The sequence below is a fragment of the Pseudorasbora parva genome, chromosome 7 (assembly GCF_024679245.1).
Source record: "Pseudorasbora parva isolate DD20220531a chromosome 7, ASM2467924v1, whole genome shotgun sequence".
NCBI lineage: Eukaryota > Metazoa > Chordata > Actinopteri > Cypriniformes > Gobionidae > Pseudorasbora > Pseudorasbora parva.
Window position 1 is genome coordinate 16,902,437 of NC_090178.1, and position 72,089 is coordinate 16,974,525.

The following is a 72,089-nucleotide window of genomic DNA, read 5'->3' on the forward strand; positions in this document are numbered from 1 at the left end:
CCACATTGTGATGCACTTTTGTTTCAAAATGCTAAACACAAGCAGGAAAAGGTTAAACACAATTAAAACAGTTGTCATCGTTTACACACATGACTTAAAATGGTTTACACTTGTTTCTAATGTGACCAACAATACATGTCAGTTCAGAGTGCCAAAATTGACTCAAAATGTTTCACTGAATGTTAATACCAGTGTATGGAAAAAAATATAAGGAAGAGGATGTGTACAAGGAGAAAGAGCAAGCTGTGGAAAATTTTGTCAAGGCTGGATCTGACACACCAGAGAGTTTTTCCCTTTGCCTTGCAAAAGACGACATTGTCTGTGATGTGGACAAAGTCCTCAAGATGAAACACGAAGACGTGATGCTGAGGCAGATTTGATCTCTTATTGCCCTTGATTTTGCAGGTGCACAACTCCTTTGTGTATAACATGCTTTTCATTTAGAGTCTTTTTAACCTTTTTGGCTTCTGCAGTTGGGTTACTGTATTTTCACAGTAGGCTATGCAAGTGCTGAATATAAACTACAGACATTAGACCTACTATAGGGGAGACCGGGGAGGATTGTAACACTGTAAGTTTGACAGGTTAGAAAAGAGCTGTGGTAACGTCATTACAGTTTTTCTCAATTGCTAAAACACTGTTTCTAAAACCTTGTTCCATTTTCTGAAAACATTAGACACAAAACCTTCAACCACTATTTACAAAACCTCTGACTCCGGCAAAATGAAACTTTCGCCTCAAAACTGTTTTATCTGTATTCAAAATCAATCACTGCTCTCAAATCATAAACAAAGTCATCAAAATGACATACACTATCAAACAGTCAGTAAACAATACACCAAAAAATAGAAAACACATTGTTCAAAACATAGTTCTCAGGGAGAGGTACATTTTTAATTAAAAAAGTCATGTTTTTCTGTCATTGTCTTTTGATGAACGAAAACATGTTCTATCACAGTAGCTCAAAATTTATCAAAAATTACTACTCTGCATTACTTTGCAATTTTTTTGTTTTTCCTCCTTCTTGTCTACCCCTATTTTTACCAACTCGTTCTCATGAAATGCGTATATAGCACGGATTTAATTTAAAGCGCGATTTATACACCAAAATTAGTTTTTACATGCATATGATATGCATCGTCACCCCATTGGGTAGGTTTAGTGGTGTAGGCCAAAGCACGGCTCTGCTGTAGGCTATCCTAGAAATCTAGACGCACCCTAGCGGCATAGACAGTAAAAGAAATGGACCGAGCGTTCCCATTGACGTCTACGGCGAAAGAATGAAGTCAACCTAGGGGCACTCACTTCCTGATGGCTGAGCGAACTGCGCAGGCTCAGACTGAGCTTGACGACGTAGATGTGACGTGAGCCTCCTGTCTGACAGCTGTGAGTCTTCTAGTAGATGTGGAAAGCGAAAGCTGAATCACGTTGTTTAAATATTTTTTCCCGTTGCTTTTGGCTCACTATGGGCTTCTCCCCATTCTTCCCCCTTGACTTTATCAGACTAGTCTCCAGGACATGTCTCCACGTCCCCCCGATTGTCTCATAGACAGTAAAAGATTGCCTGCGAGCGTCTCTTCAGGTCTATACGGTAATTTCTCAACTGTGCGACAGGGTCGCGTTGGTTATGACGCAATCGTTAGCCTATTTTTACAAAAACAGCTGCTGCGGGGCGATAGTGTGAGATACAAGGTAATGGAGCCTTTTATACATTGTCATGTTTCTTTAGAAATAAACAATGGACAAATGGAGTCTTTAAACGTCTCAGATGTAAAGTTATTCACTGTCAAAGTGACTCAAAAATGAATGGGAGTCAATGGGATGCTAACAGCAGGTGATGGCTTGGTTAGCAATGGCAGCCCCTAGGGGTGGAACGCTTTCCGAGCGCTAGATTACCCCCTTGCCTAGCGGCAGCAAATCTAATCTGCCGCGAGTGTCGTCTAGCAACTCTCAAACTGAGCTGTAAACGCCAAACTCTTGTTGGGCCAATCACATCTATCGTGTATAGAGTCGGTGGGCGGGGCTTAACATAATGACGGCCGAGTTGCACTTGCGTGCACATAAACACAGACAAAAAGGCGGTCTTTCGAATCAGCTTTGACCTCGACTCTGGAAGACTTGGAGTTAAGCTTTTCTCTGAGAAGATAACAAAGAACGGCACTGAAGTCATTCTTAAGAAGGGAAGATGTGTTCTGAGTTTTTCCAACCGGATACGGCAAAAGTTTAATCTATCAACTAGCTCCGGTTCACCTTCGTTGCTCTGGTTGGTTGTAGCGCTATCGCGTGCAGAGGGAGTTTGAAAGACAACCGTTTATCTATTTAGATTGAGCCCTGTCAATGGTGAGTTTCCAGACCAAACTTCCAGAAGGGCAAAATCTAGATGTGGGTCTGGCTTGTCAGGCTAGATGCAGGCTGGAATGCGTGCACATAACACGTTATAAAGTGAGTATCGCACACGAAAACTCATTTTGGCATATAAGGATATAAATCACACGATACATATAATTCATGCTATAGATATTTAATTGTCATGCTGTAATACTTGTTCCTTGTTGATATGAACCTGTAACCAGTCAAAATCTATGGAGCAGTTAGTATTGTTCGGCACAATGTTCCGGGCAATACAACTTATTCATTGTAAAGTGTACAGCCTAATGCACTGTACTTATTATGGTTGTGTCTCATCATTTGAAACAGCAGTTTTGAGTGGTTGTGTTCAATCAATGGCATTTGTTCTCTATTTGTATTTGATTGTTGCCACTTTAACCGTATGGACGACATGTGCATTAGAATGCAGGATGTGTTTGAGAATGTGTTTAAAGTTTTGCTGAAAAGTGAGATCTGCAAATTGTGTTAAACATGTGAAATGGTTTACGCCAGGTATTGACAACAGACTGCACAATTAGCTAAATGAGTTCAGGCAACTGAGAACTTTGTTCAGCCAATGGGTTTTAGTGTTTTAGCAATTGAGAAAAACTGTAATATCACACAGTTCCATTTTCTTTATGAGCTCACAAGAAAAGTTGCATGTGATTGTGAGCAAATTTGTAGAGTTTATGACCAAAAAAGTGATTTCAGGTAAGAAAGTAAAACATTTTCATTAAGATTATTTTTTGCTTAGCAATCATTGAATTGTACAATTATTTAACTAACATGACCTGCATTGATTATCTCTGTAGTTGAATTTGATGCTTTGTATTTATGCTAACTTCAAGCCCACATGCTAAAACAGTTAGCAAAGTTATGTTACAACCAACCCCTATGATGATTCCAATGAGTCCAGTTATCAATCACATTGTTTGTTGTGGCAAAGTCTTTTTTTGTTGCATATTGATGGATTTATTCAGTAAATTGGATCATAGTTTATGCACATGTCTGCTTACCACTTTAAAATGATCTACCTTAATTGAACTCACAAGTTTTTTGTGCACATTATTAGAATTTATGCGCATCTTGATGTTTCCACCCATGCGTTCTTTATGCAATATATTAAAATGCACATAAAAATAGGTGGATCAGGCAAACATAGCTAGTGACTGAACCCTTATGTAACAGGAATACACACACACTCACACCAACATGCAGGAATTGTTCAAAGATGTTCATGCAAAAATTGGATGGTGTGGGTATGACCTCAGTGTTACATCGACCCCCAGCTAGCGTTACAACTCACACCAGTAGTGGGGTAGGTTGTAACAACGGAACTCTTTGACATTAACTCACACAATCTGTGATTGTGTACACTCTTAAAAGAAAAAAGAAGGTTTCTTTCTTGTCATTATAGAACCTTTTTAGCATGAACGGTTCTTTGGAGTTGATACACTTCATTAGGTTCATTTGGGTTCACATTTTATTGTGAAAGTTGCTTATACAAATAATTTATAATTGAAAATGTTCTTCTTCGGGTTATACATTCAACATTAAGCATAGCCAATTTAAGTTTGGAAGCAATATGTTAACTTGTAGCTATTTTTATTGTAGTCCCGTCCTTCGGATGAGAAGTTCAACTGAGGTCCCGACTCTCTGTGTTCGTTAAAAATCCCAGGATGTCCTTCGATAAAGAGTAGGAGTGTAACCCCGGCATCCTGGCCAAATTTGCCCATTGGCCCCTGTCCATCATGGCCCCCTAATAATCCCCATATAATGATTAGCTTCATCACTCTGTCTCCTCTCCACCAATCAGCTGGTGTGTGGTGAGCGTTCTGGCGCAATATGGCTGCCATCGCATCATCCAGGTGGATGCTGCACATTGGTGGTGGCTGAGGAGATTCCCCCCTTTTATATGTAAAGCGCTTTGGGTGTCTAGAAAAGCGCTATATAAATGTAATTAATTATTATTTTTATTATAATTATTCACATTTACTGTTTATCTAACAGTTTAAAGTTTTTTTTTCCCCCATAACATACAGATGGATTTTAGGAAGGGGGTCCCTCATAATGGGTTCATCATAGTTGGGGGTCCTTCGCATCATAAAGTTTCAAAAACCCTGGGCTACATATCCCATGTTAATCTTGAGTAGCCTTCCTATAGATAAGTATTGTATCCTTCATATCTCAGAAGGGTACATAACACACAGTTTCTGCCAACCTCATGTTAATGTTTAGTTGATATCTTTCCACAACACCCGCACATACGATACATAATCGCATTATCACTGAATAACTTTCGATTCACTATATTTTCTTGGTGTTTACATACTTGTGTTTGCAAAAAAACACAAAAAAACAGACATTTGATGCTGTTTTACTCACCACCTACGATTTAACTCTTGACCAGGAACAAACAAAAACACTTGCAGCTCTGCTTCTCCGGAAAACCAAACTGCATCCACTTTTCAACAACCAAAAACACACGTCTTTAGTGACATTGTTGATTTTATGGTTTAAAAAGTAAATTACAGCCTTGTCGACCATACCTGTCAACACTCCCGTTTTTGCCGGGAGTCTCCCGTATTTCACAGCCATCTTCCACCCCCTCCCGTTTTGTAATTTCTCCCAGGAATCTCACGTAATTTATTATGGCCTAACCTCTTTCTTTGAAGAATCACATCAATATGTTATTCCAATGTTGTTCAGTTGCCAGATCTTGTTTGAAACGCCAACTCGTACAATCAACACATCCATAGACTGTAAAAAGGACATCAAACTAATTTCAACCCATTTGTGACCTCGACCTGGCAATCTACAAGTTGCGTTGCGGAGGTCAAATCAAGCATTGGTAGAAATGGGAGGTGAAGACTCAGCTGGTAAATATTTAAAGCATCAGTATTTTCTGTGATCCCCTGACTAGCTTTAGCCTACATTATATTATCACACTTTTATTCATGCAAATTTTAAACCATCTAAGAGCGACAAAGCAAAGAGAACGTGCTGTATGATAAACCAGATTCATGTTCTCTTTCGCGCTTTAACGAACAATAACACACAATTATTCCAAAAGGCAGTTTTGTTGATTTACTTCATAAGAGCAGCCCTATAAAAAACTAACGTCTTAAATGGAATTACAGAGATGTGAGAAAATGAGACGCGAGATCCGCTTCATATGTGACAGCGGAAGATCTTAAAGTGACAGTAACAACGTAAACAACAAGATTAATTGCTCACTGAATACACACTGCTCTTAACTAAATAATATTTTAGAAAAATTAAAAACTGTTACCTTTAATAAGGATTAATCTATATATAATTCATAATTTATGCAGTGCAAACTGATAACTGTATATTTCCTATAAGTTGTTATAGAGGTAGGAAGAGCACAGGTAATGTTACATATGTATTATTATTATGGGTTTATGTGAGGATTGTTTTTAAATTCACTTAAATTAAAAGTGTTATATTTGTTATATTTTTTTTTAAAGCTTAATAAATGTTAGTGAGACATCAGTAGCTGTATTAGGCCTACTAGTATTCATTCAAGATGCTATTAAACAAACATTTTTGTTGTTTCATTAATTTGGAGATAAAATATTAATAGTTTTTTAATGGCAATTGATAAAAGATTAATCATAGAAAAAAAATATGAATATAGTTAATTATTTTAATTGATAGCAATAAAATAAAACAAAGAAACGTATTAATTAATATAAAAAAAATGATGTATTAATTTTAGATCAACCACTCCGCACGCACTCATCGGGAAGAGGTGCCCGACTGCCCGTACAAGCTATTCCGTAAAGTGTAAATAAGTCAAAATGCATGAAATAGCATTACCTTCCACAGGAAGGCAGTAAATAAATCGTTAAAATAATCCGCATGACTCCAGTGGTTTAATGTTATGAAGCGACGTGAATACTTTTGTGCCCAAAGAGTCTATCACATTTATTTTACTCATTTATTCTTAATAGAGGGCACCATAACTGATACAATTATCACTCTTCTGTTTTAACAACTGAAAACTGGCACCCTATAATTGTTTGAATAGATGTTCTTTTCTTTCAGGCATGTGAATTGCATGTTAATAATATCAGCATGTCTTTAACCATTAGACCAGTCTTTATTGTATAGCATCTCATCTTGATGGGTAAACAACCACATGTCACCATGGAAACTGAATAGAGCAACCTTTAATGGAAGGGTCTTACTGGATATGGGTATGCTTTTTACCATATCTCCTCAGATAAATTATAGGGACCTGCTTAGCCTATAGAGCATGGCTGACATTATATAGGCCTATGTATTCAATAATTATGCATATATGTTTTGTTTTACCATTTGTGACAGTTGACCGCCAAAAAACAACAACAACAACAATAAAAAACACTAAATAAGGCTTGAAATCAAGGAGATTAATACCTTCAGTTATTGTTTATGATTTTTTCCCCATAAGCATCACATGCAAAATGTATTATGTGCAAGAATGAACTGAGTTCAAAATCCACACCCACTCTTCTGATTTAGTCCACAGCTAGTCAATAATGAACCTCATAAGGACACTGAAGGGGTTGGGCGCAGAGTTGTGCAGAGTGTGATCCTCCTGATCAATCTGACATGCTGTGTCTCTTGTCATTACTGTGCCTCGTGATGCTTCCCTCCACTCACTGTGTAAACAGTGTTGCTCTCTGATCCGCTGTTTATGCCATTATGTAACAGACACTCCAAAGCACAATCACAAGGAACCGGAGAAGCACATACATGACATTTGCTGACCATAATGATGGCTTTCGCTGTTCAGACCATTTACTCATCTAAGATTGTGTCTGCTGGCCGGTTGAGACTCTATGTCGATCCGTAGCCATTTCCAGAGTCTATTACCTTATCCCTACAATGCAAACACCATTGCTTCAAGAGTCTGTATACTGGTTTCCAAAATAACAGGTGGATTGATTCTGCTTCTCTCACTGTGTTGTGGTACTGTAGCCTATATTGAAATCCACAGTAAACAGGACCCCCATATGGCCCTATAACAGCTAAGTTCCAGCATAGAATAGACAATGTTTAGTTTGACCTCTTGTGGCGGATCAACATCTGCAGTTTCAGGTTGTTTTATACCCTGTTTGTGAAAAGTGCAGAGATCGTAGAGTTTGAGGATTGAATTAATTGATTATCATACATTATATTTCTGGTTCGCTTCCATTGCGAAAAATAGGCCTAAAGTAGGCTACTAATTTAATCATTTGACTAAATTAACAAAGTAGTTTACAATAAACAAAAGAGATTTTTTTGGTATCTGAAAGGGTGGGATATGATTATTTTTTCTTTTTGGAATAATATATGAGATATTTACCATAATGTTACAATTAAGACCACAACAGGCTTGATCAATGGGCAGTGACCCATCGTTTCTCTATCTGCCATTGTGTTAAACTAACCAATAGCACACCAGGTGGATAGGCCAGTCTGTGATATATTCCCGCAAAAGTGTAACAGAAGCAGTAGAAATTAATGCACGTTTCCAGACTGAGTTGCCAGGCGAAATCAATCAGATCAGGCTGGGTTTGCCCAGTCTACAGTTAGAAGCCAATTTAAGTGCAAAAAAAAGTGCCCAATATAAGAGATTGGGAAAAGCAACGTAATTAACAGGCATTTCACACATTTAAGGCACACACCACTGCTTAAATGTGTAATTCATTGATATTGTACAATAATCCACCAACAATGCGCTAACCTTTGTGTTGCGCTTTGCTCTTAAATCTATACTAGCCTGACGTGGTCATACTCAATTCTAGTAAGAATAAGAGTCTGATACTGCTCCATTGGGCTGTAATTATGGGGTGTGTTTCAACTGAACTAAGAAAGACCTCAATTGGATAGACCAATCAGAGCACCGGAGCGACGCATAACGTTTGTCAAATGTCAACAGAACTTAACTGCACTGTGTTGCCAAGTCTACGGTTTTCCCAAGGGTTGTTTTCCATATCCGTGGAATGAACCGACCTCAATTATGTGATATATAGACCCAGGAATGCAAATTTTAGCCGGCAACCTTGCCAAAATAATACACATTTGTGCTATACATATTAACACATATTAATTTAGTAAAAATAAGATACTTATGTGTGTTTGTCAAATGGTAGACATTTGAACTTGGAAATAAATGTCAAAGACTTTATAACAGTGTTAAATTTGATTTTCCATTTATATTTCCACCATGTATATTTCCTTGTCTGCTGTAGAGTAATGCAGGGAGTCTTGTAAGAGGTTAAGCCAGCCTATCAGAATTTAGCAGTCTCATCTCTGATTGGCTGGAATTATGTCATAACGTTGAGCTGTGTTGAGCAAGCGAGCCATTGAGCACGAATGAGCGCATACCTGCTGATCACTGAAAGTGCGTGCTCGTCTTGGGATCCCAAACACTGAGCCATGCGTACAAACTATTTTATTTAGCGTGAGAAAAAAAATTAAGTACAAATGATGTACACTTACTTTGACATAAGACAGTGCAGGATTCGGTGGTCGAATTGGTCCATTGTCCGGTCTGAATAGGTCCAATGTACAGTAGCTACAACCGCAGCTGCACAGTTATACATCTTCACAAAATTATGAAAAATACCAAGGTATTTGAAAGAGAGCATACAAATTTCAGATTTGCACGTTTCCTTTTTAAAATACTTTGTCAGTGACGCGCCGAGTCAGATGATTGTATTTACTCTGCAATAGGCCTTCAGGGCTTGTTTTGAGCGTAAGCAACGGTTATAAATGAGGCCCCAGATCTGGGCCAACATGTTGTTGCTGTATGGGCATGGTCAGAGTCTAAGCAGACATTCCTTGTGGAAGACAGTTAGAGTACTTCAGGTATTTGGAAAGCTAAGCAATTATAGCCTTTTACGATTCTCAAATAAAGGATTTGTACGTTTTTGTCACTGTACAACAGCCTCCATTTATTATCCTGATTCAGATGTGTTAAGCCAAGGGGCCTCATTTATAGGCCTAAAATGTCTTACTTACAATCCTTTCTTAAATATGCAATTCAGAAAAAAACATACACACAAAAATGTGCATATGCCTCTTCCAGATGTGAAATCTATAAATAGTAAATGATTTTGAAATTGTAACAGCTGAATGGTTTCTGATCTTCGCCTTGTATAAACCGCTGCATAATTAAAATGAATAACATAGGCCTATAAACTGTCACCACCCAAATCCTAAACTTCAGAATGGTGAGCGACAAGAATCGCTTAGATTTCCAAATACCTGCAGTATCCTACGCCAGCATCTCTGCCTCAAGGAAAAGAGCATAGTCTGCATCTGCTTAGACCTTGATGTGGCGCTAGCCACTTCAGCACATCAATGGCCTTTCTTTCGCGTTAGCGTACGCATACTCGAGGTTCAAATCTGTGCCTACGCATGTTTTATAATGAGGCCCCAGCTACTTTACTAAAAGTGCTTATCCAATAGGCCTATATTTCATAATGGGGGTCTATAGGTTGTCTGCTGAAGAGATTATGTAAAAGTGCTTGAGTCTCCAACCTTTAGCCTACAAGTACAGTTTAGCAGTTTTCCATTTCTACCAGCTTTTTTTTAGAGCTTTTGTGTTATATTTTTTACCAAACACAATTTAAATCTTTAAAACGGCGACAAGGGTGACATGCTTATCATTCAATATATGAGAGATGACGAATGTATTTTATCCAACACCCATGCAATCTACAGAAACATTTTAATAGGCTACTTTAGCTTTCACAATATATACTGACAGTTCAGATAATTGGTGATGTCTAATTCCCATGCATCCATATAAAAAAAATGATACATAAGGAAATATGCAACAGTTTCACAAAAGTAGGCTGCATACAGGTTCTACAGAAAGGTAATACTCACTGCTAATACATAAACAATCCTGACTGGAAAAAGTTTGTTTATAACAGCTCAAGAAACTAAACTCTCTTTTTACAGCAAAGCTGACATTTACAATTAATTGCTAATATCACAAAATGCATCGTTAAATGTCACTTCAACCTTGGGATTTGAAGAAGGTCAAAAAAAGCCATTCTGTGCTATTGGCCATGAAATCCAAGAATTGTTGCACTAAACACTTCATAACAAAGAACTAAGAAGAAAATATCTAAGAGCACCTCTGTGATAGACTCAGAATATGTCTAAACACTGTGTACTTCATAGTCAAAGGTTATCAAACACCTTCACTAGTAGCACAAAAGTACACCTTATCAAGCACATGTAATGAATAATGTGTAGAGAGTTTATGTAACAGTGTATTTTAACAGCCATCCTGAGGGAAATACTCATCCATGCAAATCTTTCCTGCAAACCTTAGGATGAAAATTTGGTCCACTCTGTATCTGACATCTTTTCTTCTTCAAATATCTTTATCCTCAGATTTTCTTTTATTATGACGTGGGAGAAAACACATTTTCATTGTTCTGTGAAAAACAAGCATGTTTCTCTTCATATGAAATATCCATCTTACAGCTTATTCTGTTGTTGATTTCAGTAAATTGTTTGGCCCCAGTAATAATGCATTCACTTTCATTTTAAAATCTGATTACGGCAATCCACTTTGATGGCTCATATACCACTAATGTATGTAGATTTCCTGTTGACCTTTCAAGGCCACATCTTCCATGTCTTTTCCAATGCATGATTAGAATTTTGATGGTCCAAAACGATCTCATTCCCTCACTTAGGAAACATTTTGCAGATCACTTTTTTCCACACACTGTGTAGTCAAGAAACGTAGGAAAAAAAGAGGTCTAAGGAATCATCTTTTTGCCTTTCGGTATATGAGCTTGTTACCAACTTTTATTAACCTGAGTTTAAAACTCAGTGGTGGAGATCAGGGTGATCTCCGACTGCAGGTCTTTCTGTGTCCTTGGTTGTGTACCAGGAGGCATATGGTCCAGGTCTAGTCATGTGGGCTGCTTCATTGAATCTGACTTGGCACACACTGAGATGGGCTCTCTCGTGGCGCTACGAGCTCTGGAAAAGCTGCTGTGCTCCATGCGGGAACGAAAGGGCACACAGAATTCTTTGAAGCACCTCTTGAAGTTTTCATCCAGGAATGCGTACAAGACCGGGTTGAGGCTGCTGTTCATGTAACCAAGAGCAATACACAGGTGCCAGCAGGCGGCCACCAGCTGATTCTTGTGGTTGATCTCCACCACAGTTTTGACGATGATGAAGATATGGATAGGGGTCCAGCAGATGATGAAGGCTGCCACCACCACCAATACCATGCGGGTAATGCGCCGGAGGTTCCTGTCCTTCTCTTTAGAGCCGGACAGCAAACGCACACTCTTAAGGCGAAGGATCATCAGGCCGTAACAGATGGTGATCACCAAGACAGGAACCACAAAGGCAAAAATGAAAACACAGATCTTGGTCACAGTATCCCAATACTGTGGATCTGGGCCTGGGAATTTCAACATGCAGACTGTTTTTCCTGAGAAGAATATATGTCAAGAAAAAGATAAGAAGATTTGGTTAGCCTATTGAATTTGAATCAGTTGTTTTGTAATTCGCTTAGTATTCATTTTTTTACAACACTTATTTCCAGTCCTTGAATTCCAGTATTGGCCAAGCGCTTAAATATATTAGTATAAGCAAGTTATATTTTCATGCCAAGTGACTCCCTCTGTCAGAATATGCCTACTATATGTAGAATATGCCTATGTTAGGAATAGGCAAAAAAGATTCTAAAGTGTGTATCTGATACTATCCCATGAGGCAATGGGAGAGGAGTTTTGAATTACATTGAAGCAACTGACGCTGGCAGGTCACAATTTTGACGACATGAATGATAGTTTGTTTATACTACCACATGTCCCTACCCCTTTTTGCCAGGATCTATATTATCCCACTACTTTTTGAAATCTCGCAGCATGGATACTTAATAAAAAGGAAACAGCTCCATTTGATTAGCAATTTGTTTGTTTGTGTTAAATAAGAGTGTTGTTTTTGCGAGTGCTCGTTGACGCTTTTATCAGTTCTCTCTCTGCATTCGTGCACTCAGACTACACTCGGACAAGCGCTTCAATCTATCGCTTAACGCCATTGCGGAGACTATTCATTCTGGTAAAATCACAAAACAAATGCACACAAAGTTTCCCTGCTCTTGATATAAATCACTGATGAACACATTTAGTTTTAATGAGAAAAAAAAACTATATGAGGGCGGATTAGAATTCAGAACCTCTGACCTGCTTATAGACGGCATGAAATCAAATTTTACAATTCGTATTTTTATATGTAATATTGTAGCGTTTACAATAAATGATTTATCTGTGCATTTCATTAATTAAAAAAAAATGTATTTACCCTTATAATCTTTAATCAAATACATTAACCTCCCCCCTCAAAACGACTTCTCTCTCGGTCATGTGCTGTGGCACGAGGGCGGGGCTATCGCGCTCTGTTTCATTTCTGTCGCCTCAGACGCCTGTCGCTGAGGCCTTTCAAATCTGCCTCCATTTTGTTAGCAACGCCCAACTTCCAACGATCCAATCAGTTCCCGAAGGACGAAATCAAGCCCCGTCCTACATTTTTTCTAATTTCAGAAGCCGTTTCACTCGGATATACATCACAATAAGGAGAAAAAGATGATCTCAACTTCCGTTTCATGCTGACTTTAACAAAGACTCTACCACTAGACCGCAAGCAAAACAATGAATCTTTATATTTATCACATCACTTCTATTAGGCTATAGTATAAAACTTTAAAATTTAAGGATGAAACTATCACATTAAACGTGTAGATAAATTAAACTTGTGTACTACTGAAATTGATTTCTGGACTTTATAATGTTATTTTGTCTGCAATTGCACATCCCCCTATTCCTATGACAAGAATCCGGTCCCACCCAAGTTACTAGAAGTTTGCGTGCTTCTAGTAAACACAGAAACTGGCGAACAGCGGTCTTTCGAATCAGCTTTGACCGTGACTTTGGAAGACTTGGAGTTGAGCTTTTCTCTGAGAAAAGAACAAAGAACGGCACTGAAGTCAGAAGGGAAGATGTGTTCGGAGTTTTGCCGACTGGATACGGCGAAAGTTTAATCTATCAACTAGCTCCACTTCACGTTGCTCTGGTTGGTTGTAGCATATCCAATCACGTGCAGAGGGAGTTTGAAAGACAACCGTTTATCCCGCCCCTCGGATTGAGCCCTGTCAATGGTGAGTTCCCAGAACATCTTGATGTGTGTCTGGCTTGTCAGGCTATTTTTCTTTATGAGCAAGCACTGAATCATTCATTCAACTTTTTTTCAAAAAGAATGATTCTTTCACAGTGAAAGACTATGGTGTATTTCTTGGAGAGTGTTAACTAATTCAACATGGTTTGTTAAAAATGGTTTTGTTAACAGAGCAAAAATAGACAAAGTAACTAGCAATTTTGGATCTAAAATATAAGGTAATCAATACTTTGGTATTTTTCCCTCACTCACTCAGGTCCTCACCAGTATGTGTCACTGTAACAGCCATAACCATGACTGGGAAGCCGATGGCAGAAGAGAGAAACCATATGCAGATGTTGATGATCTTTGCATTGACTGGCGTGCGGAAGTCCAGAGCTCTTACTGGATGGCACACGGCAATGTAACGGTCCACACTCATCATCGTCAATGTGAAAATACTGGTAAACATGTTGTAGTAGTCAATACCAATGACCACTTTACACAAGAGCTCACCAAATGGCCAGGTGCTCATGAGGAATTTGGCACTCTGGAAGGGCAGAGTACTGGTGGCTAATGCATCAGCCAAAGCCAGATTAAAGATGTAAATGTTGGTAGCTGTCTTCATCTTTGTGTACCTGTTAAAGAGAAACAAGCAAATGTCAGCCTGAGAGAATCAGCTACGAAAGCTTTTCACAGTTTTTGAATGTCGTCAGCTGCACCTGGGTTTGCAATGACGAATTGAACATTCAAGATGCAGATGAATGATGATGAATTGAATGCGCTGATTGTACATGATTTGAGGCTCTTTTTGCTTTTCCCCTTTTCATTATAAATATCAGATATAATTACCATGAGCATATATTTATATCCATAGAGTTGATCATCATTTAACACCCTTCACCACTGTAACGTTTATTCCAATATTTAAAATGTTAACTTATTAAAATGATGCCAGATATATAGGGCATACATTGGTACATTTATTATTTTTATTGATTTGTAAAACATAAAAACGCATTCATATTTTTTGGGGTTTCAGAAATGAGAGCTTTAGCAATAAGTTCTGCTGGGAAGACTCAATTTGACATTATCAGCTTGCTGAGCTATTAATAAATTCACTATTGTTGCAATATTGAGTCTTTCCAGTAGAACTTTATTATCTTAGTTATGAAGTGTTGTTTGATATTTTCCCTTAATTCCATTGGCACTATTTTACAAGTAAAAATTTCTGTGCAGCTAAAATAATGATTTTTCAATTATTGTCATTATTACGGCAATAATGCCTAAAAGACTCATTTTAAATGACTCTCTATTAGGTATGTGCTGATATCAATTTTTCATGTTGCGATTAATTGATGAAGCTTTTATCACGATATACGATACTATTATCACGATATTGAAATAAGTTGCAAAAAAACTATTGTCATAGTATAATAGCTTTAAGAAATATTTTTGTAATAACAAAAATAACTTGAATGTTTAAATACAATAATACAATGCACCAAAAATACAGCTCTGGAAAAAATTAAGAGACCACTTAACATTGAGAAATCAACGTTAAGTGTCTCTTAATTTTTTTCCAGAGCTGTGAAAGTACAATTTTAAAACAAATAAAGTGCAAAAGAATTAGGCTATAAAGAACAACAGGTAACACATTACAATAAGGTCTCATTATTTAATGCATTAACTAAGATTGAACAATAGCTACATTTGTTACAGAAAGTATAAATTTGGTAACGTTAGATAAGAAATACTGATCATTGTTAGTTTTATCTTAGGTCGATTAAAAAGGTTATTTTGATTTTAATGTTATTAAACAGTAACTAAGAAATTAACATTACTTAGAATAATGAATTCTTTATAAGTATTTTTTCATTGTCAGTTTGGTTTAATTAACATGAAGTCCTATGTCTCAAAGTTTTACTGATCAAAAAAAATTCTAATCATGTTGTTGTTGTAGTCCAGATTTAAACATAAAAATGTTTAAGTTTGAAAATAAATAGCCTATTAAGTCTTTAAGTATTAAGTATTTGGTACTGTGATGAACAACATTGAGATTACAAAAAACGAATGGCTGTTTTATAAACTTCATAGCGGTTGCTTTTGTTTGCGGGGTTTCCGGGGTAACCGCCTTATTCTGCAGTTCATCAGCGCCCTCTGCTGTCATTGAGCGGCACTTCATTAGCGCGTCTCCTTCACTCGTTCAAGTGCTTCTCATTTACATCTGAGCGCGTCCCTTTGACGCAGAATACAGCTGTTGAGCATTTATATAGTTAATGGGCAACGCATTCTTGAGTGCATTATAAAAAAATGTAATAATTGTTAATAAATTATTATTTACAATATTTTGAAGTACCCAAGATAATATTGCGCATATTCATTATCGTGATATATCGCATTACCGAAAATCGGCACATGTCTACTCTCTAGAGAAATAGCAGGCTAGTGAAAAGGTGTAGTTACAACATCTACAAGCAGGGGCTAACAACATGCTTGCCTTTAAAATTTAAAATAAAAAAATAAAAAACTTTTATGTCTCGACCCTTGCTCCTTGTGACTTTTTTTTCTTTTCTTTTTCTTCTGGTTTTCTTCGCAAATGTAAACTCTGTTTGTGTCCCAATGGAAGTGTCTTACATTGTTGGTTGTTCCCTGTCTTTTTATATATTGCAATAAAAAAAAATAAAAAAAAACATGCTTGCTTTTAAACGTGTGCCTGTTTACACCAAGTACAAATAGCGTGCCTTGTTTACATTAGCACTATTTACATTAGCTCCGTCCAACAATGCCTGGTTGGGCCAACCAAGATTAAAAAAGATGCATGTATTGTAAATTCTTCAGTGGTGAAGAATTTACCACTCATAGAACTAGGGTTCGAACTCACCTTCTGCCAGTTTTTCCCATCTAATATCACATCGGAAAGGCATTTACTTTCAATAAAAATGACGAAGATTTTATAAAAGTGGAAATAAAGTGCCTAACGAAATGTTTAATAATAATAAAAGTATTTATAGGGTTAGGGGTAGGTGTATGGAGGGCTTTTATTATCCAATTAAAGCAGCATCCATTTAATAATTTTAATAAAATATAACCATTTACACTCGTTATATGTTGCATCTACAACTATTATCAGTTGTGTATAAATAGTATGTGTCCGTATATTGCAAAGAACTGCTACTTTTACATGGTGTAAATAGAATATATCACTTTTTCACTTAGTGTAAATAGCATTGCAAATATATATATATATATATATATATATATATATATATATATATATATATATATATATATATCACTATTTTCACTTATAGTCTAATTGGAAATAGAATCGCTAAGAAAGTATGCTTTTTTCACTTTGAAACAGCATCAATCAAGAGTCTCTCTGTGATATACAATAATCAGCTCACTGTTTTTTTATGAATAATGGGCTGATGAATAATGGGGTTGCCTATGAAAGGATGCAAACAATTACTAAAGAAAATACCAGTGCCAACGGCATAAATTCTATTGATTATCCTCTCTTTGAGTTTTGTCTGTAGCCCACACAGTGATCTCTTTTGAGAACTTGACATTTGAAGTCTCACAGAGAAGAAAAGAGAAGACAGCACATCCATTAGTGACACTACTGTGTATTCCTCTCTTTGTACATGGCTATACACGTGGTGAGATGAATAAATACATTATTATGAGTTCCATTAAGTCTTTTGTACTAAATGCATAACATGTTTTGTTATATATCCATGACTCATGTTTGCATCTCTTATTTTACACTCCCTTATTCATAGGGAAATACTGGTTTGCTATGTTTTGACAATTTGTACTCTTATTCAGCATTGCCATCAATCACCTTTTTCATGCTCATCAGGCAACATATTTCTGACAGGCCTGTCCTGGAAAATAATGTTTAGAAGTAGCGCCATTATGACCTCTGAATGGTGTAGCAAATAGTGTCGTTGTTGTTTTAATCAAAAACCTTATTACATTTTGTTACATTTACATGCACATATTCTCTGAAAATGAGTCTTTGTTTTTTTTAAGGACCTTTTTGGTATTTTACTGAGAAACAAGACGAAAATACCATTTAAGAAATGGCTTTTTGGAGCAGTGTAAGAAATAATGGATTAAAATGAGGGGGAAACTTTGAAGATGCAATCTAAAATGCATTCATATCAAGTTCTCTGTCTGCAATTGAAGCTTCAGGGGGAATTATTAATGAGTTTTTTTTTTTCATCAAAGTTTCTATTGTACAGCTTTATCCTTCCATAGTGTCTGATGCACTATAATACTCTCTTCTGCTACATGTCTCCAAAAGGCATTTGTAAAAGGTATAGGCCATCCAGAGATTGCGAATATGATTAGTTCATTCAGATTTTCCTTCTAGGCGATGGCTTTGCACTCTTGAATGTGCTGTGAATAGCTTAGAGAGATGTGATCTTGCTGAACTGTAATGGTTCCCACTCTGAGAGAACATACCAAAGACTTTTTTCTTTATAGCTGTGTGAAATGGTTTTATACATTGTGACTGTATAAACACTTTGCAGAACATCTAGGCATCCTTTTAAAGGTGCCTCAAAAGACCCAAGTCGGGGTAGCAGCATATTAAATTTTTGAGTTTTGACAGGCATGAAAACCAGGCTGTTAGTGGTAGAAGTAGGCTATAGTAAAAACTAATATTGTGAAATTTTAAAATAACTGGTTTCTGTTTTAATGTTGTAAAATGTAAGTTCTATGATGTTAACGCTGAATTTGCATCATCATTATCCAATATGCAGTGTCGCATGATCCTTCAGAAATCATTTTAGTATACTGATTTTCTGCTCAAGAAACATCAATATCAATGATGAAAACAGTTGTGCTGCTTAATTTCTGTGTGTGTGTGTGTGGGGGGGGGGGGGGCATAAAGATGGCAATATCTGAAGTCCTTGTGGGGACATTAATTGGGACTCCCACACTGTAAATTGTTTTTTGTTTTTTGTTGGTTTAACTTAAAAAAGTAAGTAACCTGGTTGCCTTAAAATTGTGAGTTTATTGAAATTAAAAATTTGAGTTGATACAATGAAGAAAATTTGTTTAATAAATAGAAACTCAAAATATTTTTGTATCTGAACCACATAAAAAAATTGATAAATCATGAAAATAGCACAATTTGGCATGTTTCACTGTGTCATCACAAATAAAACACACACAATACCCAATATGCTTACAAAATCTTTTATTAATATTTTAATAAAGGTCGTCAAATTTAAAAAAAAGTTTCATTGTATTAACTCAAAATTTTAATTTCACTGAACTCAAAATGTTAAGGCAACCAGGTAACTTTTTTTCTAAATAATTTTTTACAGTGCAGAGGAAAACATCTTATAAATCAAACTAAGTGATGTTTTTTGAAAATGTAAAAATGCATAATGTTTCCTGTGATGGGTATAGGTTTAAGGGTAGGGGCAGTGTAGGAGGATAGAATATACAGTTTATACAGTATTAAAAACATTACACATATGGAAAGTTCCCATAAAACATGGAAACACAACGTGTGTGTGTGTGTGTGTGTGTGTGTGTGTGTGTGTGTGTGTGTGTGTGTGTGTGTGTGTGTGTGTGTGTGTGTGTGTGTGTGTGTGTGTGTGTGTGTGTGTGTGTGTGTGTGTGTGTGTGTGTGTGTGTGTGTGTGTGTGTGTGTGTGTGTGTGTGTGTGTGTGTGTGTGTGTGTTGGGGGTTATTAATTGATAATAACCGAGCACAAAATCAGCATTTACTATGATTGCTGAAGGATCATGTGACATTAAAGATGAGTATAATGAAAATTCAGCTTTCACATAATGAAAATAAATTACATTTTAAACTATATTAAATAGAAACAGCTTTTTTAAAGTGTAATAATATTTCACAATATTACTGTTTATACTGTATTTTTGATTAAATAAATACAGCCATGGTGAGCTTAAGAAGCTTTTTTCAAAAACATTTAAAACTCTTAATGTTTCTGAACTTTTGAACATACTGAATATATTTGATGTGGCTCAAAGCCACTAACAGAGTTAGTGGAGTTAGTGGTTTATTTTTTATAGGTTTTCTTACAGGAACTTAATTTTAAAAAGTTCCTTTAACTATTAGAAACGTGCTTAGAGGTTCTACATTGACCATTGGGTTTGCCAGGTGGTGATCTGAAATGTTGCATCAAGTAGGCTCTTTATTTTACAGTGACAGAACATCATAAATCTGACTTGTAATTTAGTTTTCATTTTATTGCAAAACATTTTAATGTAGAAGACACTTCCAGAATAAATGTTATTTTTTTAGTTTAATGAAGCCTTTTGTGCAAAATATTTAATATTTAAAATATAATCAAAATGAAATAAAAAAATATGGGCGTGCAAAATGATTTGACTTGGCCATTCTAACGCCTGGATATGTTTATTTTTGAACCATTCCATTGTAGATTTTGCTTTATGTTTTGGATCTTGTTGGAAAACAAATCTCCGTCTCAGTCTCAGGTCTTTTGCAGACTCCATCAGGTTTTCTTCCAGAATGGTCCTGTATTTGGCTCCATCCATCTTCCCATCAATTTTAACCATCTTCCCTGTCCCTGCTGAAGAAAAGCAGGCCCAAACCATGACGCTGCCACCACCAAGTTTGACAGTGGGGATGATGTGTTCAGGGTGATGAGCTGTGTTGCTTTTACGCCAAACATAACGTTTTGCATTGTTGCCAAAAAGTTCAATTTTGGTTTCATCTGACCAGAGCACCTTCTTCCACATGTTTGGTGTGTCTCCCAGGTGGCTTGTGGCAAACTTTAAACTACACTTTTTATGGATATCTTTAAGAAATGGCTTTCTTCTTGCCACTCTTCCATAAAGGCCAGATTTGTGCAGTATACGACTGATTGTTGTCCTATGGACAGAGTCTCCCACCTCAGCTGTAGATCTCTGCAGTTCATCCAGAGTGATCATGGGCCTCTAGGCGGCATCTCTGATCAGTCTTCTCCTTGTATGAGCTGAAAGTTTAGAGGGACGGCCAGGTCTTGGTAGATTTGCAGTGGTCTGATACTCCTTCCATTTCATTATTATTGCTTGCACAATGCACCTTGGGATGTTTAAAGCTTGGGAAATCTTTTTGTATCCAAATCCGGCTTTAAAATTCTCCACAACAGTATCTCGGACCTGCCTGGTGTGTTCCTTGTTCTTCATGATGCTGACTGCGCTTTAAACAGACCTCTGAGACTATCACAGTGCAGGTGCATTTATACGGAGACTTGATTACACACAGGTGGATTCTATTTATCATCATTAGTCATTTAGGTCAACATTGGATCATTCAGAGATCCTCACTGAACTTCTGGAGAGAGTTTGCTGCAGTGAAAGTAAAGGGGCTGAATAATTTTGCACGCCCAATTTTCCAGTTTTTGATTTGTTAAAAAAGTTTGAAATATCCAATAAATTTCATTCCCCTTCATGATTGTGTCCCACTTGTTGTTGAGTCTTCACAAAAAATTACAGAAACCCACTCTCCACCCTCAGATGAGCACAATACAAAAATCCTCCTCAGGTCTGTCTTTCATCTTCTAGCTACTTGATCAGATTCCAATCAAAACTCCAATGTTCACAACATTCTCTGTATATAGATATTACCTATTCCCCAGAGAGGCTATTTACTTTTATCTTTCTTTTTAGACTTTGTGCAGTTATTGTATAGAAAAGTTTGGGCTAAGTGGGTCATATCTCAGTAGCTAGCTATTCATGCAAAGTGTGGTAAATTAAATAATTAATGATTACCCCAGTTGGACAGACTTTTGAAGTAGGCTACATAGACTATTCATTGAATAAACTTGTTCTCTTACCTGACCACACCGTACATAACCAGAACATTTCCAAACAGTCCAACCACGCATATAACGGAGTACAGCGCGGTGATGCACACAGCGATAGCGACCGCAGTGTTGCCTCTCACCGCATCACCGCTCCGGTTGGACAGAAGTCCCGCTGGTTCCTCCATAAAGCTCGAGTTGTGGAGAATCGAAGGATGCTGTTCGCGAAAATCATTGTCAGTCACTGTTGGAGGCTCCATTGTGCGCTTCCTCTGTATAATGCCAAACGTCTTCTAATGTTAGAAAACCTGGAATATTCTAAACCTATATCATTAATCTAAAAGGTAGCCTATAGAAAGATACAGAACATCAGCTGTAAGGAAATCAACTCCACTGGTAACTTTACGCAGCCGTCCTTTTGTCTTGCTGTCTCCTCTGCTGGGGAGCGCATTTGACATCCAACTGCTCGTGCTGCTGTGCATGCGCTCCTACTTTCTCCCGCAGTACAAACCATCTGCATGGAAAGAGTATTGGAACACACTGCAAATAGCCTACTGCGCCCACACACAATAGTGTCTCGCGAAATAATGCAAACGTGCACTAGCTATGCTATTTACCATTATCAGTACGTCTGTAATATTTTTCCATTCCACCAAAAAGGTTACTCGATTTTTTTATGCCAAAAAAAAGTTTCTATAAAATGTCTTAAATAATTGCATAATATTTGATGTTTAACAGGTTACTTCCATTTATAGTTATAACGTATTTTTGCGAGCTGTTCTATTCGTAATATTTGATTAAAATAAATCAAATAATTAAAACGAATTAAAACTAAATCTGTATAATGATAGGAAATGGGACCCCTAAAAGGTTCTATATATGAGAGACAGACAGACAGACAGACAGACAGACAGACAGACAGACAGACAGACAGACAGACAGACAGACAGACAGACAGATAGATAGATAGATAGATAGATAGATAGATAGATAGATAGATAGATAGATAGATAGATAGATAGATAGATAGATAGATAGATAGATAGATAGATAGATAGATAGATGGATAGATTGACCCTTGATTAACCTTTGCCTTTTTTGATATTGGGGATTTATAAGTTCTTGACCTTGCTGCTTTGAGGTGACAGATTTGTCAAGTTTGTGATTTTGTCAAGCATTGCTCTTGGCTTCATTTCCTGAAAGCAGGACACCATCTGGAGGCTTTGTATTTAAGTCAAGCTGTTACAGCATGTTGTTGTGGTACCTCTTAAGACATCATTGAGTTCATTCAACATGTAGTAGGCCAGCATTCTACAGTACATGTACTTTTATGTTTATTCAATCCTTTTCCAAGATCAGTTCAATCAAAAAAGATTCACCATTATGTGGCTTCTAATCACTGGGGTTATGTGGAAATGAAATTACATAACAGAGAATCAAATTCAAGCACTTGACAATATCCTCCCTGATGGCTCTAATGGCTCTCTGCTGTTGTAGCTTTGTGCTTTTTATCAAGCGATGTTAAAAGTTACCTTTTGTATAAGCTCCGCTCAGGAAACAGGACGGATTCTGTTGAGCCTGTTAAAAGAGCAGACAAAACAAAATAACATTACAATGCTTTTACGCAGAACAAAAATCTTCCTTGATTTAAGAAGGCTAAATTTGAGTGAATGATCTAGTTTGTGAGTGCCACATGAGCATGTCCCTGGTAACTTTAAATGAGACTGAAATTACATTTGACTTGCATGACATTAGTATAAATGAATGATACGGTATAATGGATATTAGACAGTTAATTTCAGAGCAACCACAAGCTTTCATCTGGACTCAGTCTGTTTTGTTTCATGCCCCATAGGTCACCATTTTAGCTGGCCAGTAGACATCTAAACTGAGAGAGCATCTGTTGTTACAGATGGCTCAATAAATATGACTTGATGAGAGAGACTGGATCATTAACTTTCACAGACTATCCCGGTTCTTACCAGAAACATTTCTTGGAAGTTTTCAGTACACAGTACTTATGTTTTTTTGTGCTCCTTTATGATTTAACAGTAACTAGTTCTACCTGTAGGCTTGTGATTATGTCAGGTTTGTCAGAGACCAGATGCTGAGCTTGGCCACTAACAGATTGAAGTCTGCTTTAGCCTGACACGTCCAAGAGCCAGATGCACCCATTAAACCATCTGATCTTTAGCCAAACTGTCCTTTAGTTGTGAACAAACTGACCATATGCCATTCAGAGAGAAATATGACTAAATATTGGCAAAATAAAATCCTAAGCCTTTTAATATTTGAAAAAATTCTTAACAAGAAAATGAGAAATGTTTCTTGACCTTCTGACTGATAATGCCCTTTTGATGTCTAGCCAAGAAAAGAAAAAAAGATCAGTGTGCGCCACCAATATTTTAAACATATTATTTTCAATATAACACTGTCTCTTGCTTTAAGATTTAATAACCACTATCAAACAGAACAAAACTGATTAATTAACATAACAATATGCAAATCTAAGGGAAACACCTAATGCAGGTTCTCAACCTGGAAACAAATTTGTAATTGCAGCTATTTTGCACGCTGGTTTGAATGCCAGGTCATTTTAAGTGGCACTTGGTAATAATAAACTATTTATTCTTTCTTTAAAATTCATGCTTCATTAAATCTATTTACATTTGGAGTGGATACAGGGCATTAAGTATTGAGTAATAAGTATGCACAATGGATTTCATTCACCCTAGTGATATCTGCTGTTAAATGTAGGCATGTTTTCTTTAAAGTGTGGTAAGACGGATTGTGTAATGCTCAAATATTATGTGTTGGATTGTTATGAAGCCCCAGTTCGCCCAAGGATCAGTGCATGATAAGATGGCGGGTTTGCTTAATTATCATTAATGTGAAGGACAGAACAGCCGCGAATGCTATTAGCATCTAATCAGTGTTTGTGCCTCTTGTCATCAGCAGAACTGATGAATTCGAGCCAGTGGGAGTCCTAGAGTGAAAAAAATGATGCTATGTTTACTGGAGATGTAAAATAAAGAAATAAAAAAAATTAAAGGTTGTTTTTCTTAAAAAAAAAAAAAGAGTGATTGATGGATTCAGACTTTTCCTCCAAGAAAAACATCCTTGGCTAAAAGGCAGATTATCTGTTGTTAGAATTCTATTCACAATTATAGTTTACAAGGCTGCAATGCATGCCTATATAATACATGCGTAATAGTACCTCCGATTTTTTATTTACATTTACATTTATGCATTTGGCAGATGCTTTTATCCAAAGCGACTTACATTGCATTCAAGGTACACATTTTACATTTTTGTCAATTCTTGCTTTCCCTGGGAATTGAACCCATGACCTTGGCATTGCTAACGCCATGCTCTACTGTTTGAGCCACAGGAAAGTATGTCATTACTGGAAAGTATGTCCTTGAGCTACAGGAAAGTATTTTATTTGCATCATAAACTCTCCACTCTGTCCCACAGGTTTTTGTTTTGTTATTGTTTCTTGCCAACTAAATTTCCTTGAAAAATACTGTATGTATCATATAAGCAGCAAATTTCAAAAAGGGGTTGGTGATTAGATGACGGGTGATTGGTGCATTAGATTGATGAGACTAGCCAAGCAGGGACTAACTAGCCTTCTGCCCACATATTGGAACAGATCTTCTGGCAGCCGTCTACACTTTGAGACTGAGAAATCTGTCTATCACCTCACATTTTCATCAAGATCTGACCATCCAGACTCTCACATTATGATGAGCTTCTGTTGTAGAAATACACTCACTTTCCTTGTTTTTCAAAGGATTTAGAGTGATAATAACATCCTTTGTGAGCTATGATGAATGCATATTGACCGTCTGCTATGTGCCATAACATAGTTTTGATAAACTAATAACCAATAAATTTTTCCTAAAGAAATTAAATATTAAAATCAAATCAAGTTAGTCACTGTTAGAAGAAAAAAAAATCTTCAGTGGGGTTTTATACGCTGTAAAAAAAAAAAAAAAGGTCTCCAACTGAAAAGTGAGTGATCACATCTACATTTTTAATTTGGCTAAAATTAATTTCTGTGAATTGATGCAATTTAAATCACATGAAATTCAATTTGGCCAACATTTTTTTTTTAGATGTGATCAGTCACTAGAAAATTTTCAATTGGAGACCTGATTTTTATTTTTTTATTTTTTATTTTTATTTTTTACAGTGTATAGAATCATTCCAATCTCAAAAAAAATGTTCTAGCTGTTTGCTCATTTAAATAAAATTAGTAGAAACAACACAAATCTTTAGTGTTTTTTTTGTTTGTTTGTTTTTTACTTAAATTTTTTCTCAGGTGCTTTGGTACATTTCTCAGATCAGAATTGAAATTCTCAAAACTACCTGTTTAATTCTCACATCATTGTGTCACTTGTGCACATTAAAAAAGCAGTTTCTCATTTCTTTGAACAAGTTGCAAATGCTTTGGTACATCCATGCAAATGATTATGTACAATTCTCTGTTGTTTCCTACATTATCAGTTGCTTATGTCATGTTGATCAAAATTATTTTGGGTCTCTGTTGAATAGTCTCACCCCCCACAACATTTAGGCACAAGCTCAAGTCTTTACATGCAAAATGGTTGAACAAGTTATCATAATATGTCAAGCATTTTTCTATACTTTCTATATTTCCATTAGACTTTTTTCTAAATCTGTCCTAAATTGGTAAATTGCTCCCAGGTGAATCTTGACTTTCTCTAACGAAGGTGCTTCTCATGAAACATCAACTAGCAGGTATATATATAGCCGGAGCAACAGAATGTTACAATGTTTGACAATGGAAGGAGACCACGTTCTCAGTCATGGGCTTACAATGGCCGAGGCTGGTCAAAGGGTGTAGCCAAATGTTGGAAGAACAACTGTGTCCTCGATTATTCAGACATTATTATTCAGATTATTTTCGTCGACAGAATAGGTATGTAATCTAACAATGGGCATTGTACACTGTACTTTCATTACTAATTTTTTCGCCCACATAGGACTGCAAGACAAATTCACAGGGGTGACAGAGGGCCCCTTTTCACACGTGAACAGGAGGAGGCTAGCCTAGAAATATAGAAGCACCCTAGCGGCAGCAAATCTAATTTGCTGCGAGTGTCGTCTAGCAACTCTCAATACATTTCTGAGCTGTAAACACCAAATTCTGGTCGGGCCAATCACATCGTGTATAGAGTTGGCGGGCGGGGCTTAACATAATGACGGCTGAATTGCGCTTGCGTGGTTCTTGTAAACACAGAAACTGGCGAACGGCGGTCTTTCGAATCAAATTTGACCGCGACTGTGGAAGACTTGGAGTTAAGCTTTTCTCTGAGAAAAGAACAAAGAACAGCACTGAAGTCATTCTTAAGAAGGGAAGATGTGTTCTGAGTTTTGAGTTTAAAAAGTGCCATTATAGAGGACAAACTTCATCTTTCAAAACATCCAAACAGTCAGCATCTCAATAATTGATAGGGTGCTGAAAAGACACCAAATGAATATGAAGCAGCTCTACACTGTTCCGTTTGAAAGAAATGGTGAAAGAGTGAAGGAGCTGCGTTACCAATAAGTACAGGTATGAGCATGCAGCATCTTCTTTTCTACAACCATATCAAATATGTGCCGTATACATTTGATGTAACTGTATCTTGGCCAAAATGAAACTGCATGTAATTCATAAAACTCATTTTGTGTCTTCTGGATATAGCGTATAATGGAACTGGAAGCAAGTGAACCACCGCACAGCTTCCTCTACATGGATGAAGCTGGCTTCAACATAACAAAACATAGAAGGCGTGGTTGAAATATCATCGGTCACAGAGCTACAGTTGATGTGCCAGGCCAAACGGGGCGGAAACATAACCATGGGTTGTGCAATCTCTGAGAATGGTGTGCTAACGCATATTCCCATTATTAGGCCCTACAATACAGAGCATCTTGTCAACATTTTAGACACTCTCTACAGGGATCTCATCCCTGAACAAGAGAGGGGTCAGACTGGAGATGACCTGCCAAAGTATGTGATCGTTTGGGACAATGTCAGTTTCCATCATTCCAACATCATCAGGCGATGGTTTGCTGCCCATGACAGGATGCTGATGGAGTTCCTCCCACCCTACTCTCCATTCCTTAACCCCATTGAGGAATGTTTCTCAGCATGGAGATGGAAAGTATACGATCGTCAGCCACATATATAAATGACCCTTCTGGCTGCCAATGATGCAGCATGTGACGACATCACAGAAGATGCCTGCAGAGGCTGGATAAGACACTCAAAAAGATTATTTCCATGCTGCATTGCAAGAGAAAATGTTCGTTGTGATGTGGATGAGAATTTGTGGCCACACAGGATCCTCAAGAGGTGAAGGAAGATTGTAATTCCTTAATGTCATTTCTACAGCACCGCATGTACAGTTTCTTCGTTGTTCACATTTCTTCTTTAGGTTTTTTTTGTGTGTGTGCTATTCAGCGCTATCTTCATTTCTGTATCTTAATGACATGTTCTGTCTGTCAATAAAATACAGTACAAACAGTAAAAGTGTAAATTTGAATATTTTTCATTCTCTTGCAATTACACACACACATACACTAAGATGTAACTTACAATTGACAATAATTGTCATCAAAACTTTAGCCATAGTTTCCATCAGAACCTCCCTCCAGAGTAAACTGTTATATTGACAACATGACTAAACAATTTGACTGTCTTATCCGTACACAATGACACAAGGATTTGTCATTCTGATGGCACTAACATGTTCATTGACACAGATTTACTTTTGAGAGATGAACTAAGGATTTTGAGTAAGAGAGTGGCTTTTGGTTATGCACTTACTGTTTTATAAATTGTGAGATTGATTCGAGAAATGTTCCAAAGCGACTGAGAAAAACTGTAATTGCCATTTGCACTCAATTTTATTATGTTAAATGATTATTAATTAAATTTGTAGCATGTCAAGTTAACCTAAACCATTTGTGTTGGTTTGTACACAAATAATTTCTGTTGCGTTGACTGAAACTGGGCAGTGTATTTCTAGTTCCCAGCATTCAAAAGAGCAAATGTTGAAATTAAGTGCTGTATTTTTAGTAAAGGGAAAGACAATGGTGTTCAGTTATATTTGACATTTAAAATAGTTTATGTCATGTCAATTTTTGAGGTTGGTTACCATTATGCTGAAGTGTAGACCTTGTGGTTAGGCTGTGTGTGGCTATGTGAAATAACTCTATCCTGTTCTCATTGAGCTGTAACTGCTCTTACGAAACGTAACCATGGTTTTATTATAGTAAGTACCATAGTTAAACTATGGTTAGAGTAGAAAAGCCTTAATTTGTGGTTACCATGGTTTAACTACAATAACCATGTGTAACGGTGGTGGCCGCCATTACCTCAATTTAATAACTTAATTCCCAAAATTCCAGGCGCCAGACAGTTTTTACTGAACTGCCATAATACTATTATACTTTATATTTAATATATATATATATATATATATATATATATATATATATATATATATATATATATATATATATATATATATATATATATATATATTTTTTTTTTTTTTTTTTTTCCATAAAGACACAATTTCATTTCATTTTAAAACTCCAAACAATAGTTGTTTCAGGTAAGAAGACACATATCATGATCAATATAAGGCTAGAATCATAGTTCTTCTCTTTGTTTGCCTCTTTTGCGCTTGTTTGCAATACAGTTGTGAATCATCATTCGCAATCATCTTCTACAGGTCACTAAATTGCATCTGTAAATACATGTTGATGCTGCTGTAATACGTTTAATGCAATGGCAGTGTATACAGATGAAAAGAGGCCCATAGAGTGAGCCAATTATGTCTGCTTGGCACCACATTCAACAGAGATGTGAGATGTGCGTCTTGGGTAGCTGGCTAAATTGTGGCTTTTCTAGTTCCTTCAAGAGCAACTTGCAATGCAATTATTTGGATCCTTAAAAAGCACTCTGGTTTATATTGAATTGCATTTCAGCTTCACACTGAAAATATTCACCTCTCTCCTGCCAGACTGGAGTCTAAGCCTTCACAGACAAACTCTGACAGTGTATACCAATTATTTATTAAAAAAAAAATTAAATACCATAACTGATTTTGAGTAACACAAATGTATTTATCTTCGATTTTAGATGCGTCTAGGGAAAAACGGGTTTCAATATTTTATAAAGATGAGTGGGCACTAAGAGCAATCATCCACCTCGTAGAGTCATGATGGCTGAAGTCTAATGGAACACATTAGATGTTTGATAGAACGAGTCTCGTTCCTTTCATACCTCTGCAAAAATGATCCAAGATGTCCTAATGGGTTCTCTCAGTAAAATGTAGTTGTCATGGGAACAGCTGACTCATTTCATCCTCAGCAAGGGGGCTAGAGGTCTACAGGATTGTTTGCATGTGTGCTATATGGAGATTTTGTAGACCTTTTTTATAGTTTGTTTATTGAAATACTGGGTCACAATTATTTCCAAATCCAGAGCATATAGAGCACACAAAAGCAGTATTATACAGCATAGATTTCCAAACTGACAAGTGATAAATGTACAGCTATTATCGACTGACTTTATATGAAAACAACCTGACTGACTGCATTATTAAATTTTATAATTTTATAAGAATTTTTTTTAAATGAACCAAAAAAGTACAAGATAAAGAACAATGTTAAAATATAAATACTAAAGTTTTCTGAGGTCATCACGAAAATCGATAAATAAAGGAATGTTCACATGACAACTAAAACCAGAAGCGTGTTTCCTTTTGTGTCTAGACGACAATATTGTCAAAACTATTCCCGTTCACATGGATTCAAGGAAACAACTAAAAACGCTGCATTTAGCTGCGAGTAGTTGGTGATGTCACTTTGTAAGGAAATGTTACACACCTGAACACGAAATAAGCTATGCATGTGCATAGCGTCATCGTTTTCACAACTTTGCTGTTTACATAGACAATGATGGTATAGTTAAAAAAAACAAATACTGATCTCAAGCATTTGTGTTTTCAGGCCCTCAAAATGGTGTTTTCATGTAAATTAATGGCTAAAACATATAGCATAGGAAGTTTTTACTTTTTTGTGTAAACTAAGATGACGGCGGTTGCATTTGTTTTGAAAAAAGATAGCACAAGTCTATGGTGTGATGATACTAGAGACATGTGTAAGGCTGTAAAACTAGCAAATGCCTGGCTGTATGATTGAGGTACAATTACTCCCTGATGAGACAAAGGACACTTTCTGGAAATTAACATCTGAACTTTCTCTTTTGAAATTAGCATCACCATTCGAAACCCAAGTCTCACCTAAGTATCATCCTAATCTACATCTTTATCTTTTGACCCCCTCTCCCCCCACTCCTACTCTCTCTCATGCTGAGATAACCTGAAATTCACCTAAAATCTATATGGTTTAATGATTTTAATGTAAACAAGTATCTGCAGTATTATACATGTTTGGTATCATTTGACATTACTCAGTGTGACTGGTACAAATGTTTCATTCCCACAGACATAAAGCAAAAGGTAACAAAGGTTTTAAGAGTTAAGAGATATTTTGCTTATTATGTTGGGTGTGCCTTTGGACAATTGTTTTTTTAACCTCCTGTCATCAATACATGTCTATAGGACTTGATTAACGCTAATTCCCATTGGGAACTCATGTTTACATTTGCAAGAGTTTTCTTTCTTGCTCTGTGTATTTAAGGAGATGTTGCAGGAGGGTCAGGGTGTGATTCTGTGAACAGATACGTCCGTAATGCTATGCAATAATGTATTCTATTTCCTTGAAGTAAGGTATACATTTCTTACTTTTTAACTTCAGAGCCTTTGATGTATGTATAGATTATCTTTGAAATGATTATGTAATTGGCATGATACATTTACCTGACTAATAATAAATTGTTAAATTGATTTATTCTGACTTACTCTGAAATTATTGCATTACGATCTATCCATTGCAACCGCAAATCTGTGTCAGGTTTAGCCTGACAAGCCAGACCCACATCAAGATGAAGTTGCTACTATCAGAAGAGTAATGTTTGTGAACTTACACTCACCTATAAGGATTATTAGGAAAGCTATTCAATTTCTCATTAATGCAATTATCTTATCAACCAATCACATTGCAGTTGCTTCAATGCATTTAGAGGTGTGGTCCTGGTCAAGACTCCTGAACTCCAAACTGAATGTCAGAAGGGGAAAGAAAGGTGATTTAAGCAATTTTGAGCGTGGCATGGTTGTTGGTGCCAGACAGGCCGGTCTGAGTATTTCACAATCTGCTCAGTTACTGGGATTTTTACACACAACCATTTCTAGGGTTTACAAAGAATGGTGTGAAAAGGGAACAACATCCAGTATGCAGCAGTCCTGTGGGTGAAAATGCTTTGTTGAACGTAGAGGTAAGAGGACAATGGGCGGACTGATTCAAGCTGATAGAAGAGCAACTTTGACTGAAATAACTGAGTTGTAATTGCCCAATTGGGCATTGTTTAAATATCGTGGCTTACCTGAGCATTGTTTCTGACCATGTCCATCCCTTTATGACCACCATGTACCTATCCTCTGATGGCTACTTCCAGCAGGATAATGCACCATTTCACAAAGCTAGAATAATTTCAAATTGGTTTCTTGAACATGACAATGAGTTCACTGTACTAAAATGGCCCCCACAGTCATCAGATCTCAACCCAATAGAGCATCTGTTTGGGATGTGGTGGAACGGGAGCTTCGTGCCCTGGATGTGCATCCCACAAATCTCCATCAACTGCAAGATGCTATCCTATCAATGTGGGGCAACATTTCTAAAGAATGCTTTCAGCACCTTGTTGAATCAATGCTACAAAGAATTAAAGGGTTAGTTCACCCAAAAATGAAATTTATATCATTAATGACTCACCCTTATCGTCGTTCCACACCCATAAGACCTCCGTTCATCTTCGGAACACAGTTTAAGATATTTTATATTTAGTCCCGAGAGCGTATCCAAGTGTATACACACTATACTGTGCATGTCCAGAAAGGGAATAAAAACATCATCAAAGTAGTCCAAATGTGAAATCAGTTAGTAAATTAGAATCTCTTGAAGCATCAAAAATATATTTTGGTCCAAAAATAACAAAAACTACTTTATTCAGCATTGTCTTCTCTTCCGCGTTTGTGTTCAATCCTCAAATAAACATTCAAACGGTTATGAATCAGTGAATCGATCAATGATTGGGATCGCGTGCCAAACTGCCAAAATCACGTGACATTGGCGATCCAAATCATTGATCGATTCATTGATTCAGAACTGTTTGAATCTTTATTTGAGCATTGAACACAAACGCGGAAAAGAAGACAATGCTGACCAAAATATATTTTTGATGCTTCATGAGATTCTAATTTATTAACTGATGTCACATATGTACTACTTTGATGATGTTTTTATTAACTTTCTGGACATGGACAGAATAGTGTGCATATGCTTTCGGACAAACAAAGTATTCCATATCTGTGGTATAAATGAACATAATAAACAACAATTTGTGCAGGTTGGCTGTGGACAGAAAAACATGTTTGGGGAAAAGAAGGAATCATTGTGAGCTGTCTCCTGGCTAAGAAATGTAAATGTGACTTTTTTTAATCTTAACTTGATCTGTTTTTTTGTTTATTTGCACTCCTACCTCCTGATGCTTACAGCAATACCCACGGCTCTCCACGTATGTCAAAGCTGTAATATGAAAATCTAAGCATCAAAATAATTGAGGAGCTCTCTTACCTGCAGGGCATCCAATTATCTGCTCAAGCCTGAGAGAAATAACTTTCTGCCTTCTAGTGAAACTGAACACTGCACAGTGCTGGTATAGTTATCCACTGCTTCATGCCGTCCTCTCAGTGGCATTTCCTTTTTACCACAGGAAATGCTGTCAGAAGCGGAACATCCATTATTAACAGCCTTTAATTCAATTCGCTTCTAATGAGTAGGCACCCTGGTAAACTGAGTAATTTAACTTGAGTGAAGATTCAGGGGTAAAAGGGATAATTTCACACAGAGTTACTCATCTCATTTCAAACATAGTGCATTGAGAATAGCAGAGAACAGGGTACTTATTAAACCCAAAATATAGTGACAGGGGCATCATTAGCTCGACTAGAAGTGCGTCAGTAGGAAATGCCTATGAATAATGACACACAGAGCAGACTCTGACTTGCCAATGAAACAAATTTCCCACAAGTATAGATGGGGAAAATGGGTCTCACTCAAAACTGTAGTGGTTTTCATTTATCAGAGTCTTAGGGTACAACAATCATTTATTTCTGTTATAAAGTAATATTAAAGGCCTTATAATAGGTTCTAAAAATATAGCAAGTTTTAGGAATAATGTGAGCAACTGAGACAAGGGATTGCATCATATGAACATAGTTTACTTGTATCCCTTAACTGCCCCCCCCCCCCTTCTGCTAATAGTCATGAAAATGCACTATCCAAACTTAAAAGGCTGCAATTCAAAAATGCTTTGGAATATAGACTTAATGGTCTTGATTTAAAGAAGACAATCAGCAGATTATTGCTGAAGTGAAAGCATTTCAAAATATGAAAGAATTAAAAGGTTATGGAAGTTTAAATTTACTGAAAATAAAAAATACAATACTAAATATTTTTTTTAAATAAAACATATATTTTACAAAAAAGGTTTTACTATAATATTACTATAAAATCAAAGCCTTATGTCCATTTATTGTTTTTTTTAAAAAGAATTTTCCGTTAAATTTCTGTCCAAATATCACTTACATCATAAAAAAGTCAGAAAAAATGGAACCTTCTTGAGACTCAGACCTTTCCACTGATATGTGTTTTGTCAAGATTATAGTATTTAAAATACATTTCGTAAAAAAAAAGGTAAACAACAAAAGAGCGGCAAGCGTCCTGCCAGCGGGACGGTGACAGTTAAGGAGTAATTTACATGTTGACTTGACAGTCTACAGCACATAGACCGTAAAAAAATATATATCGACGACGCGACATCATCCGTTTCCACTGAACAGAGTTGAAGCTTTCAGACGGCCTGCACAGCGCTGACATCGCAGTAGAGCATAAGTACAGCCGCGAAATCTAAAGGCCGCCCACACTCTCACAGATGCAGAAAAAAATATGTTGGTGTGAAATAAAGTTATGGAAATAATCTGCTCCCAAAAATCCAGAAAAAACTGTTAGTGCCTCAGTGATAACTTCACTCAGAGAAGACGTCGATCTCACCTGTCAATCATGACGTCACTCCCCCCATTCTTATAGCATTAAATAACTAACTAAAACTAAACTTATTTAAAAAACAAACACTTGAAATTAAATCATGATGATGATAACTGCCTACAATGACATAAACTAACTTTGGGAAAAAAATATTTGAAGTGTTATTTGATTGTTTCGTTTGCCTCACGTCCATTAGAAAACACGGAGGTGCGGCTATACTGGGACCGGCCACCGTGGAGGGGGGGCATGGAGGGTTCAGTTTCTGAGAGGAGTGCTGCAGGCTTGCTACAGCATAATAGAGACAATTTGACCAATTAAAGGACAACTCCGGTGAGAAATGAACCTAGGGGTAATTAACAGATGGTTACCGAGTAGATCGTTCTCTGGGATGCGTTTTCTTGAAAATCGAATGTAAAGAGTTTTATCTCTAAAAACAGATTAGCTTATAACGCTTGTCTATGGGGCACAGGGTAGACACAGGGTGGTAAAATTAAATCGCTAGTTAATACCACTAACAAGGCTCAAAATAGCCTCACACTAACACGGTAGCATAATGAGGGTCCCTACATGCAAAACGAAGCATTGAGAACTTTGTAAGAGTACAAACAGTTTAATAAGAAGATACGTTGTAAACATAGTGCCTTACGCGTTCACGGACAGGCACCATCTCGAAAAAAAGTCTTGATGAATCGATCTACGAGCGCTGTTCTAAGTGAGCTGGTCGATAGGAATTAAGTTTGTGAAATGTAATAACATGGACATTTTTATTTTTATTTATTTATTTTCTCTGTTGTGTTCAGTGTTTTCTTCCGGAAACAACGGACCATATGAGATTACAAGTCACAGTTCATCACTAAGCAGAGCTCTCGTCGCTCGATGAGTCGAGACTGTTTTCCAAGATGGCGCCTGTCCGTGATCGCGTAAAGCACTATGTCTATAAAGTGTCTTCTTATTAAACTGTTTGTACTCTTACAAAGTTCTCAATGCTTCGGTTTGCATGTTGGGACCCTCATTATGCTACTGTGTTAGTGTGAGGCTATTTTGAACCTTGTTAGTGGTATTAACTAGCGATTTAATTTCACTACTCTGTGCCCCATAGACTAGTGTTATAAGCTAATCTATTTTTAAAGATAAAACTCTTTACATTAGATTTTCATGAAAACGCATACCAGAGAACGATCTACTCTGTAACCATCTGTTAATTACCCCTAGGTTCATTTCTCACCGGAGTTGTCCTTTAAGTAAAACATTTGAAAACGACCACATTGGAAATGAATGGGAAACTAATTTATATACAAACTTTTGGCACTGTGCCCAAACAAAATATTACTGAAAGCTAATTTTTTGAGATATCAGGATCAAATTTGGAACATAACGTCTTTAGATTTATTGTTTTGAATTTCTCACAATTTTAGAGTAAAACACATTTTGGAACATGTTTTGGGGCAAAAAAGTATTTAGTCAGCAATTGTGCAAGTTCTCCCACTTAAAAAGATGAGAGAGGCCTGTAATTTTAATAAAAAGTACACTTAAACTATGATAGACAGAATGAGAGAAAAAAAAACAGAAAATGCACATTATTATTTGCACATTATGGTGAGGACCTTGAAATGCTTCTAACAAAGCCACTCCTTCGTTGCCTGGGCGGTGTGTTTGGGATCATTGTCATGCTGAAAGACCCAGCCATGTTTCATTGTCAATGCCCTTGCTGATGGAATCAAATCTCACGATACATGGCCACATTCATTCTTTCCTGTACACGGATCAGTCGTCCATAAAGGTGCAACTCAGCATTCTTTCTCCTCCAACACAACAAGTTCAGTTTTTACCAAAAAGTTCTATTTAGGTTTCTCTCAGTCCTCTTCTGGATCATCCAAATGCTCTCTAGCAAACTTCAGACGGGCCTGGATATGTACTGGCTTAAGCAGGGGGACACGTCTGGCACTGCATAGTGTGTTACTAATGGTAGGCTTTAGCCGCGTTTCCACCACAGGGACTTTCTCCAGGAACTAGGAACTTTGGGGTGGTACTCGGTGTGTTTGTGATCACAGGAACTAGGGTCTAAATGAAGTTCTGGGTAAATATTTCCCCCTCCAAACGGACCTGCTCGCAAGGTAGTACTTTTTCAAAGTTCAGGAACTTTCAAAGGTGGGACTTGGGCGCTGAACATGCTAATTTATTAAGCTCACGGAGCCTTAAATTTCAACTGGCATTTTTAAAAGTCTTTTGCGAGGTTCGTTCTGCGTTCAGTAAATATCAATCTTGCTCTTTCTGTCTGATGGTGCACGTTCGTCTCAGCCATCTCACGGTCAATTTCCGTAATAGCTGATAACATAAATCTAGCTTTACAAGCTTTCAGAATACACTTTAGTATTAACGCTCTTTCCGCCGTTTTGTTGTACCTCTTTAGTGAACCAATACATAACCAGAAAAAGCAGCACAGCTTGAATCTCTTCCATACTCGTTATTAATTTCACCATGTAAACGACCTGACCTGATTACTCTTGAGTGTGCGTCCTTATATGACGTGACAGTGCGCGCCTTCACCACTTAAGAGCGTGCGCCGCGCTCACACCAGGCTATAATGTTGACAAAAGAGGAGAGTTCGTTTTTCTGAGGGGTAAACTTTTTATTTCGTAAGAAGTTATGAAGATAATGTTGGAATGACACAGACATAGCCTGGCTACACCCTCTCATCTTGACAGCGTATTGTCACAGGCAGTTTTTACTTCCACTGGGCCTGACAGAAGAATTTATTTTTTCTGAGAGGATTATTGCACTTTACAACAAATAAATAGCTCATATAATACCGTATTAGTCCTAGTGAGATTATCAGTGGTCTTGTATGCTTTATATTTTCGAATAATTGCTCCCACATTTCTTCACACCAAGCTGCGTACCTATTGCAGATTCAGTTTTCCCAACCTGGGAATTTGGTCTTGGCCATAGTGGGGTTTGGAGTCTGACTGTTTGTGGTTGTGGACAGGTGTCTTTTATACTGATAACAAGTTCTAACAGATGCCATTAATACAGGTAACGAGTGGAGGGCAGAAGAGCCTCTTCGGTGGCTCTTCGGTGGAAAATGTGATTTTCTGGATTTTTTTCTCTCTCATTCTGTCTCTCATAGTTGAAGTGGACCTATAATGAAAATGACAGGCCTCTCTCATCTGAGAGGGGAGAACTTGCACAATTGGTCGCTGACTAAATACTTTTTTGCCCCATTGTATTTCATACCAAATTTGAAAATAGTATTTGCATGTATTTTTCAAAATAATAAACGTAAAATTCTATAACTTTTTTTTTTTTAAAGACCACACTTAAATCAAGATTAATGACAGTTTAAGTTGTCATTTTCAGGTCTATGCTCAAAAAGTAAATACATGGATTATAACTACTGCTTTAATATAATGAAGTACTATAAAATACAAAATATAGTACATTCAGTTTCATTTCACGCAAAGAGCATTAGAGGAGGGTTAATCCAGCAGCGACTTGCACTGGTGTGTCCTGTATGTATTTTTGGGAATTTGACAGCATGATGTGGAGCTGTCTGTGGTACTAAATGATTTTGGCTGTAATGATAAATCACACAGCATTGCAGTTAGGCTCATTATTTCTCTGAGTGTTTGTTTGTGTGCAGGTGAGTGAGATAACGGGTGGTATTTCCTGCTTTCACAGGGCTGGCAGGTTGACAAGCATTCAGTCACACCTGACTGGAAAGAAACCAAGCCTATTTGATGAGCTTTGGACAACCATGGCTATGCCTGAATGGTCATAGGTTATAGAATGGTCATTAAGCCAGCACAAAAAAATACTACAAAAAATATTAAATCAACATAATTTATTCAAATCAATATTACATTTGTTGCTTTAGTTTTTGTGATTTTTTCTATACAATATTTTATGCAGCATCATAATTAAAAAAAATAGTTTAGATCCATTTAAAAAGTATTTTTGTGTTGAACTGTATAGTTGCTACATATGAGCTAGATTATAATTCTCTTCAATAATTAAATTTTAAAAAATTAAATTATTTTTTTTTAAAATCTGACCCCAATAGATTCTGTGTAATAAACCGATTAATCAAGTAAAAAAAAAAAACACTGGCATTTCATAAAACAGTATAAAAGCGTAGAATTTTATCAGATTTACATCTCCCAAGTCATCAATAGTCGCTTGAATTATGAATATACAGAAATCACTCATTGCTATGGGATGTAATTCTGTAAAAGTTAAAGAATGAATTACATATTATAAATTCAGGGCCATTTGTTGGTAGAATAACACATTATATTACTTTCTCTTTCAAATTAAAAAAAGATGAAGAAACCTACATGGCAGTGGCGAGGTTACATAAGGGCCAGGGTTAGTGGATCCTAATTTAAACACCTCTGATTGGCCACTCTCTAGAGCGCAAACACAGATACGCACTGGATCTTTTGCCAAATCACCAATATGCTATTATTATGGAGAAAACTGATCCTAGACCAGCAGTTATGGGCAGCTTTCCCTCTAAAAGCAGTCAGAAGCAGCAGCAGTCAGTGGTTTGCATGAGAAAATTCCACACTAGTATCAAGTCCCTCAGCCAGGAGAAGGGTTAGTCTTGCCAAGCCTTACACACGCTCTGCCTATGATTATTTATCTATGTTTATTGTTCTTATTCTCTTCAGTTGATATTTTATTTATGAATGGATTTTGTTGTTGGCTGACAATAAATCACATTTAACTAAACTTAATTGTCAAATTCTTTTTATAATTTATATCATTTGAGAGTAGGGATTGGTCCACCCTATTTCAGGTCCGCTCACTTTTAATTTTCTGGCCTCGCCACCGCTACATGGTCAATGTAGTTGGACTTCTGGCTTCAAGTTAGCAGAACTACAACAACAAAAAAAAGACTTGTTACTAACATAGTTCTACTGGATGTAAGATGATTTGTTTATAAATAAATATCAAATTCATAATTCAAAACTTATTTTTCTGACCTTCCAGCGATTACCACATTCATTGCACAACACAAAGGTGGTCATTGGTTCATCAGCACTCCGAGTTTGCACCTGTGAAGGTCCAAAACATTACTTACAAATGAAAGAACTTTGTATACTAGGCTCATATGCACTATACATATCTCCAGCTAATAATCCAGTAGTAATAGTAAATGTTGTTTCAATGATGTACCTGGTTGTAGGTGCAGTTTTTCTTCCTGCACTTGCCACACTGAAGCAGGTCAGTTGTGGTTCCTCCGGTCTTTGCCATCTGATGTTCTCGGATGGCCTCCTGGGTCAACACGTTCCTCAACTGTTTTAGTTCATCACTAGCCATTTCCTACAACAGCAAGAAAATAGTGTTCATTTTTATACAATAGATTATGCATTGGCTTCTGATATATCCCAGCAAGCAATAGCTGTCATTTTACCATCTCGGTTACAACTATAGACCCGATATAGTCCGGCTATGAGTAACCCATTTTCTAGCCAAAATACCCTTGAATTTGGTTACATGTCGTTTTTGCCAAAATAACTTGTGAGATGTATGATATTCCATTATGAAAGCAAATTCAACAGTAATTACAAGGTGTTTGGTTTAATTTATTTGGTTATGTAAAGCTGAAAGAACTAGTAGATGCCGAAATGTCTAAATGAGGAACAAGGACTCTCTGAGAAAATAAAGGAAATTAACATCTGAACTGTCCCTCACACACCACTGGAGACGCAAGTGTCACCTCAGTATCAGCTAATCTACATCTTTCCCTGTTGACCCCTCTCCCCCAATTCCTTCCCTCTCTCATGCTGAGATCACTGAAAATACACACAAAATCTCTCTCTTATAATGTCAATCCACACGATACAGTATTATATGTGTTTGACATCATTTGAAATGTCTCAGTGCGACTGGTACAAAGATCTCATCCCCACAGAAGTTAACCAAAATCATAAAAAGATAATCAATGTTTTAAGAGTTAAGAGATATCTTGTCTTAGTTTGGTGGGTGTGGCTTTCTGCCATTTGGCCTTTACATCAATACAAGTCTTGATTAATGCAAATTCCCATTGTGAACTCGTGTTTACATTTAAAAGAGTTTGTACATTTGTTTCTGGGTATTTAAGGGAATGTTGCAAAGAGCTCAGGGCTTGACACTTTAAACCGGTCAGCCCGTAATGATGTCTCAAGATAGCCAGCATTATGTAATTTTCAGAAGTCAGGTATATATTTCATTCTTTACTTCAGAGTATTTGATGTTATATATGGATTACCTTTGAATTGATTATGTAATTGGCTTTATACATTTACCTGACTGTTAATAAATTGTTACACTTTGATTGATTCTGACTTGCTCTGGAATTATTCAGGTTGGGTATTATTTCAACAAAGGGTTAAACGGAATAATTAAATGTGTAGTTAAACTATTAAATATAATGACCAAATAACCAATTGGCATTCTAACAAAAATTCTAAATTATGATTAAATGGAATCAGATAAAGAGAAATTTGAATCAAATCCCTTTGCCTCGCTGAAAAGACAGAACGCGCAGCGACCTTCACCCGCCAATCGTTAGCCTCCATTGGGACGATTTGGGCGGCCTTACAGTTAGATGAAAATTACATTTTCACTGACATCAGAAAATTTGGCTTGTTTAGCCTAGACGTCAGGCCTGTGTTTGGACAGCTATTTTCTAGGTAGAAGATATATGTTTGACAACAGTTAATTTCAAAGGCAAATTTTTGCACAATGATAATATGCAGCGCCTGAAAATAGGCTAACTTCCGTCAGCATAACTAACCGGACAACCTGCTTTCACAGAGAGCGTGGGGACTATTTTCAGGCGCTGCATAAAATCATTGTGCCGCTGCACCCATGGTATGCCAGCAAAGTTCCCTGCTTATTATGCATAAATAAGAGTACAGTTCCTAGTCATATCGTCTAGAAAATCACAACTTTTAATTTTCCATCAGTCTTAGAACATGATGTAACTATACACATCACAACATGTACATTGGAAAATGTTGGCTTTATTTTGTCACTTATTGAGTAAAACTAGATGGAGCCGTTTCCCTCCAGTATTTGTGCTAAGCTAGGCTAGCAGTGGGTGCGTCAGACAGAGATATATGGCACGCTCGGAGATGAGAATGGTATGTATGGACCTATCTAACTCTGGGGAATACGGTGAATAAGCTAAAGTCCCAAAAAGTCGGTGTGTTCCTTTAATCAGCAATGATGCATTAACTTGATCAAAAGCATTAACTTGATCTTGATTTTAAATACTTAAACTCTTTAAACTCTTATAAAAAGTTATATTTCAAATAAATGCTGTTCTTTTGAGCTTTCTATTCATCCTAAAAAAACATATGATGGTTTCCACAAAAATATTAAGCAGCACAACTTTTTTTCAACATTGATGATAAGAAAATAAATCTTGAGCACCAAATCAGATATTAGAATGATTTCTGTGGGATCATGTGACACTAAGACTGAAGCAATGATGCTGAAAATGTATCTGTCATCATAGGAATAGATTATATTTAAAATATATTCAGATAAAAAATATATATATATTAAATTGTAATATTTTAAAATATTATAATTTTTACTGTATTTTTTGAATGCAGTTTTATTTCAGAAATCCAGAGATCTTTTGCAGAGCAACTCAATTTAACCTCTTATTTATGTTTATTATTTATAAATTTAAGAGGTCCAAAATCTACCTCAGCAGTCATGGTGGCGATGCGCCTCAACTCGATGGCTCCAGCTAAGACATTTTTACGCAGATTGGGATTTTTGGGATCCTTCAGGTTACTTATGCGGCTGCGGACTCTGTTCTTGTATTTCATATCTGTGGCTTTTATCTCCTGGTAGATATGTAGGCAGAGGAGGACAGTTAAGGAGATCTAATTTGAATTTGAAGCAATGGTTTTAAGAGGATTCTACACTAATATTTCAAAGCAATTGATATGTAAGGATATGATCCTCGATTTCCGCTGCCATGCCCTCACAGTTTGTCCCATAGTCTTTGTAGTCATCTAGGAGGAAAGAAAAGCATATTGTGAGCATCATATCCACAATAATGAACATCAAAACTATATATATATATATATATATATATATATATATATATATATATATCAGTATGTCTATGTGGGTGTCAAATGTTTGTTTAGCGTACCATCTGTACGTAGTGCGGCAGTCAGCATTTCAATGCATTTGTCCCTGATGGAATCCCCGGTTTGCAGACGAGGAGATAAAGGACCCACACTACTAAGCGACGGAGAGAGGGGGCTTGTGGGTGTTGTGGGCGTCTTTGGGGTCTCTGGTTTACTCTTGCTGTATGAGGACAACAGGAAGCAGGAGTTTTTAGTTCTCTAATGACCATGTGACAATTTGAATTTCAGTTAAACCAAAGCAGAAAAAGAGAAGTTGTTTTTTTATTTAAAATGACTTAAAGATTTTGGGCTCAACAGTATCATTGATTACTGCTGTCTGTGAAAATCATTTTCATGATTTGTTGAGTCATGATTTGAATGACTATGGGATTTTGTGTCGTATTACAACTGGGACATAAAACAGGCAAAATTTATAAGTATTTCTGAGCCTATTCAAATGATTAGAGTGAGAGTATAATACCATAATTTAGCCATATATCATGCTGGTCACAGCTAAATTAGGTAAATTATAATATACAGTAAAGTATAGTTCTTGCCTTTCACTAGATTTCCTGGCCTGAGGTGAGTTGCCAGACCTTGAGTTAGTTGAATCTCTCCTGGAGAAATAACACATGATACAGTAGGCATTCTGTGTTGAACATGAAAGTCCTGCATTTATCTTTGTAAAGGATCAGTAAGTTTGAAATTATGGATGAACTAATCAGGGGTGCGTTTCCCATAAACCCGTACAACAGCGTAACTCACTGCTTAACTACCATAGTTTGTTGCATCATTGAAGAAATCAACTAAGTAGTCACGACTGTTTCCCGAAATGTATTGTCGCAAAGCTGTCGTTCAACCACGTTGGTTAATGATGTCACACAGGTGGTGGAGTAATAACTGCTTATAAATTAGTTTGAGATTGAAATCATGCAATTTTTTGCTATGAATTATGGGCATGGCATCTGAGGACTAATTCTTATTTTTCTCAGTAATTTCGCTTTATTTCCAGATTCAATCATAGGCTTGTTCTTACGTAGGCAACTACAGCACGTCCGCACATGCGCACTCTTCAAAAAAGGTTTTAATCTCTTGACAAACTAAAAGGCATTAATGACGTGTATGTTTTTGAAATAAAAGATAAAGATTGTACTAAAAATGTCAGCTTGCTTATTTTGCTCAAGATAAGGATTTATTAAGTCCATGCCATGCAAACAAAAAACTCTGTTTCTAACCACAGCTCGAGACCTGTCGTTGCAACCACACAAGTTTGCGATGTTGCGATTACATTTGTTAGCACACCAAAACGAGCGGGTGACTAGGAGCATGAAATTATCCAGTCATGACTTCCTGTTCCACAGGAGTATAAATATGAGTAAACACAAAGGCCAAATTCCCTTAATCATTCATCACAATGAGTAAAGCCAAAGAATATAGTTCTGATGTTCAGCAAAAGATTGATGAGCTTCTCAAAATAGAAAGTGGCTGTAAGAAAATATCTAAACCATTGAAAAGGCAATAATTCCACCATCAGGGCAATAATTAAGAAGTTCCAATCAACTAAAGATGTTAGGAATCTGCCTGTATGTCTATATCGTCCTAATGCAAGGCGAGGAGGAGAGTTTGAGTGGGCAAAGACTCTTCAAGGATCACAGCTGGAGAACTACAAAGATTAGTTTAGTCTTGGGGTCAGAAAGACAGCCCAAAAAATGTATCAAATTATCCTACATCACCACATGTTGTTTAGGAGGGTTTCAGGAAAAATCCTCCTAGGTCATCCAGAAACAAACTCCAGCATATTCAGTTGTCAGACACGACTGGAACTTCAAATGGGACCAGCTTCTATGGTCAGATGAAACTACAGTATAAATAAGATTTAGCTAGAGTAAAAAGTACCCCATGCCCATGGTTAAATATACTGCTGGATCTGTGAAATTTTCCTAATTATCTATCTTGTTCAGATACATGGCATCATGGATTCTGGCCTCTGCTAGAAATCTTATAATGGGCCGAGGTTGAATCTTCCATCAGGACAATGATCAAAACAAACATCAAAATCAACACAAAAATGGGTCACCGCACCAAATGAAGCTTCTGCCATGGCCGTCCCAGCTCCTGACCTGAATCCTATAGAAAATGAGTGGGCTGAACTGAAGAGTAGAAGCACCAACATAGATCTGGGAATCTGAAGAGATTCTGTATGAAGGAATGATCTCTGATCTCTTGTCAGGTGTTCTCCAAACTCATCAGGCGTTATAGAAGAAGACTCAAAGCGGTTATCTTGGCAAAAGGACGTTGAAAAAGTATTGAATAAAAGAGTGCTAATAATTATGTCCAACGTGTTTTGGGGAAAAATTACATTTATTTCATAAAGAGATTTTTAAATGAAAGTTCAAAAAGATAAACAATGCAGATTTATTTTTAAATTAATTTTTAATCGTTGATCATATTTACCAAGGGGGCTAATAATTCTGACCTCAGCTGTATATGACCTTTTTTCAGCACCATTCAGTATGGGAACTAACTGATTATGTAGGCTATTTTAAATTGATATTCATATAGGTTTTATCACTACCTTCTGAGGCTTTGTTAGATTAGTTCACCAGTCGGTTATATTTACTTTTAAATGCACATCCATATTTTGGATAATTTACTATTTCATTGCTAGAGCAACTGCATTACTATAAAAGGTTACCTTTCTAATTTAGTTTCACTTGATTGTCGTTTCAAAAGGTGATGGCTTGACTTGGAGTCGGTAGAGTCCTTACTGCAGTAAAAGAGCAAAACACAAATGTCTTATTGTCAGTAAACATTTTATTTGGCCTGGAAATGTCACACATTTTTAAGCATGGATTTTTTTTTTCTGTATTGCATGAACAGACCTGTCTCTCCGTCCTTCCACGCTCAGCTTTCTGGGAGGGAGCGTTTTGGAATCTGCGGAGTCCTTTCTAGAAATAAAAGCAGAGTAGGACATTTGGGTGACAAATTATAGTTTTAATGAATATGAAGAAACCACAAGGCTTGCAAATCATTACTATCCTCAAACTCCCAAGACAAAACAATAATGCATGCTCTTCTGCTGCCCCCTGCCTTCATTCTGTTGCAAAACATCTATTCAAACCTCTCAATCTTGAGCTTCGTTGATGGTCTTTTGAGTGGTTTACTGTCTCGCGTGTCTTTTCTGAAAGAAAACATCATCTCAGCTCTATGGGATGGTGACAAAATGTTATCACCACAAGCCATGTAAAAACTTAAACCAAATTAAATGAAAGATATCACTCAAAAATGTCAATTTTTGTTATTCCAAACCTCACAAGTCATATGGATGACTTTTACGATACTTTAAAGATGGTTTATGAAGCATGGAATTAGTGTTAAAGATTTTTCTTTTGTGTTCCACAGAAAAAAGCAAGTCATTCATGTTTGGAACAACATGATGCCAAAATGATTATTTTTGTTAGAAATATCCCTTTACATTAATAACACAAATGGTTTAGTTAAGACGAAACACTAAGAATTGGTTAGTATTCAGTTCATCATGTTTCAGACCTATCTTTCTCATTGTGTTCAGACGTCCGTCGCTTCGGGTCTGATGTGTCTTTTCTATATTAAAACATTTGTAGTTACTCTTCAGATGGTGAATTAAGTAAAAACACAGCTTTTAATTTCAACATGCTTTTCATTTCCCCTGACCCTAACCTTTCTTTCTCTTTGTCTTTATTTGTGTCTAATGCAGGACGTTTTGTAGGCGTAGGAGGCTGAATATGGGGAGGAACAGAAGCACTGGGATCTGCTGTTTCTTTTCTAAGCAAAGAAAGTCATTGATTATTTATGAGGCAAAGCTTGTTAGAAGACAGTGTTACGCAAAAATAATGTTTAGTTACTTTTTTTCAAACAGACAACACACCCAGCCCTAACCTTTCTTTTTTCGTCTCTCGTTTCTGAGGATGTAGATGAAAAGGTAAAGGAGGAAGGGGGGCATTCGGATCAATTGCTTTCTTTGCCCTAGGCAACAAATATACAATTCAAATGTGGCATTAAAATAAGAACAAACTTGTCTTTGTGGCGATACTAGGTCATCTAGTGAACTAGAAATTATAATTTACAATTTTATATAAATTGAAAACTGAATCATTTAGATCAACCACCACTATTTTACTAAATAAAACAAACAAAAAGAAATCTAAAGCAAAACTATTATAAAATATATTGCTCTTCTCGTCACAAAAAAAAACACTATCATACGAGTGCCATGAACTTTAACAGAAAGGTGCTCAGACCGTTCTTTGGGCTCCTCTAATGATGGGCGTTTGGGAGGAGGAGGAGGAGAGGGAAGAGAAAGGATAGGAGCAGGATGAGGTAAAATTTCAGAAGGATCTCTCCTGTGAAAATAGATATTTGGTGGTGACCACCTAAGTCGGATATTTACTATAATTATTATAAATAATACAAATTATGAACACATTCTCAGAGTTAAATCCCTGACCTTTCTTTCTTCACATCTGATGAGCGCCTAGGGATAGGAATAGGAGGAGGAGGAAGTGGAGGAGGAGGGTGATGATGAAGAGGAAAAAGAAGTTCATGTGTGTCTCTCCTGCAAAAAAATAAGCCAGCCCTATTGCAATCTTGATTCAACATCAGAGCAGATATTTTCACGTCATACACCGCATGCACTTCTAGCACAATGTCTAACCGTTCTTTCTTTACATCTGTGAAGGGACGTTTAGGAGGATGAGACTGAAGAGGAAGAGACTGTGAGGAACCTGGAGTGTCTTTTCTGTACAAGAGATGTAAACATCCAAGTTCAGCATTTCAACTCCACATACGCTACCATTCAAAAGGTTTGGGTCAGTAAGATTTTTTTAAATGTTTTTGAAGTCGCTTATACTCACCAAGGCTGCATTTATTTTATCAATAATACAGTAATAACAACAATGTAATTACAATTTAAAATAACCATTTTCTATTTTCTATTAATATATTTTAAAATGTTATTTATGCCTGTGATGGCAAAGCTGAATGTTCAGAATCTTTACTCCAGTCTTCAGGGTCACATGATCCTTCAGAAATCATTTGAATATGCCGATTTAGTGCTCAAGAAACATTTCTCATTATTATTGATGTTTAAAAAAAATGGTTCTGCGTAATATTTTTATGAACACTTTTTTATTGAGGATTCTTTGATGAATAGAAAGTTCAAAAGAACAGCATGTATTTAAAACATGCTTTTTAGCTATTAATTAATTAACTATTAACAATTAATATTTTAAATGTCTTTACTGTCACTTTTGACACTTATGTGTCCTTGCTGAATATAATAAGTATTCATTTCTTATTCAGTTTTTTTAATGAACCCAAACTTTTGAAAGGTAGTGTATTTATTTTGCTGTATCAGCTATCACTGTAGATAGCATGAATTATGACTAATAGACTGCATCAGAAAAATAAAACATTTCACACTATAATGACGCGTTCTTTGCTAACACATGTCCAAACACATGTAAAAAGCTCTGACCTCTCTTTCTTTACATCTACTGCTGAGCGTCTTAGAGGATGGTGAGAAATGATCGAAGCAGGAGGGAAAAAATCAACGGGAGCATCTTTCCTAAACAAAAGTGAAAATTCATCTTACATTGCAACATTGCTTGCCCAGCATACAAGTGGGAACAGTAAAACAAAATGATGTCACTGGGCTTGTGCACCATTCAGAACTGAGAATAGATTATTTTAAGGAAATCCTTGAATTTGAATTAAGGTATAGCAAAGAGGATTTAGAATTGTAATTAAAAAACAATTACAATTTAAGAATGATAGAAATTACTATGTAGTTTTAAAAGTATAACTTCTTGGACATTCTGTTGTGCTGGATTGTTAAATTGTTCGTAATATTGTTTGACTATGTAGCTTTAGGTTTATCTGACTAACTAATGTAAAAAAAAAAATTATATATATATATATATATATATATATATGAAAGAATAGGCATAATTAGTCAAAAATTTATAAACAATTATTTTGTTGTGTGACTATGCAAATTCCACATCCTGTCCAATTCAAAAATGGAATTCAACAATCCTGTTGGACATTAATTGAAAAGCAAATTCTTAAATTATGATTTTTTGCTCAAAAATACCAACAGAAAAACTACAATGTTAAAGTTCAGGGAAAAAAGCCATTCATGCAATTGTCATGGCCTTGTTAGTTTGTGACATTTTAAAGAAAAGAACTACCTAGATATTCAGAAATGAGTTTAAAACTCTGATACTTTTAAAATAATAATATAGCTGCATGTTTTGTTATGTGATACAAGTGCTTCTTCCTAACCAGTCACATGCTTCAACCGCATGCACAAGCCCTAACCTTTCCCTCTTCACTTCCCCAGATGGAAGAGGACACTTGGGGGGTGGAGATGAATGCGTCTTTTGGGTGGGAAGGTGATCACCGTTCAATCCATCTTTCCTAAACAGAATACACATAAAAATCTAATGGTGCAGTTTGGGAGGAGTAGAGAGGATTTATACAGCAGTGGGGCTTCTCACCTCTCTAGCTCCTTTTTATTGTTAATAGATTGTTTCTCTTTTTTCTGGTCATTTTCTTGTTTCCTGTTCCTGAGCTCTGCATCTCGTTTCTCTCTTCTATGTTTTTCATCGAGTTTCTTGTTGGAGTCTAAGTCTGGTTTAATTTCCGTTGTCAACCTTCTTGGACTGACGAGATAAACAGGTTATACTTCATAACGCAAACCACTATGCTGGCTTCACCCTCTGCATAAATCAGTGTTAGTATTACATGAATAGGCCACACTCTTGTATGTTTCTAGGAAGAGGTTCCCAGAGCTTTCAATTACACTGTACAAAAACTGGAATCCTTCCATGTTTTCCCGTTATCAGCAAACATACCTGGACTCTCTCTCAGGAGAAGTCCTGTTGGGAGACCCTGATGGCTTGCTTGGATGATTGCCATTCTTCACCTCATTTGTCCTCTCAGACTTTTGGTTTTGAGCTGATTCTGACAAACACAAGGCGTATAACTTAAAACACTAAGCCAGACTATGTTATACTGCATATCTAAATAACATGAATTACATTAGGAATTAAGAACCTTTTTTAATGGGAATTTAGTGTACATTTGATCTGTATCTGATTTTCTTTAAAGCATTATCCCTACCTAAAAGCTTCTTCCAGTTTTTGATAAGAATCTTTGCCAAGTTAATGACATCCTCATCTGTGCAATGTTTTCTTATTCCATTGACAGACATGCCAATTCTTGTATCCTGGAACAAAGTAAATATTAAACGTTAGGCAAACAAAAGCAAGAGCTATCAGACAACCTATGGTGACATTAACAAGAACCGCCGAACAGCTATCTTATCTGTTTTATCAGTAATACGGGCGCACTAATATGCATTAATTCATGTTTAACTAATGCACAGATAATGTACGAGTCATGAAGAACTAAACCATTTGTTAATGATTGTTGCATCAGAAACCAGAGTTGGACAAAGTACACAGCGTCATTACTTGAGTAAAAGTACTACTGGTCAAATATTACTCCGGAACAAGTGAAAGTTGTAAAAACTGATTTTTACTTAGGTAAAAGTACGGAAGTATTTGTTTTCAAAAGTACTTAAGTATCAAAACTATATTTCCTTTTTTTATGTCAATGTATTATTTTACTATTGTTGTATAAATGCACACTATGCCATCATGGTTTAAGCTAGTCAATGATGCTCCATCCGACATACTAGCATACGACTAAAACTGATACACATTTGATACTTAACCAAAAAAAAGTTATTTTGCTGAGATTTTATAAATACACCCTTAACCAGAGGCTGATACACTGATACACATCTGATATTCTCCCAAATGCTTAATTCACTTAATCAATTTTCTTTATGTGAATACTTGCCAAAATGAACATTTTGACATCCGTGTTCTTCCATTTTGCTATAATTTATAAATCATTGTTCAAAAAATGCTGGGAAACCATTGAACTTCATGTGACCCTACAAGAGTGATTCCTGATAGGCTTTCTGCAAAAACCCACACATTGTAAAGAAGAAGAAAATCATCCACTGACTTTCAAAGCTGCTATAGAAACGACTTTTGACTTTGTGGACCAGGAGTGTAGTGGAGTATAAAGTATGATATTTGTATTTCAAATGTAGTGAAGTTAAAGTCATAATTTTCCAGAAAGAATAATACTCAAGCAAAGTACAGATACTCAAAAAGTGTCCTTAAAGGTGTCCTAGAATGATTTGAAACAATATGTTAAATTGTTCCCTGATATCTACACAGATGGTATGTGGCTTATTTAAGGGCAAAAATTGTCCAGATACAGTTTTACAGGTCCATTTACAACCCTATAAATTGTCCCTAGGATGTAATGCTTTGTTTTTGCCTTATTTGGAAGAGTCATGAATATTAATGTTGAGCTCTGCTCTGATTGGCTAATTTCAGCAGCCCACAGCAGTTCAGTTGTTCAGCGAAGCGCCTCGAGAGTCCTGACCGTCATGACAGAACACAGACCAACTGAATGACACTTTAAGCAGAACATCTCAAATGGAGATTGCTAAAATGTAGCCTACTTGTTTATTGTTTTTTTCAGATCATCCGTGCGCATAAGAGAGATATATGGTTGCAAGATTGCAAATGTTTAGGTAAAACACCAGATAGTCTATGTGTTCTTTTCACAGAAAAGCTCTGATTGGGGGATTTAAATGACTGAAATCTGGCAACCGCAAGCACGAACATTCTTCTTTCCCCCCAAAAAAACAAAACCAGTGTACTATCCGATGTTTTGGTTATACATGGTATTTGGTGTTTCCTATTATTACTGTAATAGCATCTTGCTTATTTAAACAATGCTCTCTCTATTATACCTTTGCAAGTCATTAGCTGATGTTTAATTAAAACAGACAACTGGAAGTTGAAATGTATGACTTCGACACACTGTGGTAATTAACTTGAATTTACACTATTAGTTAATACTATATGTTATTAGGGAATTAATATATGATGAAATTTAATTAATAGCAATTAACATATTACTAAATCTATAATCATATAGAATGTTTATTAGCTGCTGATGCAGTAATCATTAATAAAGGGTTTAGTTCTTCATGAGTAATACATAAACTCTGTGCATTAGTTAAGCATTATTTAATTCATATCAGTGTACCCGTATTATAAAGTATTTTATCATTCATAAGTTTTTAAAACATCATTTAACTTGCATTTTAAATCTGTACTACTCTAATATGGACATTTTGATTTGCACTGTCCACGTTGTTTGCATTGTATGTGTATATGGCTCTTTGTAATGCATTTGATTTGCAGCTATATTTCTCTAAAGGAATCAACAAAGTATGTCAATACAATTGGTCCAGCAGACATACCTGAAGGAGCTTCAGTGTCATGTTGAAATTTTTCAATTCCCTAAGAAGATCTAGGGCTCCATCCTACAAAGACAGGGAGATACAGTGTTTTCATGTATTTTACTTATTTTTGTATTGTAATATTTAATCACTGTTATTATTGCCAAATCGTAGACATTTGGTCTGTAACTCTTTCAACAATAAAAACAACAACAACAAAAAAAAACGTTTATACGAGTACATATAGCAGAAGTTTCATTTTCATTTTTGGGTGAACTCTCCCTTTAAATTCTGTGCCCATGCGCGTGAAACTATTTGAGTCGGCCAAAACACACACATACTTACCGCCTTCTCGACCTTGTGCCATTTACTACGAGGAATCCAATACATACATGCAGTTAAGTACAAAAACGTGCATACAACGTCAACAAAACTGTCTACAATGACGAATTCTGTCTTCGTTCTCGTCGCTGCCCTGAATACATCTAAAGCAAATCTGCGCAATCCTCAGCCAACACCTGTTGTTACATGCGTCTCTGTAGTCCTATTACACACACATTAACGTACTGTCTTCTCTCACTTGCAACCAAATTAAACAACGTTTGTGCAAGCCTGTATCTTACTTAAGCATCTAAAGTAAAACAGTGGAAACACACATGCAGAAAAGTTTAAGTTAGTTATGCATACGCAGCATGCGCAGAGATCGCACAAACAAACAGCTTGAAGCGTTGCGTCAAAATTAGGATCTCACCATGTTATTTCTAGACACCATCTTGTCTAGTTTTTTAGCAATCCGCAACAGGTCCTCCTCTCGCGTCATTGTGTTAGCATTAATATACTGTACGTGAAATGAGATGTGTTTATAATACGTTATGTCATATAAATCTTATTAATTCAGCGAAATGTACGAAGTTTTGTTCCCACGTATAAGTTGCTCCTGCACGGTCAGTTGAGCCCAGGGGGGCGGGGCCTTCGGGACAGTCGGAGTTGTCAATCAAATCATTTGGTTTTATGACAATTCCTAAATATAGATGTTACCAGGGGGCGATACAAACGATCTGTGATTTTACCAGGGACATACTATTGACTTTGTAACTTGGTTCTAAGTCTGTTCTTGATTATATTTTCCCCCGATTAAGGGATACAAATAATTCACACAAAAATGAAAATTCGGTCATTTTACTCACCCTCAAGTTGTCCAAACCTATGCATTTATTTCTTCTGCAGAACACAATAGAAGATATTTTGACAAAAATATATAGATAATCAAACAGTGATTGACTACCAAATAAATACTATGGAAGTCATGGGCCCGTTTGGTTACCGACATTCTTCAGCAGAAGAAAGAACTGTGGAACCAGTTGAGGGTAAACGGTCCCTTGCCGAGAGACTGTAGCTACGCTTTATTAAAGATTTCACATGTTGCAGAGCTAGTGCAGCGTTCCTGTAGTCTGTCATTTAGATGTTTTTTTTTTAGTGTTATTTAAATGTTTTAGAGTAGCTCGAACCTTCAAAAGCCTATCACTCACGTTTGTCTGGAAATTTGCAAGCATAACTCAAAAGCATCAAACAAGAGGCAAGTTCTGAGGCATTTGGTTAAATGAGTAGCCTACGCAGTAAGCAATAAATACTCGACAGGTTTTACATCGGTTAAGCAGCAGATGGCAACACTGTGTCGTATAATGTCCTCTGACGGTTGTGCTGTGGAAGAGCAGAGCACTGCAAAAATACAAATGATTAAGAAATAGTACACTCAGAAATGAATATAATTTACTCAACCATGTTGTCCCATGGCTTCTTCTTTGGATCATAATGGGGTTTGGCTGAATGTCAGTGACTTACAGTTTTAGTAACCATTCACTTTTAATGACATCTTTTCAAGAAAAATGGGAACTGTCAGTCATCATCTCCTTTTGATGAATTAACAGTACTTCCTTTGGTAATAGAGCATTTTCATAGACAGCTTTAAACATCCTGGGATGTAGGCACTATTTGTCTTTATTTTGCAGCGTGTGGGAGGGTGATATTGGATTTTCATAAACCCTCCTACACTTTTCATCACACTCACAGTGTGATGTGGGGACTGATGTCTTGTTATTCATTCAAATGTGCAGAGCATGTTTGAGAAGCTAAAATAAAGCTCAAATGCAATTCCACATGGGATGACCTCAGATGACATCTGTCCTAAAATAACAGCAAACATGTTGTGGCACCCCGCCCACACACACACACACACACACACACACACACACACACACACAAACAATAATCTGCACAAAATGCACCTTCACCATAACACCAGCAACATCTCATGGCTTTTTTATATACAAATAGTCATCACTTCCTCCTAACTACCTTTAAGTGTGTGCTTCCTCCGTTGTCTTCACCCTAAATAACCTCCATGGCTTCTATGGTTGCATAAATTATATAAAATTATCAACATACGTTTAAAATGTGCTGAATTACAGCAGATTTCTGGGAAACAGATCTATCATTACCCTTTTCATACACACCACATCAGTCAGCAATTGCAACCAGTTCTCAACTGCAACAGACAGACAACAAGTAGATTTTGCCTGGAAGGCCCGGTTTTCAAACCACAAAAAGAATGAGAAAAAAAAGCGACTTGAAAAATGTTTTTCGTTTTGATGACCTCCCGTTTCAATTTTACGGCAAAATAATGAATCCACCAGTACCCACCTACAGTGTCTTCTCAGGGAGTTTGCGGTGTCTCTACCAATTATAGACACAAGACGCCGGACTCCGGCAATTATGGAGAGTCTGAGATGACATCAGACCAGAAAATGAATGATTTCACCGTGCTTCAGTTTTTTTAGGCGCAGAGATCCCCTGTAATAAAACGCAAAGATGCTAGGCTGGATTGCCACGGCATGTACACCAGCCTCTGGTTAAGGGTGTATTTATAAAATCTCAGCAAAGTAACTTTTTTTTTGGTTAAGTTGGATAGCTACCATGTTTGTGTGGCAACATTTTAGAAGGAACTGATATTTGCTGTGCTCACACGCCAGGAGCAGAACTACTGCTTTGTATTCGGTACGCCTGGTCAAAACCACAAAGGTGTGTTTGTCATTATAACATTAACAGAAACGGCGGATATTAACAGTGTTTCATTCAACATAATTAGTCTGATGTAGCTCAGATGCTGCAATTCTTATTAAACAATGAACCACGATTCCAGGCACTATTCAATGGTGGAATGTGTCTATGCAATTACAGCATTTTAACTAAGCATAATTCATTCATGCTAAGTGGTCACAGACATCAATTGCTTCAAAAAAGGAACTTGGGATCACACGCAGTTTCCTGCAATTGACAAGACGTGCCTTTGTGATACCACAGACGCTGAACTCCAGACTAGATAGTTAAAGGCAGAAGTGTGTTAGTGTGTAAATCCCCTCTTACTCTCATTTCCCTTCCTATCTGCTATTAATCCTTTAGTGAGAACATCCACATCCCCTTACATAACCTACACTTTTCCTGCTGCCAAATTCATAGCACCTGCAAACACAGTTTCACTTATTTCTTAATCAGCTGTTGAGTTGGAATGAGGTGACATTTTTTAAACTGGCATTGAAAGAAGGAAGGAAAAAAAACTTCTCTAGTCTAACATATTTTGGTGCATTTTCAAGAGATATTTGATTTATTTGTAAAAAAACACCTTAATTTTATTAATTATTTACTATACATTTAATTACTGTTCAAAAGTGTGAGGTAATTTTATTTAAAGAACTACAATTTTCTTCAGCATGGATGCATTAAATGGATACAAATTGACAGTAAATAATGTTACGAAAGATATGCTGCAAAGAATCTTGAGCACCAAATTTGTATGTTAGAATGATTTCAGAAGGATCATGTGAAGTCTGGAGTAATGGAGCTTTGCCATCACAGGAATAAGCTACAATTGAAAATATATTTCAAAAGAAGCAGTTACTTTTAAATTGTAATACTATTTTACAACATAACTGTTTTAATGTATTCTGTTTCAGTGAATTTTGATCGATTTTATAGTGATTTAAATTGTTATTTTCAGAGTTTTCTTTAAATTCAAGAAATTGTGCCAAATTCTGTTATAGGGCAGATCACATGCTTAATTTTGGTTGCAGTGTAATTTTGACAAAATGTGTAGGACAACACAGATAATTATCATTGACATATGCATGTCAACAGATGATGCAATAGTTCTAGTCTGTTGTTGGCAATCTGAAAATCCAATTTTGGATATCAGGTCTAGCTCAGAGAGATCAGTAGAGTTTTTCAGACGTTGTTGATAAACAACCAATACTGCAGTCTGTAGACATCTCCCCGTCATTCACACAAATCTGCTGCCTCAGCTCTTCATTGGTTGCATTAGTTCTTTGCTGCTGCGAGAGAACATTTAAAAGCTTTTTGCCTTTCTCTGGGCTGGTGCTAGCATATTTTGGGGATGGAGGATAAATGCGGATCCCTAATGCATGTGTTATCTGCACAGGAAAAGTATTGCATTAACCACTAGAAGAACCAGAGCTTAGTCTTTAAAGTATGTGTTGGTTTTGACCAATGAAGCCAACCGTTCAAAAAGTGCACTTGTATCATAGCAACACCTCAAGACTAGACGTGTCTTGTGAAAACACAGTGATCATCCGCAGGCATACTTAGCTCATTGTTATAATCTGATTAGCTCACTTCAGTGTTTATAACCCTGCGAACACACTGATCTGTCACTTGACGAGACACATCTTCCCTACACCACATTTTTGCTTAAATGCATAACAAGCTCATTAAGTTCTTTTTTTTTTGGCAAAGATGCATTAATTTGGTAAAAAGTGACAGTAAAAGTATTTTACACACTCTGTCAAGCTGTCACTGGGGCAGTACCTTTTCAAAAGGTACACCTTTTTACCTAAAAAGTGCATATTAGTTCCTCAAAGGTACATATTGGTTCCAAAAGTGTACACATTAGTACCTAAATGGTACATATGGAACCTTTTTGAAGGGTACCTTTTTTACCTTGTTTTCTGAGACTGAAAAAACAAGATTTATATTTCAAATAAATGCTGCTCTTCTGAACATTCTACTCATCAAAGAAACAAATGCATCACAACAGCATTGATAATGAAAACAATATATGTTTCTTGTGCACAAAATCAGAATAATATGAATTATGAAGGATCATGTGACACTGAAGACTGGAATAATGGTGCTGAAAAATTAGGAAAAAAAAAAAAAAAAGATTTACCAAACGTTTGAACAGTATAGCTTCCTCTGGAGCTAGAAATTTGAATTCAAAACATGAATTGACATTTAACAAAATTAAAATCTTTTTGTGGCATATTTTATAAGAGTTTATTTTTAAAGTGCCCCATTATGCTTTTTTCAAATAATTACCTTAATAAGTGTAATATAGGTGTGAATGTAAAAGGAAACTTCTTCTTGTAAGGTTCATGCCACTCATTTCTTTATATATATATCAGAGTTTAACATTTCTTTTAATACTAAAACTTTATTTATAATTTTCTAATTACAGCTAATTTTACCTCTAAAAACAAAATGTTGTTAAATTATAGATTTAGTGTAAAGTTTTTTTTTTGTAATTTTTCTATCTTCCTTTATGACATCACTTCATTCCTGGATGCTTGGATACGAGAGTTTTGGAGGCTCCATGCTGCTTGGCAAAGACTTGTCATAAACAGCTTAAGAGGCTTACAGGAGTTGTTACCTCCTTAAGAAAAACAGAGAGTGGGACATAAACTCAAAAAATCCCCAAAGATGATGGATTTGTTGAAGTGAAATGAGCTTTAAGAGATAGTTTACCCAAAATGACAATTCCGAAGATATTTTCTAAAGATAAATGATGGTAACCAGTTGACAGTAGCCATTGACTTTGTTATAGTAGTATACCATAGTATTATAGTAAGTATACAATAAGTTAATGGCTACTGTCAAATGTGTGATTATCAACATTATTGTTTTCAGCAGAAGAAAGAAACTCATACAGGTTTGGAACAACGTGAGGGGCATTTTTGAATGAGCTGTCCCTTTAAACAGCATCACAAATTATCTTAAAATCTCTTGTTTTAAGCCTGTCATTGTAATTAACTCTGTTTGACTCTCTAGCGTTTGATGTTATTAAAGTGAAAAGAAAAATGTTAAATGTGAATGATGAAGGGATAGATCCAAACTCATTTCAACTGTTCTTTCGTTTGCTCAGGATTTATAGATACCACATTATTCTTGCAGTCTAGAGGAAGCCGGGGTCTCCTCTCCAAAAACTCCGATGGAAAATCTCCACAAAGGCTTTAAGGTCGATCTCAGGTCAGAAGGAAAGACTGTTAAACGGGGGGTAAGGGGTGATGTCACTAGAGAGAGGCCCAAGGCAGCTTATGTCATGCAAAGGCTGTTGGCAGGGCAACTTTCTAAACACATCCGTAGACCAGAGGAGACTTAGTCCGTTGGGACTTTAGCACATTGCCTTTAGCGGCCCAGAAGGTCAGGGTTGGTAAAAGACGAGGTCCTGTGACTCACCTCCATGGTCAATTTGCTGAGGGTGTTTTCCAAATCAGTCCAAGCGGAGGAAGGGGCCACTAAGCACAGAAGCTGGAAACTCTTTGGTCCAGTCGTTGCTCCCTGAGGAAATGAAGGAAAATAATACGGTGTTAATAGCTTATAATATTTTTCAGCATGATGTTATGACAGTAAGAATGATTTGTGATGAAAATTCAGTAAGGTCTTGTATAGGTTTCTTCATTCATTCATTCATTCATTCATTCATTCATTCATTTATTCGTTCATTCATTAATTCATTCATCCATTCATTCATTCATAATAAAAATATAAATCCCTTAAACTTAAAGGGATAGTTCGACCAAAAATGAAAATTCTGTCATCATTTACTCGCTCTTGTGTTTTACCAACCAAACCCATTAGACTTTTGTTCATCTTCGAAAGTTATTTTTAGTACAGTCTAAGCCAGTTGTGTTCGTCCATTGGCAGCTCCGCAACTATCACTGTGGAGCTTCAAAAAGTTCATAAAGAGATCGTCAAACTAATCCATATGAATTGAGTGGTTTAGTCCAAATTGAGACACAATCACTTTACACACGAGAATGAACCTCGATCCAACATGCTGTGTAACACACAAGAATGAACTTCATTACACTCTAAAAAATGCTGGGTTTAAAACAACCCAAGTTGGGTTGAAAACGGACAAACCCAGAAATTGGGTTGTTTGAATGGGTCCATTCACTGGGTTCAACAAACCCAATTTCTGGGTTTGTCCATTTTCAACCCAACTTTTTTTTTTTTAACCCAGCATTTTTTAGAGTGTGGTTCTCGCACATCAAGTGGACATGCTTGAGTTTTCGTTTTTTCCCATACATGTGAATAAAAGCTTAAATTAAATCTATTCAGCATATAAAGTGATTGTGTCTCTTTAGAAAATGTTGACTAAACCACTCAGTTCATACGTTTTATGATCTCTTTAAAGCGTCAAAGTATTAGTTGCATAGCTGTCAATGGGGGGACAGAAATCACTTAGATTTTATCAAAAAATCTCTTCATTTGTGTTCCAAAGATAAATGAAAGTCTAATGGGTTTGGGCCGACACGAGGGTGAATTGATTTTTGGGTGAACTAACCCTTTAAACAAAAACAAAGAATTATTCATAAGGCAGCTGAGGTTTAGTGGTATTTTTTTAAGTAATGTTACACGCATGATTCAATAAATGACTCATAAGTTGGCCATTGCAGTAGCTGTATCTGGTGAATTAGTTCAGAGTTGGAAGACAAACATCCTCTCAATGGACCTTCCAGATCTAAAGTTAGAATCAGTGGACTAATACATAAAGTGGATTTTATTAAAGGCAGCAGTGTGTCTGGAAGCTTGACTCTAGGGAAGCAGATAAACACGGTTTTGTGATCTGATTACAATGGTGGGAACTGTCTTACATAGAAACATAAATTAAAGTATTTTAGATGGTCATTAATTAAATAAACAGTTGTATAGACATTGAATTCATAACTAATAGACTATGGGATTTTTATTGTGCAAGATTAAAATGAAAATGTTTGATGCTTTTAATATGACAAATTTCTTGGTTATAGAGAAGTAAGAAGAAAAACAAGGAAGACGCATGACGTTTTTTTTTCACCAGTTAGGAACAGAAAAAGGAAGCGTTTGACCTAAATGCTTGACTTAAAGCAATAACTAGGAGCAAAGTATGGAGTCTACAAGAAAACAGGCAGAAGTAAGGATAAAACAGAGGGTGATTAGAAAGAAACAGGCAGAGAGGAGAGGAAGACATAACTGATCTGATAAAATCCCACTTTGAGCTCTCAGGCGGAGGAATCCAGGGTGCAGTGTTGCATCATCAATTTTGAGTCTCTTGGATAACAGCAAGCTGTCTCATTATCTTCTGAGAGCTTATCCGTTCTCTACAACAATCATACAGCTGCAAAAACTGAAACTTACTCTCTCTCTAATTGGTTTTGTTTGTAATGGAGTGCAAACTGCACAGTATACAGTACACTGCCTACATTATAAAACTGCAGTGTGCATATAGTAAAATATACTAATAATGTTGTATATTGTTGTCACATGAACTCGTTATTATTTCAACAAGTACGTAGTTATTATCTTATTCTTTTAAAATATTAAAATATTTGTATTAATTAACTAATTAATATATTCACTGTTTTCATATATTTACTCCAGAGCTGCTTAATAGCTGAATTAAACTCATTCTATTATTGATAAACTATACATAGTATTGAACCAAACTGAATCAATGAACTGATTTCAGCTGTTTACTATTGTCTTTTTAAGAACTATGCTTTCATCATTGAATCATTATTTATCACTGTAAATCTGTTTTTAAACAGTCTGTATTGTATAAAGCATTAAATAAATGTGACTTGACTAAAAAGTTTGTAGTTTAAATCAATTAACGAGTTAAGAAGATTAAAAATGGCAACTGATATTTTTCCAATTCAATTGTTCTAATAAGAATGGAAGCTTAAAGGGTTACTTCAGCGATTATATGGCTTTGTATCAGTAGAAACCCTGGAGTGTATTCGAATGATTGTGCTTCCCCCTCACATATCCCCCTGAGACAAGAGATTTATGCATTTTATTTCTGGAAAAATTCCTCCCATGATGCAAATTTGCGCCATAGGAGGAATTGTTGGCCAGAGGTTAAAGACTACAGCCAGCAGAGGGAGCCATTTCCGCATGTTTTCAACTCCCGCGTGGGGGATGGGAGATCACACTCACAGCTCGCAGCTGCAGCCTCAGGCATTGATGGGCCAGCAGAGCAAAGTAAGTCTTTCGACTTCTCAAACTAATTTCTATGAAAGTTAAACTTTCAAAGGCATGAACTGAAAACGCACCAGACTGAACACGCGCTGTGAATCTATGCCGCGGACGCGTTTACCTCAGCTCTCATCACGAGCTCATCCATGACTGTCAACATATCTGACTCCTGCAGCGTTTTGGGCTGTGAGACTCCCTCAGCGGCTAAATCACACATTGAACAGACACGTTCAGTTTTTAATTGTAGTGTCTGCTCTCTAACTGAACTGATTTTTATGAAAATGAACGCGGTCCCGGTGGGAAAGTAAAATTGATCAGTGATTCAGTAATCTAGGAGCGGTAGCTTTGGGAATGGCCTCACAGGGCAGCGAAGCATTCTGGGAATTGTTGTCTTTCATCCCCATGAGACAAAAATACATTTTCTGTCTTTTCTCAGTCTAGAAAGCACTAAATAAAAAAATTATTTCACATTTCTACTACAATAATGACCAAGTTTAAATACAGATTCATCTTTCCAGCGCTGAAGTACTCCTTTAAGCTAAATGCATTGTGGGATAAAGTGTTCAGTGTAGTGAAGTTCTGTTGTATATTGCACCATTTTGTTTGTATATACACCATATTGCCAAAAGTGATGGGACGTCTGCCTTTACATGCACAGGAACTTTCTAGAAGCGCATTTATACTGATGTTGGACGAGAAGGCCTGGCTCGCAGTCACCACTCTATTTCATCCCAAAGGTGTTCTATCGGGTTGAGGTCAGGATACTGTGCAGGCCAACTAGTTCCTCCACACCAAACTTGCTCATCCATGTCTTTATGGACCTTGCTTTGCAAACTGGTACACAGTCATGCTGGAACAGGAACGGGCTATCCTCAAACTCTTCCCACAAAGTTGGGAGCATGAAATTGTCCAAAATGTATTGTGCTGAAGCATTAAGAGTTTCCTTCATTGAAACTAAGGGGTCAGGCCAACCCCCTGAAAAACAGCCCACACCATAATCCTCCTCCACCAAACTTTACACTTGGCACAATGCCTTCATGCTCTCCTGGCAACCGCCAAACCCAGACTCTTCCATAGGATTGCCAGACAGAGAAGCGGTATTCGTCACTACAAAGAACATGTCTCCACTGCTCTAGATTCCAGTGGTGTTGTGCTTTACACCACTGCATCTGATGCTTTGCATTGCACTTGGTGATGTAAAGTTTGGATGCAACTGCTCGGCCATGGAAACCCATTTGATGAAGCTCTCTTTGCACTGTTCTTGAGCTAATCTGAAGGCTATTAAATCTGTAGCTATTAAATCTGCAGAAAGTTGGTGACTTCACTTAGCTCCTGAGAGTGATCCATTCTTTCACAAATGTTTGTAGAAGCAGTCTGCATGCATAGGTGCATGATTTTATACACCAGTGGCCATAGAAATTATTGGAACACCAGAATTTAATGATTATATTAATTTGTACGTATCGATTGATGTGATTAATTGATCAGCATCATATATATTTTTTAATATATAAACAGCATATAAACAGTATATATATATATATATATATATATATATATATATATATATATATATATATATATATATATATATATATATATATATATATATATATATATAAAATATAGTATGTTATTTAAACAAACCCATTGCCTGCATCTGGATGTCTATCTATCTGATTGTAATGCCTCAATCCAAAATGTGAGTGATGAAGATCACATTCAACCACTTTCATTTTGCACCTGCAATGTGTGTCTATTCAGTGTTTTTACGCAATGATTTTTTGGCATTTGAACACTTCTGTGTAAATGTATGTGTCACATGTGTGTGTTGTGAAGCCAGTTTTCAGACAAAGCAGAAGAGACGAGCTGTCTAAGCTCTTTCAGATTTGGCTCACGTTGACATCAACTCTACAGTAGCCTTTTCTGCTTCTCTCATTCGTTCTGCTACATCCCGCCTGAGGCATGGAAAAGCCCAGCATCAGCCAGAGAAAATATTCCAACAGACAAACTGAACTCTTCAACAAAGCATAAATTTAAATCAGCAGCCCAGGAGGAAAAGCAGTGAAGTTTAATGCTGTAATTAAGATATGACCGGGTCAAAGACATCATTTAAAGGATGGTATGTGAAAACATTTTCATCAGATCTAAATAATTTAGTGCACCTCCTCCAACTGATATCACTTTTAAACAGGATAAAGAACACAATAAGATTACATTTCAAGTGTGAATATATATATGTGAATATATTAATTCTTCTGAATTCATTACACTTTAAGAATGTATCTGTCCATTTTAATCAGATTGCACAACTGCTGCACTGTAAAAAAAAAAAAAAATTTAAAATACAAGTTGTTGCCGTAAAAATTTTAATTCATTGAAATTAAAAATCTGAGTTAATGCAATGAACATTTTTTGAGAATCGTTAACCTTTATTCAAATATTATTAAAAGATTTTGTAAGCAAATTGGGTAAGTGTGTTTTATTTGTGATGACAACAGTGAAACATGCCAAATTGTGCTATTTCCATGATTTATCACATTTTTTATGTGGTTCAGATACAATAATATTTTGAGTCTCTATGTATCAAACCAATGTCCTCCATTGTATCAACTAATTTTTTAAAATTTTTAATTTCAATAAACTTAAAAATTTTAAGGCAACCAGGTTACTTACTTTTTTAAAGTGTTACTTCAGCGATTAGCATATGGCTTTGTATCAGTAGAAACCCTGGAGTATATTCAAATAATTGTGCTCCCCCCCCTCATATCCCCCTGAGACAAGAGATTTATGCATTTTATTTCTGGAAAAATTCCTCCCATGACACAAATTGATGATATTTGCATCATCTTTGGAATTTTTGGCCATAGGCTAAAGACTACAGCCAGCAGAGGGAGCCATTTTCACATGTTTTCAACTCGCACATGGGGGATGGGAGATCACACTCACAGCACAGCTTGCAGCTGCAGGCATTAATTTAAACGGATGCTAAGCAATGTAAGTGTTTTAACTTCTCAAATTAATTTCTATGAAAGTTAAGCTCCCAAAGGTATAAACTGAAAACGCGCCAGACTGAACATGTGGTTACCTCAGCTCTAATCACGAGAGCTCATTAGCTCATTTGGACTCACGTGGCAACTCGATCGTTATATTAAACAGACACGTTCAGTATTTAATTGTAGTGTCTGTTCTCTAACTCAGTCACTGTAATTCAGTAGGTGGCTTTGTGAATGGCCTCACAGGGCAGCGAAGCATTCTGGGAATTGTTGTCTTTCATCCCCATGAGACAAAAATACATTTTCTGTCTTTTCTCAGTCTAGAAGGCACCAAATTCAAAAATAATTTCACATTTCTACTACATTAATGACCCAGTTTAAATACAGATTCATCTTTCCAGCGCTGAAGTAGAAATAAATAAATAAAAACATTAAACTTACTGAATCTATGATAATAATTATTATCATCCTCATCATAATATACTTTTCTTTAAACATTGTAATCACATACAAAAAATTAAATCTAAAATAATATTGTATAATACAAATACATAAAACGCATATTAATACTTTACTTTAAAAAATAAAATAGTTAAGTAAAATAAACATTTTATTTTATTTCATTTATATAAAATATATTTATCAAAAATTAAATTAAATATAAAATTAACAAAAGGATGTAGATGCAAAAGGATGCTTTTCCTTTGTGGTAATGAAAACTCAAGGACTGCTGCCTTTCGTCAGATGTCTAGCAATACCCTAAAGTTAGTCTTCAGATGAAGGTAACGCAACATTGTGTCAACATTATGCTTGAAAATCTCACGGGAATTGAAACACTGTAGGTGGGATGCTGTTATCACACAACCAATCATGTTTTACTTAATTTGTTAGAATATTTATAATTGACTTATATTGTCAAACTGGTATGTATTTTTGTGAAAGAGTATACCACCAGAGAGAACCTGTAAACAACAGAGCTTTTGTTCCAGCAGTAGCCCCCCATTGAAAGCTGAGACGTTTTTTTAATAAAGAAAACCTGTTTTTCTCATCACAGGCAGAGAAGGTCTTGAGCTGACCACCCTTGTGATTGACCTTGTGCTAGGGAAGGGGTCACATCTCTTTTAGTTACACAGGAAATTATTTTTGGAGAAAATGATTCTTTGCTCTGATCATTCATGATAACAACTGCCATATTAACTGTGCATTTTGGCAAAAAATAAAATGAAGAAACCCTATTTTTTGAATCATTTAATTTTTCATCGTGCATTTTATGTGACAGGAAGCATCAGTGTGCAAGATATGGTTTCAAAGGGAGGAACTATTTACCTCAAAGTTATCCTAAAATATCTACCCCACCCACCTACACATGTCAGTCACCAATTCTCCCTGGTTTTCTCTAGTTTCTTCCACACATAGAGCTTTTGTGTGTTTTGCACAGGATCTGAGCATAGACATAGGAAGTTTAAGCCAACAAGGGGATTGTGGGTGGACATGATGTCACAGTAAAGCTTGTGTGGATGATGCAGGCTGACACAGCAGTGAATGAGTTGGAAACTTTAAGCACCCTTCAACCGGTCACAGAGAGATATCATTTCAGCCATGTACAATACGGACATCACACACTAGCACACCACACATACATACAATGACTTTAAAAGGGATAGACAAAGCTTTAGTTAATTAAAGACACCATTAAATCTTTGAGGTCACCTATATGCTGGTAAATTTGACAACTTTTTAGTTTAAAACAGATAGTTCACAAAAAAATGAATGCTGCTGTAATGTTGTGCCAAACCTGTTGGTGGAACACAAAATATGACATTTCTGTCTATACAATGAAATTCAGTGGGGTCCAACATTATTTGTTCAACAACATTCTTTGAAATATCTGAAGATAATAGTGAGTAAACTTTCCTTTTTGGAATAACTATCTATTTAAAAAGCCAAAACAAGAAGTCAGTTTTGTCGAATGTAACAGATAACCTCTTTCTCTTAAAAACAAAACAAAAAACAAAAAAAACAATGGGATTCAGATGAACCTAAGGTTGTCAAAATCTACACTGGTTTTTCTCTACCTCCCATCCTGGGAATCCATTAAAATAAGGTTCACAAAATTCATGTTGGTGCTAAATCAACTCTAGTATCTGAGATAGACTGCACAGTTGGCATCACATACCTCAGGATGGAAGTATTCCTCAATAGTGACCTTGGGATTTTTTGCTCATCTTTTGGCCAAACAAAATATCAGCCAAACAAAATATAAATAAAAGCAAAGTGCCTTTCCAAATAAAACAAAGTAAAGGGCGGGACACTCAATAATGCACACAAAAAAATCATCCAAAAACACCTACAGTATTGAATAAACATCAAAAACACACAGCCTGAGTAGGAAAGTAGGAAAATAAGTAGGAAAGAAACATTCAGTTTCAGTCAATCTCATGTCAATCTTGAGTACCTATAGAGTAGTGTTGCATCCTTCATATCTCCAAAAAGTCTTTAGTTTTATTATATTTTTTAAAAGAAAGATAAGCTGTACCCTAGCCTAGAAATCTAGACACACCCTAGCGGCAGCAAATTTAATCTGCCCGCAAGTGACGTCTAGGAACTCTCAATACCCTTCTGAGCTGTATTCCTCACAATCTGGACGGGCCAATCACATCGTGTATAGAGTCGGCGGGCGGGGCCATAATGACGAAGGCAGAGTTGCGTTTGCGTGCTTCTGTTGTCTAGTAAACACAGAAACTGGCGAACGGCGGCGGTCTTTCGAATTAGCTTTGACTGCGATTCTGGAAGACTTGGAGTTAAGCTTTTCTCTGAGAAAAGAACAAAGAAAGGCACTGAAGTCATTCTTAAAAAGGGAAGATGTGTTCGGAGTTTAGCCGACCAGATACGGTGAATGTTTAATCTATCAACAAGCTCTGTTTCACCTTCGTAGGGTCTGGTTGGTGGTAGCGCTATCCTATCGCGTGCAGAGGGAGTTTGAAAGACAACCGTTTATCCCGCCCCTCAGATTGAGCCCTGTCTATGGTGAGTTTCCAGACCAAACATCTTGATGTGGGTCTGGCTTGTCAGGCTAGCTGTACCCAGTCTTTCCGGAAAAAAAACGAACGGCTGGAGGCGTATCGTGTGGGCGGAGCTAAAGAATGACGAGCACGCAACTACTGCATGAGAGCGTCAAGCGGAAAAGAAAATGTTACTCTAAATAAACCATGGCTATCAATCAGATTCAACTAATACATATACGATCCTGAATCGGATCCGGAGGCTAAAATAAATTTAACAGGAGAAGCAACAACATCAGGACGTCCGTCTCTGTGGTAAGGTTACTGTATTTAGTGGCTTGTCAACATTTGCGTTTGTTTACTTGTGGATTGTGAGGACATGATTTGGTTTATGGACTATTGTATGCGACTAAACCTTAGCAATCACAAGCAAAACGGTTTTGCACGTCAGACTAGTGTTATAGTGAACAAAACGTTAACATAAAGTAAGTTTAACGTTATGTTTGGGTGGTTTTACAATAAACAAACAGACACCTAAAGTGGTCAGCTAAATACATGTATTTAAACACACGCCATACATCGCATGCTTCAAAACTATGCGATTGTGTTGTTTACTGATGTTTACTCACGGGACGATATCCAACTACACACAGACATTTGAAGCAGTTTTACTCATCGCTTGCTTCCAAAGCACGACTGTGAACCTTTATCGTCACCGCTCCATCAAAAACACACTTCTTTGATGATGTTGTTGGTTTGATGAAGTCCTGAGACAGCGAGTGCAGCGTTTATGGGCGGCGTGCATTTGCTGACTCGCTCTGATCCGGTTGCTCTCGCGCGTGCGCACCCTTCCGGGAGAAGAGCCCGTACGGCCCATACAACGATATTCTGACCCGTTGACGTCAAGCTGACCCACACTCGAAAAAAACTCTCAGAAACTTGTGAGAAACCGGAAGGACTATTTTTGACACAGAAATACTCCATCAAACGTTCAACTTATTTTTTTGAAACTTTGTCCATGTTTAGGATAAAGTCTTTAACAGTGTAAAAAGCTCAGTATGCATGAAACAGCACCCCCAAATTAAATATGTGATGATCATCTTAAAACAGGAATTCTGCTGCATTTATCTTTATACTTTAAAACCAAAACCCATGAATATACACCTAAAAAAAGTCAAGTGTTTGATAGCGGCTAAATCTTCACCACAATGTCAAAGAGAGTTGATCAATAACAAAGGAAACTTTCACAGAAACCAGTGGAACTTCAGGAAGGAGACTAATGCCATTAGGATGCCTGTATATTTTTTTTTTAACTTTGATCAAGGACTAAGAACACTACTTTCCAGCAGCACTGCAGCAGCTTCTAAGAATCAAGGAAATGGGATCTCCACAGAGTTCCTCTGAAGCCAAATCCAAATCACACCCCACTTACTGGGGCTTTGCCTCTGATGAGTGATGTTGCACTATAATTACTTTCCTGTGAATGTCCTCACGGTCACCCAGCTATAAAAATAAATTCCGAAAACACCCCAAATTTACTCCAACATAAGCTGTGAACATACCGTGGATGTCCAAACAACTCTGGTCAATATAAGACATACAGCACGAAATAGAACAAGGATATGCCAAAAGTATTGGGAAACCCCTCCAAATCATTAAATTCAGGTGTTCCAATCACTTCCATGGCCACATGTGTATAAAATCAAGCACCTAGACATGCAGACTGCTTCTACAAACATGTGTGAAATAATGGGTCGCTCTCAGGAGCTCAGTGAATTCAAGCGTGATACTGTGATAGGTTGCCACCTGTGCAATAAGTCCATTCGTGAAATTTCCTCACTAATAAATATTCCTTGCTCAACTGTTAGTGATATTATACCAAAGTGGAAGCAACAGCAACTCAGCCACGAAGTGGTAGGCCACGTAAAATCACAGAGCGTGGTCAATGTATGCTAAGTTGCGCAGTAGTAGCCAACTTTCTGCAGATTGGAAATTATGGGGGGATTATGGGGTGGGATTGTTTTCCAGGGGTTGGGCTTGTCCCCTTAGTTAAAGGAACTCTTAGCGCTTAACTTTGTGGGAACAGTTTTGGGATGGCCCTTTCCTGTTCCAACATGACTGCATACAAGTGCGCATCAAGGTCCACAAACACGTGGATAAGTGAGTTTGGTGTGGAGGAACTTGACTGGCCCGCACTGACCTCAGTCCTGACCTCAACCCGACAGAACGCCGTTGGGATGAATTAGAGCAGAGACTGAGCCAGGCCTTCTCGTCCAACATCAGTGCCTGCCCGCACAAATGTGCTTCTAGAAGAATGGTCAAAAATTCCAATAAACACACTCCTAAACCCAGAAGAGTTAGAGCTGTTATAGCAGCAAAGGGCGGATCAACTCCACGTTAAACCCTACAGATTAAGAATGGGATGGCATTAAAATCCCAACATTTTTTGCAATATAGTGTACATTTAAACATAATGTAAAAAAAGTGGCTGATTGATATTTTGGTCAAATTATTGTCACATGCATAACATTTTTTAAATTGGTCTGAATTATTTTAAACCCACAAAATATAAGGCAAAAGGCAATATAAATCTAAACTTAAAACCACACACACAATTTTAAAACTAGAATACACATAATTTAGAAAATTAGTAACATTTATAAATTATAAAAACATTTATAAGACAGAAAAGTACATATGTATAAAGTAATTAAAAGAAAGTAAACTGTGAGCTGGCAAATAGTCTGCTAAGGAACTACATGAAAAAAATGAGCAGTAGCCATTATATACAAAGCATAAAACTAGAAGCAAACAAACACAATACAAATTAAAAAAAAGTGTGCCCATGAGTAAAACAATGAATGATTTTCTATTTCTGATTCCCTCTAAATGACATTTATTTTGACTCAAAGCTTTGCATGTAAGCCTCAGAGTTCCAGCGTTCCTATAAAATGGTTTTACTGTGAAAAGGGTGGATGTTGTTGAATTATGTGTGCTTTGAAACAATTTAATGTGGGCCTACAGCGCTGTTATTTATAGAAGGCGAGTTTCTGAGTGCGTTCCCGAGGTCGTGTTTATTTTGTTTCTCAGGGAGGGAAAAAACATTCCCCTCCAGAAGTTTTATAAAGTCTTTCGCTTGAAGACAGCGAAAGAAACTTGAGACAATGGGACACTGTTGCACAGACAGTGGGATGCTCTGTGACCTTGCCCATGATCTCCGCTCCCCGTGCTGGGAACTGAGGATGTCTGAGATCATAGCCCCACAGACAGGCTTGCATCCCCCTCAGCACACCACAGGCCGCCGCACTTGGCTCAATCTTTAGCTTGCGATAACATCCAAGGCTAATTCCTCCAGCAGACTTCACATGAGAGCCACGTGTGGGGCGAGACGACAACCAACAGAGCATCTCTCGAGCCAATCGCCCCACCTGAGAACATCTGGCCCTGGGCAGAACAACCCACAGCTTTCATCTGGCCTTGAGAAGCAAGGGGGTGGAAAGAGTGACTTTCTCATACTGTAAATATGGACCGTCTCAGACAGCTCACTGTTTCCTTGAAGCGTCATCAGCATAAGTCTATGTCTGTAGAGACGAGCAGGGCTTTTCTTCGCCAAACCTGGTGCATTCGATTTGTACTGGTAATAGTATTCTCGCCTAGAAGGACAGAAACGCCAGACTGTCCTCAGATCAGCTTTCATACTTGCCAGCACCTGTTACGACAGAACGCTCATTCAGCTGGGATGGTGTCCCGTTTATTTAAAGCTCTGTTTCTCAGGATGTTAGGTTAGACAGCAAATAACTTTGTTGTTTCTAACTTTTAAGAAGGGTCCTGCCAAATGCCCCAAGACTGGTTTTGTAGCCTGGTTGAATACCACGAACCCATTAAAGATACAAAAGGGGCTCATTCACACAAAATGTGTATTCATGCAAATCAGTAAATACCGAAAAAATGCTAGGAGCTTCCTGTAATGCTGAATTAAAAACAACCATATTTAAACTGCTTTATTTAGGCTTATTCACCGGTTCTATTTAAAAAAAAAAATTGGATCCTCATGATTTTCATGACATTTGGTTTAACAGTTCATGCACATGCATTTTTCCGATGCAGATGGAGGACCAGTCTAAAAATACTGTGAAAGTGTTTAGCAGGAAACAGTGCCACTGGTAAAGTTAGATTGCTAAGCTAATTACTCGAGTCGACTCTTTATAGGGAAATGATGACACACGGTGCTGTGCGACAAGTAAGGTACTCTTCCTGTGCTAATGACTCTTATCAGTCTGTTCTTTTTAGTGAAATAATATACAGAGTGACCATGAGATGTCCAATTCCCAAGCTACCATATGATGTGGGTTTTTTGGTGATTAAGTAACATAGAGCAAGAAGTGAAGTCTGATTCCCAAGCTAATGACTCTTCTGAGGCGATTCTTTTTACTGAATCAAATGCACAGAGCACAAGCATTGGAATCTGACTCCTGAACTAAACATTCTTATAAATTAGTCATGTTTAAAATGTCCCTAAACTACCATGCCAGTTTTATATATTTTGTTGAGTTGAGTTCTTACAATATCCCAAATGTTTCCAACTACTTGTACATTTTGAGAAAATTGCTATTTTAAATAAACGAGTCGCCTGTCTATTGCGTCATATCT

The 72,089-nt window shown here is 36.7% G+C and overlaps 2 protein-coding genes across 21 annotated transcripts; both read right to left on the bottom strand.

The window, feature by feature from the left end:
- Window positions 1-8,913: 8,913 nt before the first annotated feature.
- Window positions 8,914-21,870, bottom strand: oprd1b (opioid receptor, delta 1b). The gene is made up of 3 exons (XM_067448334.1): window positions 21,395-21,870; window positions 13,846-14,198; window positions 8,914-11,836 (listed from the first exon to the last, which is right to left on the bottom strand). Exons 1-3 carry the CDS (start codon window positions 21,619-21,621, stop codon window positions 11,304-11,306), a joined length of 1,113 nt encoding a protein of 370 aa, XP_067304435.1. The 5' UTR covers window positions 21,622-21,870; the 3' UTR covers window positions 8,914-11,303.
- Window positions 21,871-38,444: 16,574 nt separating this feature from the next.
- Window positions 38,445-53,206, bottom strand: tcea3 (transcription elongation factor A (SII), 3). Of its 20 annotated transcripts, XM_067448335.1 has the most exons (23): window positions 52,884-53,124; window positions 52,154-52,216; window positions 49,921-50,026; window positions 49,653-49,761; window positions 49,296-49,460; window positions 49,117-49,215; window positions 48,272-48,361; window positions 47,450-47,533; window positions 47,243-47,350; window positions 47,037-47,138; window positions 46,675-46,761; window positions 46,456-46,560; window positions 46,306-46,359; window positions 45,878-45,937; window positions 45,639-45,704; window positions 45,452-45,523; window positions 43,314-43,373; window positions 42,780-42,937; window positions 42,575-42,636; window positions 42,322-42,471; window positions 39,797-39,943; window positions 39,604-39,675; window positions 38,445-39,496 (listed from the first exon to the last, which is right to left on the bottom strand). In XM_067448335.1, exons 1-23 carry the CDS (start codon window positions 52,950-52,952, stop codon window positions 39,488-39,490), a joined length of 2,097 nt encoding a protein of 698 aa, XP_067304436.1. In that variant the 5' UTR covers window positions 52,953-53,124; the 3' UTR covers window positions 38,445-39,487. The 20 variants fall into 20 exon arrangements, with proteins under 20 accessions (XP_067304436.1, XP_067304439.1, XP_067304438.1 ...); XM_067448338.1 differs by lacking the exon at window positions 49,296-49,460 and having other exon boundaries at window positions 52,884-53,123; XM_067448337.1 differs by lacking the exon at window positions 47,037-47,138 and having other exon boundaries at window positions 52,884-53,123.
- Between the last annotated feature and the right edge of the window lie 18,883 nt (window positions 53,207-72,089).

Coding starts and splice junctions, on each gene's coding strand:
- oprd1b (XM_067448334.1), bottom strand. CDS start 21,621: ATGGAGCCTCCAACAGTGACTGACAATGATTTTCGCGAACAGCATCCT. Junction 14,199..21,394: donor GTTATGTACGGTGTGGTCAG/GTAAGAGAACAA, acceptor TCTCTTTAACAG/GTACACAAAGATGAAGACAG. Junction 11,837..13,845: donor TGTTACAGTGACACATACTG/GTGAGGACCTGA, acceptor TATTCTTCTCAG/GAAAAACAGTCTGCATGTTG.
- tcea3 (XM_067448335.1), bottom strand. CDS start 52,952: ATGACGCGAGAGGAGGACCTGTTGCGGATTGCTAAAAAACTAGACAAG. Junction 49,216..49,295: donor AATAAAAAGGAGCTAGAGAG/GTGAGAAGCCCC, acceptor TATTCTGTTTAG/GAAAGATGGATTGAACGGTG. Junction 46,762..47,036: donor TTAGAGGAGCCCAAAGAACG/GTCTGAGCACCT, acceptor TTTGTTGCCTAG/GGCAAAGAAAGCAATTGATC.